Source organism: Ptychodera flava, unplaced genomic scaffold (assembly GCF_041260155.1).
Source record: "Ptychodera flava strain L36383 unplaced genomic scaffold, AS_Pfla_20210202 Scaffold_33__1_contigs__length_2856901_pilon, whole genome shotgun sequence".
Lineage (NCBI taxonomy): Eukaryota > Metazoa > Hemichordata > Enteropneusta > Ptychoderidae > Ptychodera > Ptychodera flava.
In genome coordinates, this window is record NW_027248355.1 from 2,229,792 (window position 1) to 2,301,880 (window position 72,089).

At 36.9% G+C, this 72,089-nt stretch overlaps 3 protein-coding genes across 3 annotated transcripts in view; 2 read left to right on the plus strand and 1 right to left on the minus strand.

The window, feature by feature from the left end:
* Positions 1-3,075: 3,075 nt before the first annotated feature.
* On the plus strand, positions 3,076-35,701 carry LOC139127568 (uncharacterized). The gene is made up of 8 exons (XM_070693473.1): positions 3,076-3,190; positions 8,409-8,609; positions 11,381-11,428; positions 13,753-13,946; positions 27,365-27,662; positions 28,218-28,374; positions 30,639-31,092; positions 33,197-35,701. Exons 2-8 carry the CDS (start codon positions 8,434-8,436, stop codon positions 33,418-33,420), a joined length of 1,551 nt encoding a protein of 516 aa, XP_070549574.1. The 5' UTR covers positions 3,076-3,190; positions 8,409-8,433; the 3' UTR covers positions 33,421-35,701.
* A 2,202-nt stretch (positions 35,702-37,903) lies between these two features.
* Positions 37,904-59,526, minus strand: LOC139127549 (uncharacterized). Its single transcript, XM_070693456.1, has 8 exons — positions 59,174-59,526; positions 53,926-54,126; positions 50,910-50,957; positions 49,522-49,715; positions 40,431-40,728; positions 39,869-40,025; positions 38,926-39,379; positions 37,904-38,261 (listed from the first exon to the last, which is right to left on the minus strand). The coding sequence occupies exons 2-8, from the start codon at positions 54,102-54,104 to the stop codon at positions 38,038-38,040; spliced, it is 1,554 nt and encodes a 517-aa protein (XP_070549557.1). The 5' UTR covers positions 54,105-54,126; positions 59,174-59,526; the 3' UTR covers positions 37,904-38,037.
* Positions 59,527-67,338: 7,812 nt separating this feature from the next.
* The window catches only part of LOC139127573 (uncharacterized), a 16,759-nt gene continuing 12,008 nt past the window's right edge, over positions 67,339-72,089 (plus strand). The window contains exons 1-3 of the mRNA XM_070693477.1: positions 67,339-67,685; positions 70,789-70,989; positions 71,895-71,942. Of these exons, the coding sequence (XP_070549578.1) occupies positions 70,814-70,989; positions 71,895-71,942 (224 nt within the window). The 5' untranslated portion in view covers positions 67,339-67,685; positions 70,789-70,813. The remainder of the gene's footprint in view (positions 67,686-70,788; positions 70,990-71,894; positions 71,943-72,089) is intronic.

The following is a 72,089-nucleotide window of genomic DNA, read 5'->3' on the forward strand; positions in this document are numbered from 1 at the left end:
TAAATAATGTTAAAACTCTTATGATTTATTCTGTGTATAGTTATTAACAGAAACTGCTGTCCAAGATGGAATGGCCTGGCGAGGCGAGAGGAAAATCTGGAGACGTCTTGACAATTGAGTAATAATCCTCTGAGGACAGCGTGCATGACCACATTTGAAAGATTAGTGCCTGTATTCACAGACCCTTGCCGTGCGACAGAGAAAGACATGAAAAGATAAAGAGACCACTTCAAAATGCGTATACACTTACGCAAAGGCAAATGCGTGTGAGGCTACCTCGCAATGAGGGTTTCGCGTCAATTTGGCCTGAGCCCGAGGATGATGCACAATGGGCCGTTAGAGGGACACGTGATACTTCCAGCAGTACTGACAACTGGTTACAAGACAGTGTGTAATGTATAAACATGATCGTCTCCCCTAAAAGCTCAGTGATGTATTTTAAGTTACCAACACTGACCTTTCCGCTGTTACTGTAGTGACTGAGCCACAAACAGTGATTAAGCTGACTCTTCAAAACTGAAAATGAGTGAATATTTGAAATATCCTTGATGGATTACCAGCTTAAGTTACAAGACTTTTAATTCGGTCTTAGTCTCTTCAGGAGGTATTTTCGATATTTCATCGGCTATATGTTTAAAAAACTAAGTGGATCTTTGAAAGCAAATTCTACAGATTGATTGCACTAAATGGGTCTATAGTGTATTTGTGGCGACACTGTAGCTTAATTTATAGGTAATTTGCTCGAATCCTATCCAGAGATTAAGTTGTAAATTGAATTAATTAATTATAGAAACTTTTAATGTTATTACAGAACTCACCATCATGTGTGATCTGTAACAGAATAGATGTGAAGCTTCTTTCATATTTTCACATCCAAATACATTTTCTTTCAATATTTTGGACAACAATTAATTTATTACTTATTTTATGAAAATCAAAACTTCAAGTGATATGTAAAGTGAATCATGTTATATCAGTTTGGTAATGTACAACTGTGTGTGCGTTTTCCCCCTTGAGTTGAAACGTCTTCACATCTAAAATGTTTAGTCACCCATAGGAAAAGTCGGAAGTTATGTCAAATGAAAACCCCACCTGTATTTTAAGTAATTTTAGTAAAGTCTCGATATGATTCCAACTAACAACGTACGGACCCAGTCACCAAGTGAAGACATCACAGTCAAAACTACTGGGCTGTATACCTACCATTAAAAGAAGAGCTTCAATAGCCGAGTTATACGTAAGGTACGCTTCCTACGTGCACTCGTCACAAGCAAATCTATGCCATTGCAGAGTTTACAACCAAGCAACATATTCAAAGCAATTGACCTTCAAGATGTTTTTAATACATTACTAAGCAGCATTGCAGATATAACGCAATTTAATTGTTTAATAAAAGCATGGTTAGAGGACATGTGATAACGACAGATGTGGTGGTATGCCAAATAGTGTTGTAAAGTTTAGGCAACAGTGCAGTTCATATATTTATTAGGAAAACATATATATATATATATATATATAATATATATATATATATATATATATATATATATATATATATATATATATATATATATATTTATATATATATGTATACACACACACACACACACACACACACATATATATATATATATATATATATATATATATATATATATATATATATATATATATATATATGTATGTATATATTCTAAGCTGTTTGAATGGAGTGCACTGCCAGAAATAAACATAAAGCGAAAGCACTGGAATCCATTCGGTTATTGACAAATCGCAACCAAAATATTGTAAACGGTTTTATTAGTGCAAAATAAAACCGATTACTGTAGCTCCATTTACATGGTAATGGATAGATATTAGTAGCCTTTCCTCTATAAGTGTTTTATGAGAGGGCAGTTATGTTTCGTCGCGAGAATTCCACATATGCATATCATATCAACACATGTTAAATATTTGAATCGTTAATTCCTTTAAAACAGGGCACAAAGGTAATCAATATAATACATGGAAATCTAGAATTAACGATAAGGACCCGTCGATCCATATTTGTGTTGATTTTTACTTAGTGGTACTCTACCTTTGGCAACTTTTTTCTCGCTTTCATTTGTGTCATATTAGAATGAGTGTCATTTTGTTCGTGTCAGACACAAACACAATGTCCCATGGTTTTGGAAGTACAGCTAACATTAATGTAGATATCGCACAAAAAAGTTGACATAGAAAGATAACCGACACACCCATTACTCATGTTCACATCATGTCTGCTGTGTTAGAGTGGTTCTTGGTAAGATTACACCTCGTGAGGTCCAGGGGAATTTTGACAGAATTCCTAGTGATTTGTGAACAGGTATGAAAAACAGCACAAAAGTTCATATGAAGTCAAAAATCTTCGTTGCTATTGCAATTACTTGACACTATTGCAAACTCTTCAAATGGATTGTTGAAAACAAAAATTCAAAATTCAGACACATCTACACCAAAGCCATTAAAAAGTTTGGAATTTGAAGACTGGAGTACGCAAGACGTTTCGGCAATAGTAACCCTGTGATTATAATGTGATTACAATTTACACAAAATGCTTCTTTTATACGTCCATATCAAATATCTGAGTTATGGTTATTCACCGCTGAGATTAATTGGGATATATTATTGATATACACAAATATGTTGAGATGTCTAACTACTGATGCAATTTGTCTCACGAAATTTTGAAAATTCTTTGACACCTTTTGCGTATCTTAGCCTTTCTCCAGTCATCAAGATAGCTGAGTCCCCTGTTGATATATTTGGTTTGTACGCCGACGTAATTTGCAAGCTCTTCGACTTGAGCCAGCATATATCCCATGAAAAAGCTGCTTCATTTTTATGACTTTAACCTATAGTCTGTTCAGTAAGACCGTACAGTAATATGGGTCATAATTGCTGCTGGTCACATAGCCTATATGACAATAGTTCCTGCACACAAATAGAACGGCTAGGAGCATTTTCAAAAGCACAGGTCCTAAATTCCAGGTACGTTTCCTCAAGGCGTTGACGCGCATGCGCGAATGACGACATCATTTGGAGCAACTCCTATAACAGTGAAGTCAAAGTGCGATTGGTTACGGATACTATCGCAGGTGGAAATCGTACAATACTATGTTGTGGACATTCTTTGTTGTGAAGATCCTGTGAAGTTACAGCAGTATCGGTAGGTTGTTTCAGAATAACATTTTACATGCCATACAACTGTTGAATAAGATTTAATACGAGTAAGTGTTCGTAACATTTGTTTACTTGGAGGAATTATCGCTCGCGGCTGCAAATTTGATGAATATACCTACAATTTTACTTCAGGGTGTGTTTTTTTATGGCAGGTATAACGTACATTGAAAATTTTATCAGTTTGTGCCTCATTATATCCCATGGGGAGGTTAGGTACTCCGTTCACATCGTTCCTTTTGTTGTAAAAATAGCGTTGACCGCATGTCACCATCGTAGACTAACTAATTAAAGGGACAAAGTCGGCCATTTTTTCATGAATTGTGTTTGATACGAGATACTACTCACATTGTTTGACATGTTGAAAGATACTGAATGAATGGGTGACCATGCATATATTCGACCCCGGTTTTAGACACGATACATGAAACCATCGCGAAAATGAATTAATTGTCATGACCATTATTTTATTGTTTCGATGGTTTCATGTATCGTGTCTAAAACCGGGGTGGAATATATGCATGGTCAAACATTCATTCAGTATTTTTCGACATGTCAAATATAAGTAGTATCTCGCGATCGTATCAAACAAATTACATGAAAAAATGGCCGAATCTGTCCCTTTAACTGACTGACTATATTCCTTTTTTCTAAGACAGCAAAATCTGTCATAAAATGTTCCCGTATGTTCAGAAACGTTGAAAGGTTGGAATAGAAGTAGTTGATATAGCTTTGTGGCCACTTCTAATTTTTCGCCAAATGAACCACTAGTGAATGACAAACTTTTGTGTAATCCGCATTTTGTTTTCGGTTCTGCATACAACTGTTTGATGTTCCGCAGGAATAAAGCATGCCGGTCTCAACGACGCCGATTTATCAAAAAGGTACCTGGCCACGTTAATCCGCACACTGCTCTCTTTAATTGAAAATACCGCACCTATAAGTTTCAAGAGGTTTAACGATGTAATGTGATTACGATAAAGAAAATATCAGAGGTGAATTAATAGGAATTTTGCGTCGTTTTCAGATTTTATCACTTGAAACTGTCATGGCCGCTTGCGGATTGAGTTATAAATACTCTTTCCGCTTCTTAGGGCAAGGTTGACTTTTAGTTAATGATTACCCTTGCGCCATTGTATAGCTTTGCTATCTGAAATGGTTTGTTACCCAACAGTGAATTCTAACTTGTTGCTATCACCACAAGACCACAGGTTGAGGTAGAACGCACCCAGGGGACAGAAAGTTGTCTCTCATATTTTTACACTTTGTAGGGGTTCGTTTTAAAGCTCTTGGAGAAAGAAATATGTGTTATTGTCAAAATATGTCTTACTGTCACAATCCATTTTCCCCATAGAGTTAACACATGAACGGTGGCCATTTTAAATTTCAAACATCGCAAAATGTTGGGTAATTTGTTTCGCTGATTCCAAATTTTGAACGGTGACCCCCAATTTTTATTGTTGTTTTGATAAGAATGATTGAAAGTTTCATTGAGGAAAATTTCAGCAAAAGTTTAAGTCTTTCACTTTCGAGGCGCACACTACCTTCCTGGAAGTGTCTTCTGATTCTAATTCCGGAATGTTTGATCCATCATGTTCTTCGGTGCGACAAGGTGGTAGTGACATTACCACCTGAAAAGGTCAGCAAAAATGAAGGGCGCATAACAGTTTCCTAGGAAAAGTTTAGTGTACAGTTTGTTCCTTCCTAACAATATCGTTGGGATTATGTTTAAACAGCCAAGTCATAATTAAGAATCGTTACAAGACACGCGTCATTGCTAATATTTGAAAAATATATTTAACTGAAAAATCTATATCGAAAGTCTTTTCAGGGAATACCTGCACGCCAAATTTTAAAAATCTTGCCGAGAATATGTACATAAGCGTAATCCAAAACGATTGAAATAATCACCAGACACCGACACTTTAAAGATGAAATAAAATATGAACATCTGCCATAAAATATGCATACGAAAAAAGATCGCTTTATTTTACACAACGTGAAAGTCATTCTAAGTAACGACAAATCTCATTTGAAAGTTGTGAATCTTAAATCTGGAAAACGACGCATTGAATTGCACAGATATTTGGGCCAAGAAACCTGTGAAAGCCATGTAGTCCAGTCAAAATAACGAAGAAGTAGTCAAACCTCAAACAAATTGCAACACAAATCATTTATGCAGATTTGTGCTCGGGGATACTGCCAAGTAACATACTAAAAGTAGAACAAAATCGGAAGATATAAAATTTGATTAATTGGGGATATCTATAATGAAATTTATGAGTAAAAGGTAAAAGTATTACTGTGAACAATGGAGGACTTCTTTGCCCTTTGAGCCGAGTATTGTGGTCTATAAAACGGAAGCACCAACTGAGAAATAGAAGTAGGCTAACATTTTGTTGTTATCCCGTCATTTTTCAATTCTTTGTCTATTAAATCGTAAGACAGCCAAGTACCAGAACTGTGATCTGTACTCTGTTACTTATGCTGACTGAATTACTACTTCAAAAATGAAGAAAAATGGAAGGTTATAAAACTCGCTTTTTCAAGATTATGTTATATTTGATTTCTGGGCAACAGTTTGCTTTACTGGAGCGCAGGACTTCCTTGCCTATATTTGTCATCTTCATTGCAGTAGCACCAATTAAGTATTGTACAAGATCAAGAATTTGTTGTCCTTGAGTCGTTACTTTTCAGTCTCGTGTAATTTAAACCATACGTCATTACCATAGCAACCTATCTTTAAGTGAAATTTGCTTTAAAATCAAAAATAATATTAAAACCAGTCTTACACCTATTGTGTTATAAATGTGGTCTATGTAAGAATAAAGAGTTAAGAAAAATAACTTTATATGTCATAAATATCAGTCGCTATTTTATATTTTCAACCAGGATGTATTAATGATAAACAAATTTTAGAATCACACTTAGTAAAGATATGATAAGTATTCTTGAATAGATAATAAGCAAAATAACAGCAAAATTTTTACTGGAACGTTTTGATTTTTTCTTCAATACCTTCTTCATCTACATCAATAACATGCAGTTGGGGAGAGTTCAGAAAGCTTATACCCCTACAACCTGCACATCTCATACTGAGTACACTCCAGCCAGGCGGCTTTGGAGTATGAATGGCTGCCATATTCCCATGTTTCAAAAAATTCCTATTATCCAGCAAAATTATCGTGGTGTTCTGGTCATATATATATATATATATATATATATATATATATATATATATATATATATATATATATATATATATATATATATATATATATATATATATATATATATATATATATATATATATATATATAACCCAGGTAGTTAAACTGTCAGTCAACTAAACCTGGACCCAAGTTCATATTATCCAATCAACAACAAAGGAAAGAATGATTATCGTACAATTTGCGTTGCAGTTTATGTTGAGGTTTATTTCACTACACACTAATGATGATAAAAAGTCTACAATGATTAGCCGGCAATACTGTTTAAACATTCAGAAACTCTAGACACGCCCCTATCCAAGTTCGTATCAATTACAGTGTTCACTCAATAGACACTCTCCAGAATTGTTCAGGGTTCAGAGTCCACGTCGATCCTATTGCTACGGTTACCAATTCCGTGATGTAACCTATTCCAGTTCGGGTGGGAAACTGATTCACACAAAACGTCCTCCAGACAGTTCTCCTTTGGGATTAACTCATTAGCAGTCCAAACGCTTCCATCAATGGGTTGGTATGTCGGGAAACTAGAAGTTCATAAGCCATGCAAAAAGAGAAGAGCACTTACAAGTTACATAACCCTTTTGAGTCAGCAGATCGTGATATCACCTGGATCTTAATCCACGGCATGGCAATGCCATTCTAGTCACTGTGTCAAGTTGAACAAGTTCATTTTCTGTGGAACTATTGGTATTCAAAAATCAAAACAAAAAGTACAAAACTACTAAACAAATCAATCTTAGACTATTACTATGGAAACTTGAGATTCAGAATGGCTCACAGTCCAATTAGGAAAGCACATGGCCCCTCCAATCTGCCTCACAATGGGTGTGGTCTCAAACTTCAAAAATACACCATGAAACACGTTACAAATTCAGTATTGCAACAAATGTGAAAACCAACCTAGAAGTTCATAAGCCATTGTAGACTTTTTATCATCATTAGTGTGTAGTGAAATAAACCTCAACATAAACTGCAACTTTGTGTTAAGCAATACTTTCAAAAAAGCATTTGATATGTTGAATATCTACAGGACGTGTCTTGATCTACAAGGAAATTTTGACAAATTTAGATTATCCTTCTGTCAAACAAATCCAGAAAATCCCAACTTTCAATTTAATACCTCGCTAATGTTTGCACAAGATGTGAAAATCGGTGCACAATTTGGTGTAATTACTGTATGTACGGTGGCAGGGCGTAATTCTGTCGGATCAGTATCTGAATGGAGAGCGTAATTCTGTCTCTACACTAGTGTCACATACTGTTAATTGATAGAGTTCTTCGGTTTAGCATGTAGGTAGAGACAAGTACTAGCGAAAGAAATCTTTGCATGTGAAAGTGTGTATCCATTAATCTCCACTTCCAGCCACCCTTGTGATTCACGGTAGCCTACTGACCGTCTGGCTGTTGTAAACCTCGACTTACAACAAGGTAAATAAGATTGAACGCACCTCGGAGATAGATATTCGGACTTTTACGTTATGTGTAAGGTCTGCTACCTGTTTTGGGTTCATTTTGAAGCCTATGTAGTAAACAAATCTTTCACTGGCTTATTTTCTTTGAAAATAAAATATTTTTTTTTCCCGATTCAGTTAACAAGGGGGCTGGTAGTTATTTTTTATTTGCAAGTGTCTTTAAATATTGGGTAATCTGTCTCTGTTTTAGTTTCGTTTTTGTGTTACTACAAGGAATCTGGTAGATATCAAATCGGGTTCGAGTCATGATTCCTTATTTACTTTCATAGCAGAGGATCAATTGTGGTCACGTACCTGTCCTCGACAGTAAATTTCTCTATTCAGTCAACAGTTCATGATATTAAATGTCCACTTCTTAATAATGTTGAAAATATAACTTTTCATCGTAATTTTATGTCCCTCAAACGTAAGTCGTAGATGTTGCTCCGTGTTGGTTGAATCTTGTGTTATAAACAGTCGTTATATTTATGCTAATTAAATAACTTATTTCTCCTTTTGTCTTCAGTGGCGACATCTCTCAAAATACGACAATGGCTGGACGTAGGCAGGTTTTATTCCTGGGGATGACAGTGTTCACGAGCTTTTTTATGGGATATATGCTGGCTCAACTCGGAGAGCGTACAAATCACAACGGCGTACAAACCAAATATATCAACAATGCACTCAGCTATCTTGATGACTGGAGAAAGGCTCAGATACGCAACAGGTAGGCAACAAAATCTTCACAACATCGTGAGAGAAATAAAAGCTTTTTAAAGGAGTAAGACGAATCAATAGTCGTTTTTTCTGCATATATTCTTGTGTCTAGTGAAATATTGCGTTTCAGAAAACAGTATGAAGTTTATCATTAATAAAACATTTCAGGATTTTTTTACCAAAAGCATACACCCCTTCATTCTTGAAGTAAACTATTGCTACAATACTTACCTTTAGATTCCCTGCGTTTTGAAAAATTAAAATATTATAGGGGTGTCCTTGTCATCTGAGATAAAAAGAAATATTCCTTTGAAAAACTGTATTGGCAAGGTGCAGCTCCATCTTAACATGCAAATATTAAATCAAATAATAATGAGTAATTATCCATGGTGGTTATTTCTCGGTCGAAAATCCTAATCGACTGACGATATTCGGTGCAACCTGTAGGCGTTATTTTAAAATTGAAGATAATCCGATGCAATCAGGGTGATATGATGTACAATAACACTGATCAGTATTTCTAAACATTGGGCAAAAGTTCTGAACCTTTTGATTGCCTCAGATTAACTACTGTAACATTCGAACATTCATGTGATGGTAAAGTTTGCACGTAAAGGTTTCGGACAACAGAGCAGTATTTGTATAAAGCCATTTGTTCTTCAAATTAACTCCTTAGATTGCTTTCATATTCGTACTTGCTGGACGCCGATTGTGCCAAATAATGACGACATTTGAATATGTTTACATCTTCGGTCGCTCCAGACAAAGAGGGCCAGGACATATCGCTAAGGCAGTCTCATCTTTCTTTCATCGCTTTACCACTTTTACTGATCTGGACACCCAAGCCTCACATTTCGTTTCGCGCTATTGGCTTTGTATCATCCGACCGTTCACATCGCTACTTTTAGCCTGCACATCTACTCGTCATCTGGTTTGCAAGTTCATATTTATTTCATTTTCTTTCTGTCGAGCAAAATTTTAGCATTTTTACGGGTTTTTTTATTTCATTATTTTTTATTTTTTATTTTCTTCGTTTACAATTTTTAATCTTTGCTGCATATTTCTTCTGTTGAATTTAATTCCTGATGAAGATTCCCTTAGTGGAATCAAATCGCTGAAGTTTAAGAAATAAACTCTGTATTTTGGAACAGATTCTTGCTTTTCCTCAACTCAATACTACTCTCAAGACCCAGTTTCACTCTATCTGGTGCCTAGGGCTGTATTTTGACCGACACTATTTTTAATAAGAAAATATTGTGTTTGGGCTAAAAGGACTGCTCTTGGGATAGATTTTAAAATGTCGTATGTCAAACATATGTTATAAATAGAATTGCATTGATGATGAATTGCGTGGGTTTCTTAGACTTTCTCTCTAAATACGAATCTGTTAATGTGAATTTCGGTTGTCAGAGTCGATCTAATACGCATGTATCAATAAAATGCATGTTGGCCTGGTCGAAGATATGCAGGGCAGCTGATCCAGATAGCACACTAAGGTTAATGTCAATTATTATTGGACTGTGACCGTTGCAGTGCTTGGATAAATAATTTACGCAGCAGGCCACCGAAAGAGGTTCAGAGTAGCCAATTAATAATACAAATGTTTCAATAAGATCGTCGCGGGCCTAGTAGACAATATGTTGGGAAACTGACCAAGACAGCATATTTGAGCTTAATAGGAACTTTTCTTGGATTCTGACCATCAAAGTGCGTAATCGTACGTAATAGTTTTCCTTTGTTGGCGATAAGGATTTTTTCAATTATGCTAGTGCGAATACTTAACTTTAGAAGTTTTTATGGTTGGATATTTGAATGCCCTTTGGCAACAGATATTCGGACAGTCATTTATTGTTGATCTCACACTTGTGGAAGCTAATTTTAAAGCTCCTTGGGTACGGAAAAATTCACCGTCTTAGTTATTCGAAAGTCCAAAATTGTATTTCTCAGCATAACGTTGACCAAAAAATGGCGGCCATTTTGAATTTAGAATATCGTAAAATGTCCGGTATTTTGTTTTTCTAGGCCCAGACTTCTCACGGTGGGTCCTAATTTCTATTCTTGATTTTGTGAGAGTGTCGCTTAAAGTTTCCGTGAGAAAAATTTGAACAAAAGTGTATCTTCCACCTTAGAGGTGCGTACTTCCTACAAGTCCAGAACGACAGCATGTGCGTTTTCACATTATGACCTCCGAACGTTTCATACTGATAAGCAGCGTGACACGCTAGGAATACCATCTAAGCTTTTTATAAATCATTGCAGTGAACAGTGAGTAGTATCAAAGCTTTTGATTCGTCTTTGGAACATATGGGGTCATATTGGTTCTACGGTGACAGACTGTTTTGGCAGGTTTTGTGATTCTTACTCCAATATTTCAAGTACCATAGTGGCAGCAAACTTTGTGCAATGTCTTCAAGCTTGCCATCCATCAATAGCGTAGCAAGGGCATAGGTCGCCTGACAAAGTTTCTGATGTCATAGCAGCAAAGATAGGGAGCCTCTCACACGCATGACGACATCGGAGTTTGCTCAGAGTAGCTTACTGTATGTTTACAACTCAACGGGCGCGAATCATAAGTAATCTGCCTGCAGTTCATATCCAACCCCTGTGCCTCATTATCCCTTCCTGTGAATTCCCAAGCTACAGGCACATAGTCTATAAAGCTGCTCGTTTAGATACATCCTTTCATTAACTTCACTGCATGGTGTTGAGTGAAATATTTTTACTTTAAATTTTGTTATGAAAAAAAATATTATGATTGCTTGTACTCTTTTGTTTCATCAGCTTTGCAGAAGGACCGGATGGAAAACAACCAGCAGTGGAACGAAAGGGGTAAGGAATGAAAACCAGCATTCAAAGTTTGAACGATTGACACTCAAGGCTTAGCTGTGTAAGACTGGTAGGGCCCACTGTATGCAGTAACAACAGTCATAGCATTCAGCAAATGTAGTAAATGATTGGGATTCAAGACGGATTATCACATTGTCAAGCCTCTGTTGAATCTGATTGACCCTTAACTGGCTAATGAGCTAAACTCTATTTAAAAAAATGTTTGTTAGTAAAGTTCAGAGCATTTACAAAATCAATCGAACTGCGAGTAAAGAGAAAAAAATGTTTTGATTTTGTGTTATTTATGGAAAATCAGATATAACGGCACAATTATTGTACACCTGCCGTCATATAGGTTTAAATTTGTTGGTTGGAGATTGTAAACATGGATCTCATAACCTTATCTTGATGAGACAATTACAGAAAAGGCATTTCAATCGGTTGCCTTCATTTTTATGTAAACATAGCGAAAAAACGTACATATGCATAGTTTGTAATTATTTCAAAATCAAATTCCACCATGAAGACCATGGCTAGAGAGCAGATTTAAAAGCTATCGGATATACACCCTTGGCCACTTAAGTGTTGATTAAGCCTACTTGACACAGACAGAAATTCTGCTTGTATAAAGACAAAAGAGACCCTGCCAAGGGTTCTAAATGAGAGCTAACGATTGGCACTCTGTCTTAAAAATTTAGACATAAGATACCACTTCCATTCATAAAAGCCTACTCGATAATTAGTTTGTTGAGGCAACACACTTTTATGAGCTCACTGCTATAGCATCAAGTAAAATTGTATGTCCCATGCAGACAGTGTGTCTGGGGAAATTGTAATAAACAAGACTTGTACAAGGACCAGCATATGGTAATGTTACATGGTATCTCAGCCTTGACCACAGGGTGCCATTATCGTAAACTCCCATTTACAACCCCAGACAGAGCTAGTTTTGCCTTTGTACAAACAGAATTTCTGTCTGTTTCAAGTAGCCTTGATCAACACTAAAGTGGCCACGGGTGTAATTTGCAAGAAATGTGATGTTTTCGCCAAATATATAATCTTGACCAACATATTTAATTATGAACTTTCGTCAGTTGCGTCAGTTGCATCATCCGAAAAAAAACAACATATCCATTTTGAAAGTTACCGCGCGAACGAGTGCAGTCGGTTTCCATAAACAAATTTCCCATTATTATATAGATCTTGATGCAATCAAAAGCACTTTATCGAATTGAATAGGCTACAAGATAAGAAGATGTTTCAACTAAAAGGGCAAAATCATTCTAAGAGTATGTTTACCTTATGCTAAAACAATGGTTGCATAATAGGGTAGCGGTTAAAGTATCAGACTAACTAAAGAAGAATGAAAAGGCACGGTAAATTGTAAGTTAAGGCCAGTCAGTTGAAAGATAGTCAGTTTGACCTAGAGCATGGTGTTGGGCCCTCGAGCAAGGCACTCTAATCGTCATTGCACAATTGGAATATAGGTAGTGTGTATCTTATCATGTGGTAGGGTTTTCTCGCCGTAAGATGGATGGATTGATAAAAATTGAGTAAAATTGAAAAAAGCAATGGGATAACGAGTGAAAAGGATACCGTGTTTTGTCAGAGATTGTGAGAGATGAAAATGTCTTATTTCCAAATATTAAACTCTGCACAACAATACAATTGTCGGGATATCAGCGACAAAGTAACGACTTGACATTCTAGTTGTCAATGAGTTGATAAGAGTTTATTCATTTTACGTGTTGTCCCAAAATTAATAAACGAAATTTGAAGCTACCTACCATCTTTTGTCGCATTCTTGGTCATGACACCTCTGGTTTACCATTTTTGATGATGAATTTTTTCACCTATTTCCATCTAATTAATTGAATGTAAAACGTAATTTTGCCAGCCTGGCAAGGCCACAAAGTGCAGGCCTTGAGCTGAATAAGGTCACAAAGCTGTGGGATTCTACGCTGCTTCCTCGAAGCTAGGGGGCCCTTGTTAATAAATATGATTGTTCCGTACTGAAGATTGGTCCTGTATTATTCGGAAACAACTGATGTTAGTGTGATATTACCTTCCATATGTAAACACATTCAATAAATGGTTACACTATGAACAATCGTGACAAATAGAACCTCATATTCGTGGCAAAATTATGTCATGTTGTATCCATATCGTCGAACAGGGCATAGGAAAACATCTAACGAGAAATGAACATTTGCACTGTAGGCAGGTCAAAATGGGCATAGACAAAACAACACTAGCGAAGAATTGACAGGTTTCCGGTATTTATATTGTGATCTCTCTCTCTCTCTCTCTCTCTCTCATGGTTGAAGACCAAGAAAAATATTGCTAGACTGCGGTGCAAATGTAGCTTCAACAGTCAATCTTTTTAGGGAAACATACCCGGATGCAAAAGATTACATCATTCACTCATTTGAGATTGATGCAGGACTGGCACCATATTTTGCGTATTACCGGGACAAAGGTCACATACTTCACTGCCCTGTTGGCGTTGCTGACAAGAACGGTGAGTTGATCAACTTTATCCTAGCTGACCTTAAATGGGTCATCAAGTCTTACCCACCCCTCGTCAAGGTGCGACATTGTGAAAAAATAAGCTTATCATACTTTGCATTCATATGCAGATTTAAATTATCACCATATGTAGCACGTATTGACCCTCGACCTCAACACGGCCAACAAAGCGCCTTTCATTTCATTAAATCTACTCTGTGTTCGATGCAAATGAATATGAGTGCTCTGACGAGGTCTTCCGATATACTGAAACAAAACTATACGTACAAGTTTCAGCGATCTGTGATTAAAACATATTAGCCTCCCTTAAATGTTTACTACACACACGTCAAAATGAAAACTAAGTGAGCAAAATATGTATCATAAATTTTTGGCGGCTGCTTTCTGCCAACACATCGTTTAGGAAGCTGACATATATTAACAACATCTCATAGCAAAAAGATATATTAATTCTGGGAGTACATTTATCAATCAAGTAGATTAATATGCTTCGATGATAAGTTCTTAAAAGGTGAAAAGGCCAAAAGATAACGAGATATAACTCGCCTTCCGTGGCAAATGATCTTGCCTCTGATAAGCCGAAAATCGCTAGCCTTACTATTACACGGAGCTGCAAACTGCAAACGTGTAAATTACGAGTCTTTAGCACTGGCAGCACAAGGCAAGACACGAAATCCAAACGAAATCAAATTCTCGAAACATTGCGAATATGGTATCGAAATTCAATTCAAGTATAAATTGAAATCACGTTCAGGAATACAGAAGTGTTATCAAGATGAATAACAGACATGTTCCGGCAGAGTTATATGATATGTATTCCAGTATTTAATATAATTTAAAAGTTGAAACTATCAAGAATCTTTGTGACCTATACGGCTTATTAGGCCTTAAAATTGCAGTTTCAATGTTACTTACATAAGAACCTGAATCAGCTGACCGCATGGACGTTGACAGTTTCGAGTAGGTAAGCTAGAATGCCTACTTTCAGGTTGCATATCAGTTCTGTTAGCTAATTCATTTTTGATTCAAGATAGCTGTTAAAATTATGAATCCTGGCCTTTGTTAGGATGGTGATCTGAACACATTCTTTAATGTTTCGTCTATTTCAAACCCACACGAGTTCTCTGTGAGGTCCTGTTTGACCTTATGTTCTAAAATGTGAATTCTTTTCACAACAGAATAGTATCCATAGTTTTGTTTTTGTTTTGTTTTTTGGCCTTTTTTGTTTTTTGGCCTTTTTTGAAAGAATTTTCATTTGAGTATGATCTATCTCTGTAATGATCTACTCTATTTCATGTTTTTGCACTGACGATCATTTATATGTTCACTAAATGTTGTCACATTCTATGTAAAGCCATCTTTGTTGTTGTAAATTTCAGTTTAAGTTTGAAATTCTTGACATTTCTGTCGTTTTAACATTTACACCTGATATGCCCTCAAACTGAAGTTTCGCAGTATCCTAGTTTGTCCCCTCTGTGTGACAGTAAGGCACATGTTTGGTTAACCGAATTAATTTGAACGCAGATAAGAATGAGATAGTCGCCGTGAATTACAGCCGTTGATGTCCCAGTTAGTTTCCGCTTTTATTACCACTATAAAGTTTGTGTGCAATAAAATAGCTCGGTTATTGAACCAATCTTTTAAGAAGGGGGATTGGGCCGAGCGGTTTTTTCTGTGGCTTTTCTACTAGGCGACTGGGTGCCGTATATTGTGAGTTCGAATCCGTTGGAAACCATCGTCGGGAAAATTCAAAATACACATGAATCTTATTCAGTGTAATTACAGTCAACAGTGACCATGATATGCCGGTGGGGTGAGTCACCCTCTGTTGGTGTTCAATCCTAGACAAAATGTTGGTTTCGTTTGATAAAAGACGACCTTTCGGTGAAAATCGGCCGCAAATCATTGAATTCATGATCCTTTCGGGTTTAGATACTTAAGTGTCCCTTATACTGGTCCAAAATTATATATCTGTTTGCTTTGTGTGAGCCGTGATGCCGAAAACATTCTATTCGTTGTAACCTTTATCTCTGAGATATTTTGGGGCCAAAGCCCCACTTAGCAGGGAGACCCTTTATCTTTTACTAAAGTTTTTTTTGGGGGGTTAGGCAGCAAAGCCAACTGGGTATGGCTCTCACTGCTCTTACTTGATTTGTAGGTGACAAAGCTTACTTGGTTCACATAAAAACCAACAAAAGTAGTATTTTAAGACTCTTCTTCTCCTGTATCAACATTGTTTTTGAGTTTAACTTTTGCCAAAATCATACTTTGTGTAAATGCTAACATGTATGTTAAATTTTGCTAAAATCTAATTAAATTGGGTACTGCATGTTTACGAAATACATTTATACGGGTCTTGTTGTTTGAAACACGTTTTTGCCAAGTCTCTTGAATGACCTTAGATGATAATGTACCTTCATTTACATATCTCAGCAGCTCCAAAGGTTAGATGTTTGTTCTCTGTTGAACATTAACCTACTCTACTAAAGTTGGATATCACCTTGGTTGACCTTTACCGAACGTTCTTGTATCTCCAATGGCTACAGATAAAGTTTCTTTGGCATATTGACTTGCAAGGCACCTATCTCTTGGGTAACCGTTTTGATGACCTTAAATGACGTTGGACCTACTTCCATGAATTTCAGGCAACTACCGAGGCTAAAGGTTTTGTATCTGTTGACTATAGAACAGTAGAGTTTAGACATGTTTTAATTTAGGCGTATACGTATGAGTATGAGGCTCGGCAAAACCCAAACAAACACTCGAAGTTACGAATGCTATAAATTATAGATTTGAGTCTAGTCAAGAAACACTAGATGATACTAAATTGCAGGAGGTTGCCAAGATAGTGAAATTACTTTCACATGAGTGTTTGCTCAAAGCACAAGTTAAATATTATAATGGCATACACAGAAATACACAAAGATTTTTATGTCTGCCGACAGCCAGATTTGGTAGAGTATGTGCCTCAAAATGAAGGACACACTTTTGCTCAAACTTTCGAACATTCTGTAACAAATTATAAGTCAAAATAGAAATTATGGGTCACCGTGCAAAGTTTGGTACTAAAAATACAAATTAGCTAGGATTTTCCGATATTTGAAGACCACTAAGTCAAGGTATTTTGTCGATAGAATGCTCAAATATGAATTTGAATGTAGGGTGCAGGGTGTTGCATCTGGTGCGGCTGTTGAACCCATTCTGCCTCCACAGATTTGTTTTTAGTATTCTCCGTTGAACTCAAATAATTGTTTGAGAATAATCGACAGTGGGGCTTTTATGCAGGCTTTTGTGGGTTTTTTGAAATCGTTTTTGTTGGGTGGTCGTATTTTAGAGTCCATCGCCACGATCACTGCATTTATAGCTTCCTTTTTGTGGCATTTTTGTAGTGTACATTTACACCACGTCTAATGTTATAGGAATAGGGGTTTCTTGTATTTTTATTGATTCTAGCTTGTTAAAGAAGCCTTCTGTGTCCTTTGTTGATGGTCCCTTTTGACTATTGTTTTCATGAAAGAGTCTAGAAATTCTGAGATTTGGTTTGTTGGCTGCATAAGGCATCCGATAAAGATTGTTCCTTCTGGTGAGGTTTTGTGAATTTTGGTAGAAGATACCATTGTGGTGTACATATTTGTTTGGTTGTGTGAAAGAGGAGCTGAAAACTGCCCCTCAATGATTTTCTTGTCGCATATGTTTTCAAGTCTTTCCATGTCCACCATATTGTTAATGTCGCCATGTATTGCTTTAATGTAATAGTTTGTATTTTGAAGCTCTCTTTTATTTTCCTTAATGTTGTCTATCGTATTCACATTTGCTTTGTCTCTTCCTTTATCGAAAGCTTTATTGCGATGTGTTTGTTTTTATGACAGATTGTTCAGAGGAGTCGTTTCTGCTCGAGTCATGTTGTTTCTGATATGGGTTTCAAAACTAAGGAATTTTCCCTATATAATGATCTTAGTTGCTTCCAGATAGGTTTCCAGTTTCAGCCTATTCATTGTCACTGGTGTCCCCGTGGATTTATCTTTGAACGGATGTCTGATTGATTGACTGTTTCTCATGATATACTGGTAACTCAATCTCATGATGTGCATCAATATGTTTGTGTCTCGTACGAGAGTTTTTCTTTGAGGGCAATTTGGAATGCGTATATAATCCAAGCCTTTGCTTAATGCTTTGATGTAACAGCTTTTAACATTTAATTTGAAAGGTTTTTGATGAATCTGAGGTTCTTTCTCATTTCCTTTTATTTTATTTAACCTTTCCTTTTTTGCGGGCTTCGTGTACTTTTTTTATAGTTATTGTTTTTTGCTTTCTTTGTTTAAGAAGATTTTTTCCGTTTGTTGAGTTTTCTGTTTGTGTTTATGTCTTTGTGTATGTTGTGCCGGATACATGGTTTAGTGCAACGGTAGTTCTCTTTTTGAAGGATTTGGTGACCTTTATATTATAAAGCCGTTTGGTTTTATTTTTGAGTGAAGAGAACATTATATTTTCTTGTCTTTGAAAGCTAGCTTACCTTGCTTCCATGAATTTTGTTAAAGAGCTCCCTTCCTATCGTTTTTGCCTGGTTTTGCCGTTTGGTCAATATTTTCGCTAAACGTTATTGACAAAGATAAGAGTAATGACATAACAACTTAACTTATCTACACAACAGCCGCAAAAGCATCCTAATCAATCAATGGGTTTGATAAGAAACTGGAAAATAGGGCAATCAAACACTGGCAACAATTTTCCAGAAAAAACCTATTACAGTATATAAAAAGGACTAAAAAAATCCAGCACGGGGGCAGTTTAAATGAACGGTCCGAGCAACAAACCATGCAACAGCCAGAGCACAACATAGCGATTCTAGCAGCTGTCTTTAATAAACAATGACTACCATCTAACTTAATATGCGGGGATACAAAAACCATTCCATGATAAAGGGACCCCACTTTCATCCTGAAACACCGTTTAGACGAATCACATAAACATACAACCGTTTTACCGGGGAGCCACATCTCATGACGAGGGTCAAAGCACTATCGATTCACTAGTGTCTTACCATGTTTGCCGTTGTCATACCATATCACTAAGGAAGATAGAAACAATGTGTGAAGTTGCCTTCACTTCCTGTTTTCACACTGTATCTGCTTTCCGAGGAAAGGGAAATAAATCTGCATGGTACGCACGGAATGTCTTTGAGAATATAGTCTGACATCTTTAGAACACACACTCAAGAACTGGCATCAGCCAATGATGAGGGCCTTACAGTTTTAGAAACGTTTATTGAATATATGCATGGTAGATCCATCACAGCTACACATATGAGTGATGCAAGAGTGGACCTATTTGCAAGCAGCAATGGTCAAACAATTTAATTCCTCCAATTCAGTTGACTCTCATACAACATGTCAAAGGTGATGCATATTAGGCAGGTCATATATGGGGACGGGAAATGTATAATTTGCCAAATACACCTACATCAAGAGACAGGGCATGGGCATGACAAGGTGACACTTAGTGCATCTATCGGACAGCTCCATCTCCCTTAAAGTTGTCAAGAGTTGACAAAATGCGGCTGTTTAATATAGAATGTGCTGGTAGGTGTGGGTATTATCGCAGTGGTCTAATTTGCACAGTACCGTACTTTGAAGTTGGTCTGCCTAAAGTAATAACATGCTAATGTTGACAAAATAAAGTTTTAGTATTAGGTCTGAAAAAGTACACAACAGTTTTTTTGAAAGTTGGCTATGGTTCGATAGGTGCTAGTTCAATAGTTAAATTTTAGGAGACGAACGGAATTACAAAATACACTTTTGAAACCTGAAAGAACAGTCTCAGGCACATGGAAACAAACAATTCGACATTGACTCTAAATTCACTTTAATCTATAAAGAATTCTGCATTTTATACCTTAAAATATGGTATATAGATTTGCTTAGAAGTCATGTTGGAAAAAGGCCACCATACGGCCGTACGCGTCATCTTAGATGAACAAAATCACAAAATATTCCTTTTAAACCGGCATGAACAGTCCCAGGCACATAAGGTACGTAGAATTTAATACAACACCACTTAAATGGTAATAAACTGTACTTTTTATGCCATTAATGTGGTATATGGATTTGCTTGGAAGCCCACGGTCGCCATGCAGCTGCCATCTTTGATGACAAAATAAAAAATATATACCTTTAAAGCATGCAATAGTAGTTTCATGCACATAAAACATGCAATTTCACACAAAAATCATTGAAATTGATGATAAATTGTGCATTATATGCCTAAAATCTAGTATATGGATTTGCATGAAAGCCATATTGGAAAATGGCCGCCATAAGGCCGCCATCTTTGATGGACAAATCACAAAATATGCCTTAAGACCTGCAAAAACAGTCTCAGGCACATACAAACATACAATTTGTCACAGAAACCACTGAAATCGGTAATAGATTGTGCTTTTTATATCTTAAAATATTTTCTCGGCAGCCATATTTGAAAATGGCTGCCATACGGCCGCCATCTTGGATTTTCTGGTGTCTAGCGTTATTTTGTAACTAAGTGATACACCATTGATGGTTTCTGCACAGTTTCATGTTTGTATCATAAAATGAAATATTTTTCCGAAATACCACACTTATCTGCTTTACTAACTTTTGAGATTAGCCACACCCTGTGGCCATTACAAGATTGGCAAGACTGACGGCCATTGTACATTTATAAATATGTGAATTCGCATTGAAGAATAATTAAAGTAGTAATATGTTTTCGACTGGACAGCATACATGTACCTGAGCTGCAACAATGCATTCAACCATTCAACTAGCAGACATTGAAAATGTTACAATGTCTGCTGGTTGAACTGAGCATGATCGAAAGCTGTCAATGGTGGTTTTTGAGTTATCAAATCGTGAACGAATTAGGATGATTTCTGTTTTGCCATCATTAAGTCGAAATTTCTTGGGTTTCGTTCTATCTTTTGCAACAACCAGACAGTCTACATTCCGATAAATTGCTGTCGGAATATTGATGTATGTAAAGACCCTGTACGGTTAGTTATCATCTGCATATTTACGAAATTAAAATTGTGATGGCAAATTATCTGATAGTGGACATGCCTTAAAGTTGAGGCGAGAGCTAACACAGACAAAAGTAACATTTTGTTAAATAACTGCTTACTTTTTAAAAACAAAAAAAAACACTTCCCCCCTCCTTACTATTTCATCTGCGTGCGTAATCAATATAATCGCACACTTATTTTGCCATCTAGTAATTATCATACGGCGCGCCTGAGATACTCAAATGCCCTCTAATTGTTTAAAGGGATTTTTTATAGGGTGAGGTTAAGAGTCCTACGAATATATTTCATCAGTGCATCTAGTAAATATTTAACGTCTTCTTTGACCCTAACTGTGAAGGGTCACCCGACTTACTACCAGCTTTACATATCATTTTTTTACAACTGTCGGATCTAATCGAAATTCCGATGAAAAATTTGAGTATGAATTTTGGCTATTGAAAATAGATTTTTGTTGAATTCTTATATTGTACCGGTCATCAGCATGTTTGACTTGCGTTTTGGCAAACGCTGACGCAAACGTCGTGGGGGCCAAACTGACAACCACTCGGTTATATCGTTTGAATGTGATTTATTATCTCGTCGTATGTTGCCGTGTTTTTCGGTTGCTCATAGACTTCCCTACAGACTTTTTTCGTCGATTTGATCGAGGTCCGACCAACTAATGAGATTGTTTTTTTGCGTATGCCGTGGACTAGGGTATTTCAAACACCCTGTACTTATCTTTTTAATTGGTTTGATGGTCACTATATTTTCACCTTTTTCCTCAAAACTACTGCTTAGATCAATCTTGATGTTAGGCACCGGTATTCCTTGACTTGAATTGTTCGTCTTATAGGGACTCATGACTTGTATATTTCCTAAACATTTTAGCTACACAGATTATTTTGCTATTGTTGGCGTAAGCGCATGCGCGTATTGCTAGGGGTAAGTGTGAGTTCCTGAATCCTGAATTCTCTGTCTTGTCCCTTTCTAACGTTTTAAACTTTCCCTCGTACATTTAAGTCTCTGTTAGCCTGATTGCTCTGCTGACTTCTTATCTCGCCGCCCCTACACAGTCTGGAAAAATCCCAGTGAAAAGTTTCTTGGCAAGATTGCGCGTAGGAACGACAGTGATACACCCTGTAGCAACCGATCTACGATCTATTTATTGTGTTTTGAGACAAAGCCAAGGGAAATGTAATTTAAAATGTTAGACGTCCCTTCGTAGGGATGAGTTTAAACGATGACTTGTTTTATTCTGGGTCAGCTGTATCTAACCAGTCCGAACTGATCCAAGACATAACCCTAACCCTAACACTGAGCGAACAGTGTTCAACTAAGGTAGGTGGAGAAATAGTACTGAGTGAGGAATTTTAGCAGAATGTAAATTATGTAAACAGACGCCCTCGAAGTTTACAGTTATTTTCAGGGTAAGATTTACGAGGATCGAAAAAATTGGATTAACCCTCGGGTGAAATTTGGAAAGGCGAAAAATTCAACTGAGTGGGCTTTAGAGACACAGATGCACAGATGTACAGATGCACAGGGATGACAATAGTTGGATATGTGGAAATTGTCCTCAAATATGCAAATTCCTATGTTTAAGAGAATTTTGTCATTTTCGGCCAAGAAAACGTAATTTTTAGACAATTTTGTCATTTTGGTCAAGAAAACTTGTTCCTGTGAACTACTTGTCTGATAGTTCAGAAGGATGTTATTAGTTAGATAAATCTTCTGCTCAAAGTGTTGGGAAACCCCAAATTTTTATAACTTAGGTAATTTTATCAGTGTGTAACCTTAAATGACCTATACCAATCCAGGATATGTTGTAAGACAGCGGCGAAGGCTGTGAACATAATTTTGTCACATTTATTATCAATTTATAGCAAGATTTGATCCAGAAAACAAAGTTAAGGTTATTTTTTATTGTTGACCAATTTTTGCAACTTTGCAATGTAAGACACACAAGAACTGATAGGAAATTTATATCCAGGATAATGCCAGATGTCATAATTACCCCACAGTGAAACGCATGTCACCTTGTGTAACTAACTTAAGTGCCGTTTACATACGAATGACAGCACTGATAGCATCTAAAAATTCCCAAGATTGTAAATACATCATCTGGCCATCGTAGCTCTTTATGCAGGGGGTTGTAGAAGATTGATGAGGTAGAATTATTTTTTTACCTGATCCTCTCCCACCTTTTCTTTTTGTCAAGCCTTCCCTGGCTGATTTTTTGATTGACATGTGCAAATGTATGTAGAATCTGCTAGTCCCATTGCTATAGAAGTTGATATGCATGTATTTAAGTTGACCCCAAGTACATAAGTTGTAGACCTTATTTGCTTTTGTCATTCTTGTTTTTCTGGTTGCACTGTGTAAAAATCATTGTTACAATAACGTAGAATTTTGCTACACTGAACAGAGAGATACAACATCCATTGTTTATCTTTGGTACCAATACTAGTATGTACCAATGCATATCAAATGTGAGCAACACCGTATTATTTGGGGTATTTTTTAGAATTGGCGATTGACATGCCTCTCAGGTTGTGGTAAGAGTTATCAAAGACAACAGATTGGTATTTGTTAAATAAGAACTAACGTTTGAAAAAACAAAAATTCACCCCTCATCCTTACTATTTTATCAGCTCGCCCACTCGTCAAAATAAATGGCAACTTACCGATTTTTTTCAAATGTGTTCTCCTTATCTTATGGTGCGTGTGAGATACTCAAATGTCCTCTAATGTTTTAAAGAGAAACATTTTTATCACAGAGGTGAGCATAACCAGGGAGGTTAAGTGTCCTACCGATATTTTCATCAGTGCATCTGGCAAATATCGGCTTCTTTGACCCTAACTGTGAAGGGTCATTCTACTTACTGCTAACTTTACGTGTCATTGTGTTCAACACTCTGATCGAATCTAAATTTCAATGAAAGAAATGATGATTTGACCGTTAATTTTTATTTTTAAAGACATACTTTTTTGTTGAATTCTTATGCTGTACCTGTCATCAACATGTTTTACTTGCCTTTTGGCAAACACTAAGGCAAATCTGTAGTGGCCATGACAACCGCTCTGCGATTTCGTTTTGATGTGATTTATTACCTCGCCGTATGTTGCCATATTTTTCTGTCGCTGTTAGACTTCCCTACAGACTGTTTTCGTCTATTTGATCGAAGGTCAAACAGATGAGTAAATGTGATTGTTTATGCGTATGCCTTAGAATGAAATATTTCAAACCCCTTCATTATTTTTTTAATTGGTTTTATTTATTTACCAGATTTGAAAAGCTAGTTACACAACACATGAACTCGAGAGGGAGAATATAACAAAGTTTGAGGGTAAATGGGAGTCGCGAAATAGCTTACAGCTAGATAGTCTAGTTTGTTGGTAACTAGGGCAGATATCTACTGGAGATTCTTCCTTCCTTTTGATTGAATTATTTGAAAGTGGCCTTTTAAACATTTAGGTCAATTTCAGTATTTTCAACTTTTCCTCAAAACCACTGACGTGATCAATATAATGTTGCGCACTGATGTTCCTTGACTTGAAGTGTGAATGAATCTTTATTCAACCAGATTCTTGTCCTTTTCTTGCGTTTTAAACTTTCCCTTGTTTATTTAACTGTCTGTTGGCCTGATTGTTCTGCGTGGCTGGCCGCCCCTACACAGTCTGGGTTGCTTGATATGAACAAGAGCAATGCATCATGGTATTAAATGATCTATGATGTAGTTATCATGTTTTGAGACAAGGTCATAGGAAATGTAGCCTAAACATGTCCGATGTTATATTGAAGTGGCTATTCCCACCGTAGTGGTGAGTGTGAACTACGACTGTTTTATCCTAGATCAGTAGTGTTGTATCTGTCCGTAAACTAATCCAGTACAGAACCCCAAGCCCAACCGATCATCGTTCAGCCGCGGTCACTGGAGGAATACTACTGAGTGAGAAAGTTAGGAAGTATGTAAATTATTAAAAGGAAGACGTCGCAATTCACATTTATTTCCCCGGTCCAAAAACTTAAATTCTCCGTCAACTGAACTTTGAAAAGGCGAAAAAATTGATTGAGTAGGCGTTTTAGGTACGCCCACCTGCAACTTTAACTTGCTGGTAAATATGTACAACGCGCAACTCTCAATGTGACAGAAGGGTAGAACAGATCTCCAAGGCGTAAAGAGTGATTTTAACAATTGCTGTTTGGGGCGTAACAGAGACGTTTGTACATGTCTATTATTTGTTTATCAGTTCAAAACGTATCAACTTAAAGGGAATTTTCTGAGTCAATATCACCTGTACTCACATTTCAAATTCCTCTTAAATGTGCCAGTTTTAATATTGATGAGGGACATGTGTCTCCAGTTGAGGTAGGAGCTGACAAAGACAACATGATGGTTTTTGTTAATTGAGGAATAACTTTTCAAGCAAAAAGACACTTCCTACCATCCCAACAACGTGATTAGCGTGCCAAATCGTCATTATTAGCGTAAACTTATGAACTTTGCAATCTACGTATTAATCACTTACCACCGGGGTACTCAAAACCCCAATAATGTTTTAAAGGGAAACATTTTTTTTCGGCCGAGCCTAGAACATCCAGCACAAGAGCACATTCCTCAAAACCACTGATTTGATCAATTCGATTTAAAGTATAGGTACGGTGTTCAGAGAATTGTTCATGTTATGGCGACTCGTGCATTGCATTAAGTGAAAAAATAAATTATTCAATCCATTTATAGATGACTTTGCCATTTCACCGTAAGCGCATGCGCACAACGCTGGGGCTTAATGTGAGTTCTCTTCCAAATCGACAACATCTTGTTCTCAGTCGTGTCCCAGTTTTACCATTTCAAACTTTCTGTCCTGTGTTTAATTCCTGGTTACCCAGACTGCTCTGAGAGACTCTCATTCTGCAACCCTTAAACATCGCTGGTAATGCATGAGTGTGAACTATGACTTGTCTATCCTGGGTCAGTTGTATCATACCTGTCCATAACCTGATCCTAGACATAGACGCCATTGATATCGTGGTTCACAGTCGTTACTACGGAGTGACTTCGAATACCACGTCTACATAGCCTTGAATAATTATATTTTCCGTGACTTTGTCTCAAAACATTATAATTGCCTCAAAGATTAGTTGCTCTAGGATGCATCGCTCTTCTTAGTGTCGCGTCATCTTGCTAAGGGACTTTAATGGGACTTCCCTAGACTGTGTTGGGGCGGCGGGATGAGACCCCCAGAATAGTTTGGGTTACCAAGACGTGTCTATTAAAACAGGTGTAGATTTTAATGTTGATAATAATTTAGTCTTTTAGTTCTTGTTTGTACGAAGGGCCTCTGCTGTCGACTGTAGAATAATGACCTCAGTTGACCATTCTCATCAGGTACCTGTGTATCAATTTATTTTAGCGGCAGACATATCAGGGTTGCTAAGGCTGTAAATCCGCGGGCCCGTAGTGAACCAAAGCGCAAAGAAGCGAGGCCTAACAAGACCACACATAGTGTGCGGATGTGTATTTATTTAGTTACAGTTGTTTTGTCTATCGCTGCATAGAAGGAAACGCCGCCATTACGGCGATAATTTTTTTTGAATTTTTCGTCGTCTGTTCCGGTTATCTGATAAGTTGTATGTTGACTTTGATATCTGTATTGACTTAGATCACTGCGGACAGGGTATGCATGCATTTTGACTGTGTAGAAGACGATTTGAGTTGGCAATAAGATACTAATTGTCTAAAAACAAAAGAAAGCAAGGTAACAAGTGCTCATTAACATAAAGTTATGGCATAGTCTTTTTGGTATTTGTACTGCAGTGGTAAAGGAAGTACGTCAATGTACCATATTTATCATCTGTGATCGGTAATTTGCAGAAAAAAAAAAAACATTCGACGACATACTCAAGTTTAGTATATTCACATGCACATTTTATCACCCTGTCAAAATTATGAGGACCGGATTTAGGGAATAATGTTTGACCTAAATACCTGTATCACTTTTTGTACTTCCCAAATTTATCTTCGAAATATCTGTTAAATAAAATTTCATCGTGAATTGAAAACGAAGTTTTCGTTTCGCATATTTTTATTTTTAGTTCCAGAGCGCGTCGTTGACAAGATTTATAGCTTTAAACGAGGGTCAAAAAGTTGAAAGATTGGTATCTTTTTTGTAATGTACTTCTTTTCTCATATCTGTAAGAGAGTAAATATCTCATGACCTGTACATGTGGTCATGGAGCACGTTCTTGCCAATAGCTGACATTTTCGAGAATCTAAAACCTTATTCGTTTACAAGTTTGTTTTGTACCCGCAATCGTTTGCGTTTCAATTTACAATTTGAATTTCTATTTACCATAAAAATCATGACAGGTAATATGACTGCGTATAACGAGGGAGTGTGGTTTCCTGGGAAAAAGAACGCTGGACGGGATATGCAGTGGGGAGGTGGAAGCCTGTTTGTCAGTGGAAAAGAAGGCGTTGATAAAGAAGATGGCGGTAGGAGAAAATTGTCTAGACATGACGTCATCCCTACGGTTGACCTGTCGCAGTGGATTCAACGAAACGTCAACAAAGAAGATTATGTCATCTTTAAACTGGACGTTGAGGGCGCAGAGTACGGAATTTTGCGGAAGATGCTAAAAGATGGTACATTAGCATGGGTTGACAAGTAGGTATTACAGTATCAATCAACAGAATCACTCATGATACTTCTACTTTTTCCCTATACCTGAGACCTTGCCTTTCTTGTTTTCATTCTCTGCCTTTTCCGGCTTTTCACTCTCCCTACCAGTCTACTGCTGTCGTTTACGTCTGTCTGTGACACTGCCACACCCTTTTTTCTGTCTGTCTGTCTGTCTGTCTGTCTGTCTGTCTGTCTGTCTGTGTCTTTGCCTCTGTCTGTCTGTCTGTCTGACTGTCTGTCTCTCTCTCTCTCTCTCTCTCTCTCTCTCTCTCTCTCTCTCTCTCTCTCTCTCTCTCTCTCTCTCTCTCTCTCTCTCTCTCTCTCTCTCTCTCTCTCTCAGAGCAGTGATAAAGTGTCACACCTATAGTATGCTGATGTATATCTAACTGCACTTTGAGCTGACGACAGTGACACCAATTTTGTAATAACAAGGAGTCTTATGGCTTCCATTTTTGAAAGCAATTACAATTAAAACTGCCAAAATCCTTCACTAACTAACTGATATCGTCACATAGTATACATATCTTTGTTCTGTTTCAGATTTTATGGGGAATACCATGCTGGGCAGCCAACAGGCGAAACAGCTGAAGAAAAGAAACGAATCACTAACGCTGTAGCAAAGGAACTAACAGGTATTGTCACGTGGTCAGCAGAGACAAGACAATACAAAGATTTTGACACGGTTAACTTACCAACGGTAAGTAATAGAAGTTCTCGAACTTTTCCTGTCCAATCACAGCATTGAGTCTCAAACATGATTGGAACTAATGTAGGATAATTGGATTGTGAATTAATGTCGGTTTAATCTGCAAATGTAACGTCATCTGTTTTACTCTTTAAGCAATGCACTTGTTTTTATGAGCAACTGCAATATTCAGCAATAGGGAACCAAACACTCTTCAGAAATTTGAAAAATATAATGATCCAATTCTCACAAATAAGTTCCAATCGTGTTCTCCTGGTTCTGGCATCCTGGTAGTGTTGAATTTAAGGCCTGTACAATTTCAAAAGTTTTGTTTGAAGACCGACGATGAGAAGATGTCACTCCGGCAAACATTTCTCATAGATCTAAGACTAAGTTGTATGTTGTTATACTTTAGGCAAAAATAAAGATCGTCTCTGGTCAACGTCTCTGGTTAATAATTCTATTAAAATTCGAGATAGCAATAATTTAGAATGAAAGAATCTTTGGCATGTCTTATAATGTGTCGTAATGTCACAAATTACACAAATTCAATGATTCAATAATCAAGGCCAAAATTCTAATTCAACATTTTGGATTCGTACTCAGCATTTTGGATTCGTAATCCCCATTTTCAACTTTCGAACTCAACAATTTGGACTCACATTTTTGACTAACTCCCATTTTGAGTAACTTCAATTTTGGATTTGTATACCGTATTTTCAACTTTCGAACTCTCATTTTGACTAACTTGTAGAGGTCCCCAAGAACACTAGCGAGTGAACGCAGCCAAAAACGTGCTTACGAATGGTCAAATGCTGTTTGCAAAATTCTAAGGTCTCATTTTAAATGAAATTATTCACCACTTTGTTAGGGAGTCCCGAATACCTGGTGACCCCGAAGTTATTTTGACACGGACGACGTCGAATTTGTTGGTGACCACGTCAGTAGCAGTTTATCCACGCTGCTACATGACCTTGACTAGTCTGCTAGATGAGGGTTTGTGTCACATAGCTGTGAGAATCTTGCTGGATTTTGTCTCAGTTAAATGCCATAGAAATGTGTGGTGAGCGTGTCGTTTAGCTCGTTCAAGTGTTCCCGGTGCAATGCCGTTTTTATACCTTGTCGATATCATTCCCGCGCATGTGCGAATGATGCAACTTGGTCCGGAACCTGAAACCACTTTCTCTCTGATAGCTCTTTATCATTTTATTGTGTGGTATATGATTCGCGTTAACCATAGCTTACGGTGTCCGATATGCTATATATATGCTATATTTACGTCTTTTATATTTGTTTAATACATTTGATAATTTTTTGATAAATTTGATCATTTGATAAATGTTTGATTTATTCCTGATCTCTATTTTATGATCTACTCTTTCGTAAAAGTGGGCTTGACATTGAAAAAGCGATTATGTTGTCTTATTTATTTGCAAAATAGACCACGCTGCCTTGTATTGTATTGCAATATTGGAATCCATATCGTCACAACATATTTTTGGCATAGGGACACCTTTCTCATCCTGATAAGAATTCTGAAAATATGAGAAAGCAATACTCTTATCTTTTATTTTATATAATGGCCAGTTAGAATACATCTGAGTGCTACTACCTGAAAAGTAGATTTTTCAATATTTCTTAATAACAGAATATATACTTTTGAGCAATTAAATGTATGTCTGAAACATAAATTTAATTGCTTTAACTTTAAGACAACAATGAATGGGAATTGCAGATACACTTTTCTGAGAAGGTGCAAATTTTGGTCGGAAATATCGCAATTTAAGTTGTCGATGAAGGTACTGAAAAGTTATTTCTCAAGTGTGATCCTTCTGTATAAAATGAAAAAGAAATTACCGAAGCTGGGTTGCCAATTATGTAGGCTTTCACGTGTAAGTTATAGGGGGTTTCTATCCCAGTATTCGTCAAAGAATTCTTATTAGTTAAAAGAGGCTATCTCTTGCTCTTGAACGTCAAAACGATGCCAAAGAGACATTTCCAGCGTTCCAAATTGAATTTATTCAACTCAAAATCTAATATACATGTATGCCGATCTTATAATCTCAATTTACGAATCGAAAATGCGACATAAGAATAAAAAATGGGGCGTTTGAATTTAACCCTTGACAACGCGTCATACTCTCACTATGTCATATCACTAAAATCTACACACCGACGTGTGAAGTTGCCTTCTCCCATTCTTACTTTACATTGATTTCATTCATGTCGTGCTTGAAAAATGTAAAATTCTTTTTGATGTTTATTCGTGTTTACAGGTTCCTGATGGTACACCTGGTTCAGAAGGGCAGACGATCAACGGTTGTGACGTCACAGATGAGAAAACTCTTGTATCCATCGCTATAGAAGTTGGAATGAACGCAAAAAGAGCGCGAAAATTAATCGCTACAATTGCAGCATACCCCATTGATGTGCCCTTGACTTTGTTTGTGTACGGTGACTTTGCAGAGGAATTCCCGGATCTTGTTAAGGAGTGGAGTACAAAGTATGAAATTGGAATTCGATGTGACGGACCGATGTCGCCTGGTCACTGGGAAATACAGTACTCAAATGCCATAAGAGTTTCAATCGTCAGCGCTGAGAGGAGATTGTCTGATATTGGTCTCCAAGCTCACTATATTCTTCCGCCGGGTGTCAACAAAGTGGTTTCTGACGTTATTACAAAGAGAAAATTGCGAGTGATACAACCAACGACTACATTCCCGCCTCAAGGTACATATTTGCCTTAAAATATCTTGAATTCACTTGTTCCTAAAAACTGCCTAAAACAATGCCGACTGAATGTAATATCAATTTAAATGTTAACTTGTAAATGAAAGACAACTGGGACTGTTCGAATATGTTAAGTTTGATGGTTTAGTTGTTGTATTTAACGGTAATTACTAAATGATTCTAGGATTTCCAACGTATCCCTTCAACACCATTCATTCAAAATATCTTTCATTTTGTCTATCCAAGGAGCACCTAGTCTTGAACTAAAACACTCCTTAATACTTTGTATTTCATTCAGAAACCTTACGGTGTCAAACTTGTCTGAAATGACAAATTGCAAATCTTTGGTGTCACTCGACGAATCGGTGACCAGCAAGAAAATAACGATGTCAGTCGAATCTTATGCATAAATACCAGATGTGAACTGAATGTGCTCACGTGGTTTACAACAGGTTCATTACATAGTAGTGCACTTCACAGAACAATCAATCATATGTCAGATCATTATATGTAGGAGGCTTCATAAACTTTTGCAAGGTACTCTCGGAGTTAAATAACTGTTAACAAAACTTAATTTAATATGCAAATGAGCTGTTTCATTAACTTGACACTGCTCAATGCTTCATTGGACAATTAGATATATATCAGATTGACATCTGTAGCACTTTCCATCAAATTCAATGCTCTAATTTTGAAGTGATATAACTAATTGATATTAATTATAATTATATATGAAACTATAAATAAACTAATATATTTATATGTGCAAATGAACTATTCATCAACTTGATAGTGCTCAGTGCTTAACGCGACAATTAGATATTTATCAGATGAATATCTGTAGCAGGTTTCACCAAATTTGGTGAGAATAATTCATATATATATATCACTAATAGCAAAGTTCATCAAATGAACTATAATTTACTTCACGCCATGAATGCTTCATACCACACTCAAATATCTATCGCATCAGTATGTGCAGTAGATTTTATCAAATTTGGTGCAGTTATTTCAGATTTATATGACTAATCACAAATCTTCATTGAAAATCCAAATGAGCTTTTCATTAACTTGACACTGCTCAGTGTTTCACATCACAATTAGATATTTATCAGGTCAATATCTGAAGCAGATTGCAACAAATTTGGTGCGTTCATAACAGGGTTATATCACTAATTACAAAGTTTATTAAATATGCAAATGAATACTCAGTCTACTTCATACAACTAAATCCTTCTCAACACAGTCAGATATCTGTCGGATCAGTATCTGCCGGAGATTTCATCAAATTTTCCTGCCGTTAATTTATGATTTATCTGAATAATTACAAACCTTTATCAAATATGAAAATGAGCTATTTATTAACTTAAAACTGCCCAGTGCTTGTCAGTAAAATAAGATATCTATCAGCTCAATATCAGTAGCAGGTATCATCAAATTTAGTGTAGGAATTCAGAATTATATCACTCATGACAAAAGTTCACAAGATTTGCAAATGAGCAGATTATTGACATGACACTCACAGTATCATCATTCTGTTCTGACATCGTCATCTGTGAAAAGTTTCATGAAATTTCATGTAGTATTTATAGATATATGTCGACAGTGTCATCACTGTCTCCATAGGACACATTATATGAAAAAAAATGATATTTCATAACCTCATTAATATGCAAGCCACACTAACCAAAACCTAATCAGTTCTTGTCAGTAGCAAATGGTACCGGTCTACCAAATCTGACTTGAAAAAGTCCAAGCGTTTTTGAGTCATCTCGTCAACAGACAAACAGACAGACAGACAAACACACATACACATACACGGACAGACAGACGGACATTGCTACGACATAAGCTCTCGTGTGTTAACACGTGAGCTGAAATATTAAAATTCCGAAGATAAAATATCATGACCATGTGCCCAAGACAGATGTATGTATGTATGTATGTATGTATGTATGTATGTATGTATGTATGTATGTATGTATGTATGTATGTATGTATGTATGTATGTATATGAATATTATTTCTTATTTAATTCCTATATCGAAATTTTATTTCCATGAAACAACTCACTCTAACTGTTTAATTGTTTTTTCTTTTTCAGAGAAAAGTGGTAATCTTACATCAGAAAACTACCACAAGTTCCGAGATGTGGAGAAAGTTCCCAAGGCTTTAAAGTTGATCAATGATGGATTGGCCAAGTCTGGAGGAATTTTAAGTCTTGACTCTGATTTCTCTGATAATTACATGATATCAGTTTTCTTGTTAGATTATCTTTACCAAAAATCAGGATATGAAGTTGTGGATTTTTCCAAATGTATTCGATAGCGCCGATTTTTTTCAGGATGACCCGGCATTATTCAAAGATTATCTTGTATTTTTCTTACATTTTCGAGTTTGGTATTATGAATTGTCTATCGGTGAAGAAATTAACATGTGCCTTAAATCGAGACAGTGTATTGCAATGTTGAAGCGATCCCCAAGCAGATACACTCACTAACTGCGAATTGCGCTAAATTAGTATGTTGCATATCGTTGGCAGTCATTTAAGTTGAATCCCACTAATTTCTTCTGTTGGATCACAATTATGCATGTGTAAAAGTTTCTTTCGCTTACACAGTTATTGTTTTCCAGTATTTTTGTCCGTGGTGTTTATTACATTTTCTTGTTTAATCATGTCGACGTGATTGTTGGTCAACTTGTCAATACAGTCTAAAGTTAATGTAACAGCTCGTATTATTGTTGACAACTTGAATTTTACCAATAAATGAATTGAGTTCTCAACTGTGAAATAGAGTGTGTACACTATTCCCAGAGCTAACACAGTGTCCCCAAGATTTGCGGAAAATGATCTGAAATGTTATCCAATGCCACACAGCGAATGCACACCAGGGATATTTCATATTAGTACAGTTTGTGGGGTCTCATTTATGAGCTCTAAAGTTATCGTGTTAGTTTTCTAAAAAATCGAAATATTATTGTCCCCTTTGAATTAAAATAGGGAGGTGGCCATTTTAAAACATAAATATCCATAAGCGTTAGTTAATTTATTTCTTTAATACCAAATATCGGACGATGACCCCTAATTTTTATTTTCGATTCGGTAATACGTTGGCAATGCTTGAAATATTTCATTTGGGAAAGTCTGAGCGAAAGTTAATGTCTTTCACTTCCATGGTGCGAACTACTTCAACTTGGTTATATACTGAATTGTGAAGACTTAATTGCTTTTTAAATATGGCAGCCTTCGAGCGGCATATGAGGTAGTAATGGTCACTTGCTTTTGTTAGACTGTGTCATCTGCAGTGGTAGTCAGAGTCCTCGTGACAGCGCCACCAACGTTTGTAGAATTAGCCTTCAGCGCATTTTCCCATGTACCATGGTGACTTCAACACATAGTTGGCTTGATGTTTACACGATCAATCGATCGAAAATTCTGCCCCTAACAAAATAATACACACCAAGGTGTACACACAACTCGATTTGGTAAACTGGCCACGTACTCCAATCAAATTGTTAGTATTATACTTCTGTCGACCTTGAGGGATCTTGAAAGCACACCACATCCTCACAAATAACGTTGTTGCATCTATTGATTAAACAAGTCCTGCGTTCGGGCCAAAAGGTGGTGCATTTTAGAGGATGCACAAGTTACTCCGTAAATGTTTACGTGATCAGGACTAGACAGCTATTCTTCAATTTTATCTTCGATGAAAACTTGTTGTGCTGTGATATGCTATAAAGAGCAACTGTTGAGATGATCAGTTTAATAAGCCTGTATTTGCAATTGATTATAACACCTCTGAATCGATTCGTTGTGCTTTTGCGACAGTAGTTTTCAATTTATAGACATGGCAGATCAATGTTTGATCGAACTTCCGGTATTATTTCTTATCACGAAAATATACTTATGTGTGTTTCAGAAAAGGTACTTAAGTTTTGCTTGTGTTTATTTTTTAATCCATGCATGCTATTAAATATTGCTTTGTTTGCACAGCTTAAAAACAGTAAACTTGCAGAAATAATCGTGTGACAGGTGAATCAATTTGTCACACAGAATCGAGGCTGATATATATTTTGTTAAAATTACAAATTCAAATAAAAAAATTGTTACAATTTGATAATATGAAATATCATGAATTTAAACGGACGACAGCTGTAACTTTTAATGAGCTTCACTGGTTAGGTTCTTATTGTCAATTAAAGCTTATTTTACTACTATACGAACAATTCATGCTGGGATACAGGGTATTCACCTTGTCATCTCAGGCTGTACATGTGTGGACTGCATTGTTATTGCTGACAAGTAAATTCTACTTTGCACTATATATGATTCAAATATGGACAATAACAGTACATTTTACACGTACAGAAGCCCTGTTTGGCAAAGTAAACCGTTGTTGCAACATGTTTTGGATAGTAGGAATAAAACTTTACTTGACATAAAAAACAGAAAAAAATTTAAAAAGTCATCGAAAGTCACCCCTGACCTCACAATTTATTTTATCTAAAAAGACCTTTTTCTGGATTTTTTTTTGGTTCAAGTTGCATTTCAGTGTGAAGGTTCTCTCGGTGTGTTTATAAATAAAAGTTCCACGAGTTCAGTCTATCACCTCGTCGTGTTATTTTTTTCTTGACCTGTATAAATATAAGGTATTGTGATTACGCTACCTTTGATCTTCTGTTTTCACACTTGTAGATAAATATCACACGAATAATTTGCATTGTGTCTGACCACTTCCTGTCTGTCTGTTACGTCGATATCGAAAGAGAGGCAGACATAATTTAGATGAAATCCGGAGCACAGCTGTTTTTTGAAAATGACCAGAGCAGATTGTAGGTTTGTGACGACGTCACAGATTGATTTTGTATAGTGATTACCTCTCTGAACATAGTGGCTGACGAATTAGTCTCATTTAGTTTCCCTGGTTGACTGTACATTGTGACCCTCACCTAGGCTAAGCTAGCTGGTACAACCATGCAAACAAGGGACTTTAGTGCTATTTCAGGTAGGTTTTGCATTTGGTTAGCTCGCTGCTTCACATCTATAAGCTTCTTTACCTTAGAAGCCAATTTATGATATCACTCAAGAAAATTGTTATATTTGACTCAGGTAGCCGGAAGTTATATAACACAGCTTACATTTTACTTCAAGTCCACACCTGGTCAGTCCGTATACCATCACCTGCAGTCAGGCAGAACAAAAAGGCAGTGTGTACTATTCATGAAATACGTCACATCAGAAAACTAAAATAGCGTCAATGACAATTTGGCCACATTTGCTTACACGTGGCAAGCCAGAATGAGTGCATACACGATATTTAATAGCTGCTATGTACCTTAGCTTGTGAAATTCATAGTTAAGAGCGTGGAAACAAATTTTGATACACCGTCCATTGAAGTATGAAATGGTTAGCAACTTGCAACTATTGATCACACACACTTACACAATACCACAAACCTAGTACAGCATAACTGGTGATAAAATCAGCTATATTAAACTAAAGGTGCCCCTTACAATACTGTAATGCATAAAATTAATGTAGACAATATTTGGTCTGTCTACGGTCTATGGCTGCACAATCGAAGGCTAAGGTAAAATGTAATAATTGGCATTCTTCAGAGCTTCAACTGTTAATAATGCTGCCACACCTACATGATAATGATATGTCCCAAATTGCCACAAAGTTAAACAAGCATTGCAGTGTCAAGGAGAAAAGAGAAAGGGGAAAATTTCCAAACGCAATATATATATATATATTATATATATATATATATATATATATATATATATATATATATATATATATATATATATATATATGTAAGAAGCCTGAAGCATCAGATATGTACATCTGTTTTTAAGCCCTTCTCACTAAATTTAAAAGCATCAAACCAGAGATTTGAAAAGAAGCCATTACTTGACTTACACAGACAAACAATTCAATAATAAATGTCATGTCAGCGGGTTTTGGTGTTTTTCCAGCAATAAAGGTAGTAGCTGTGGAAACGCAGCTATCTGTTGCGGGTATTGGGGATCGCTATGCGTGTCAAATGTCAACCTCGCTAGCTGCAGGCCAACTACCAGCGAAAGTGGGCCGGTCTATTACGACGACACAACATGTATCGGAACTTAAAATAAACCAAAGTGAGCGTAGTTCAATAAAATGACCTATACCTGCCTGAACTCTAATTATTGCTCATTCCCTAACTCCTTTTGTGAACAAAATTTCTGGTTCATTTACGTAATTCGGCTGATTTTCCAAGGAGTACTCAAGATTTTCACTCCAGCGAACTTTGACTTCTATTCATATGCTTATAAGGACGTCACTCGTTCGAACGTGAATAGCGTGACATGTTGTGTCGTCGTAATAGACCCACTTTCGCTGGTAGTTGGCCCGCAGCTATCCATGGCGCGGTTGACCTTTGACCCGCATAGCGATCCCCGCTACCCCGCACAACAGATAGCTGCGTTTCCGTAACTATAAAGGTAGATGTCTCGGCAATAAACATGTCAATTTTGATCACATGTCACATTTCAACAAGCAAACGAAGAAAGACAGCGGGATTATGATTTGGCCAATTGAAATCATTAAACCTTTATTTATTAAAACAAGCCAAAGTACAATTATCTATCAAAATGTCTGTGGCAAAGTACAAATGTATAAAATAAATGTCTTCGAAAATGAAATATAAAACGCATAAAACACAGTCGCCTTCTTTATAAAAAGTTGTCAGAAGTCAGGATAGCATTGCGTTCCTATTATTGTAAACTGTGTGCACCGTTACTGTTTAAAGTACGCATAAGCAAAACACTCCAAAAACATTATTCTTGATAGACATAAAGTATCAACCTTCATAAAGTTCATTAACATATTTAAATATGTAAGACAAAATTCCTCGTAGCCTGTGCATATTATGGGGACAGCCATAAACACTTCAGCGCTACCGAATACATTTAGACAAATCTACAATTTCATGTTCTGATTTTTGGTAAAGATAATCTAACAAGAAAACTGATATCATGTAATTATCAGAGAAATCAGAGTCTAGACTTAAAATTCCTCCAGACTTGGCCAATCCGTTGTGGATCATCTTTAAAGCCTTGGGAACTTTCTCCACATCTCGGAACTTGTGGTAGTTTTCTGATGTAAGATTACCACTTTTCGCTGAAAAAAAACAGGGGAAAAATACGGAGAGTCAGTATTAAGTGTGCAATGTTTATGAATCCATTAGAATTTGTGGAAAAATACAAATACTATAAATACTATTACGCAAATGTCATTATTAATTTTGTAACATTATGCAAATAGTACGTTTAATTTAGCAAGGCTCTGTCATTGTGCCGAGTGTGTGTGTGTATATATATATATATATATATATATATATATATATATATATATATATATATATATATATATATATATATATATATCAAAATCTATTTGTATCTTCCCAGAGGAGGGGTAAGGTGCTCGATGCAGGGATGCAGAGCAATATTACAATAAATATGAGAACACATCAAGTATGTTTGGTACCCATTACTCGAGTTTTACGCACTCACGCGATTGTCAGATTTAATTGTACAATAAAATCTACCTATCTGACGATCCGTTGTGTGCGTGAAACTCGAGTAATAGACACCAAACATACTTGATGTGGTACTCATATTATATATATATATATATATATATATATATATATATATATATATATATATATATATATATATATATATATATATATATATATATATATATATACACAAGGGCGTTCTTATCACTATCAGCTGAATGGCTGATGACTTTGCAAGTTTTATGATACACAACGTACCTTCTGGCGGGAATGTTGTTGTTGGTTGTATCAATCGCAATTTCCTCTTCGTAACAACGTCAGAAACCACTTTGTTGACACCCGGCGGAAGAATATAGCGAGTTTGGAGACCAATGTCAGACAATCTCCTCTCGGCGCTGACGATTGAAACTCTTATAGCATTTTGGTACTGTATTTCCCAGTGACCAGGCGACATCGGTCCGTCACATCGAATTCCAATTTCATACTTTGTACTCCACTCTTTAACAAGATCCGGGAATTCCTCGGCAAAGTCACCGTACACGAACAAAGTCAAGGGCACATCAATGGAATATGCATTTATTGTAGCGATTAGTTTTCGAGCTCTTTTTGCATTCATTCCAACTTCTATAACAACGGAAACGACAGTTTTCTCATTGATGACGTCACAGCTATTGATCGTTTGCCCTACTGAACCAGGCGTGTCATCCGAAATCTGAGAAAAAAACACAATTCACATGAAATGTTACTCCCACACCAGTGTATGTAATATGATTGTTTGCCTTCATTTCGCGACTTAAAATGGGACAAGCCGCTCAGTGTAGGTTATCTTCCAGGAAAGTTTGCGTGCCAAACCTCTCTGTTAACTTACAAATGCATTTTGACGAAATCATTTTGCCTGCTCGATGCAAAAAGGACAAACATTTATTTTTCTATACAAACACCTTTTTTAAACGTTTTATTCGTCGACTTAAAATCCATCTTATCTAGATATTTTATGAATACAAAAGCTTATAAATCTCAGTATTTATAGTATTTATATATACCTTGGATACACTATTTACATCGGTCATAGAGGTCCCTAGAGACCTATGAGCGCAGTTCCGACGACTGTATCCCTTTAAATTCGCCTGCTGCTATCAGAATGCCTGAACGACGTAGATGCTGTGATTTAAAAAGAAAATGGAGAACTTCTATCACTTACCGTTGGTAAGTTAATCTTGTCAAAATCTTTGAATTGTTTTGTCTCTGCCGACCACGTGATGATGTCTGCTAGTTCCTTTGCCACAGCGGTAGTGATCCGTTTCTTTTCTTCGGCTGTTTCGCCTGTTGGCTGCCCAGCATGGTATTCCCCATAAAATCTGGCACCCGACAAAGACATGTACATGGTGTCAATTATTTAGAAAGGAACGCTGGCATTTCAATTTTAGTTGCTTTCAATAAAGGCAGTCATAAGATATCATTATTACAAAATTCGTGTCACTTTCGTCGACTAACAGTACACTTGGATAAATATCAGCATATAATAAATTTGTTATATTTTTACTGCTCTTCATGAGAGAGAGAGAGTGAGAGAGAGATAAGAAACACTGAGACAGATAGACAGACAGACAGATACAGGTAGATAAAGGCAGACTGACAGACAATGCTAGAGGGCAGCAGATAGAGGTACAGAGACACAGGAACAGGTAGACAAATGGATAAAGACAAACCCCATACTGTATGGCGGTGGCAGAGACAATGAACTTCGATGCAACAATACCTACTTGTCAATCCATGCAAATGTACCATCTTTTAGCATTTTCCGCAAAATGCCGTATTCTGCGCCCTCAACGTCCAGCTTAAAAATGACATAGTCTTTTTTATCGACGTTTCGTTGTATCCACTGTGACAGGTCAACCGTAGGAATGACGTCATGTCTAGACAGCTTTCTTCTACCGCCATCTTCTTTATCAACGCCTTCTTTTCCACTGACAAATAGGCTTCCACCTCCCCACTGCATATCCCGTCCAGCGTTCTTTTTCCCTGGAAACCACACTCCCTCGTTATACGCAGTCATATTTCCTGTCATGAATTATGAAGTAAATATGTTTAGATAAAAACATTTGCGGATACAAATGTGTTCAGCTGGAATTACCTTGAAAAAGCTTCAAATAAGACAAATTAGAATATTGTGAGTTTTTTGAAGAGGGCATGTCCCTCCACACCAAGTATTTAGTTCTTGTAAAATGCCTTTTTTCTTAAATAGGTAATCGGAGATCATTTCTACACAATGTCCAAAAATTAAACATTTTCCTACAACCTTCTAGTATCATTACAAACTTTAAATCAGACAAGATCCATTGTTAAGGATTGTTTTCACGAAAACTTAACTTTATGCCGATAAAAATGATCTTACTCTACCTAATGTTTCAATAAACCTATATTAATACCATTCGAAAATTAAAATACGTAGTTTAGTGGGAAAAAAACGAACACGCCTCTTCATGATAATTAAGAGTCAAATAAAAGTCTATCAATGTCACAGCAATTAGTGAACAAAAAACACCCCCCCCCCAAAAAAAAAAAAAAACAAAACAAAAAAACAAAAAACAAACAAACAAAAAACAATTTAAACTCTGGCTCAGTCTCGGTCAATTATATTACAGTTTTTGAAAACAAATTTGAAAAGAATCAGTCTCCATCATTGCTACTAATTCCATAAACACTAACCACGCCATATCAGCATTACCGCTACTGTCAACAATATCCTATTCATCAGCCCAATCTCCTTCCCCTCCCCTTTGTCATTCTCCTCCTCCTTTGTCTCCTCTTCATTACCATTGTCATGTGAGGAGAGTATATTTTCGTGCGACCAGCAAAGGGAAAGTCAGTATTTATTATGCATTCAGAGTTTGAAAAGCAGCAGCCCCCCCCCCCCTGTAATTTTTTTCGAGGACCTAATAAATTTTAAGTATACTGATATCACCGTTTACCTTTTAAAATCAATAAATAAATGATACCTCCCTAAATGCAATATTTTAACATGTTATAAGGTAGTACTCACCTCGACATTGTAAGATTATATTTTTGCTGAAGATTTCCTTAAGCGAATTTTAAACCATGCCCTTTCAAATTTTAGAATAGAAATGAGGGGATCGAAATTTTAATTCATTTAGTCCCCCTCAATACCCTCAAAATATTTCAAATCAACTTCTACATGATCAACGATGTTTTCCCTAAAATATTAGATGGCCTAACATTTATTAAGGGGACAAAGTCACTAGTCCTTAAAAAATCATCCCTTTGCCGAATGCATACAGATGATTTTGTTTGTGACGTCTGGGAGAAAAAAAAGGTTATTCTTTTTCTGACTTGCCACTATTCAAGGAAAAGCTGATATCCTTGTCTACACGACTTGCACCGCCAAGTAAGGTTTCATTAAAAGCTCTTCAATGAGGTCAAAATTGTTTTAACAGTTTCTGTTCTTGAAGAAAAATATCGTTTAAAATTGTTACTGATCATTCACATCTTGGTCAGTCGCTTTGGAGAATTCTTAAAGGGACGGGATACGATCACAGGAACCAAGTTTGTTGTAGTCTGTGAGAGGATTGTAGAGGTACAGTCACAGCTTTTAGTTTTCGATTGAAATTGTAATATAGTGAGTAAATGTTCTGGTAAGATGATCTGACCTCTGACACAGGCCTTTAATCAAGAACATTCAACTCAAAATCCACGCTGAAATGCAAAGGTATTCCCTTTGACGAACACAGTCTGCATGAGATGTTTATTTTCATATGTGATGTGTGAAAGGGACAATAGCAGCAGTTTTTGACAATATTTGCCTATGGTAGTATATTCTTATTTTACTCCCAGAAATCAAGGGTTTAGTCTGTCGACAGTTGGTAGTATAGATAGAAAGTACAAGCATTGACTGCAATTCGGTTGTTAAGATATCAGTGTAAAGCTTGTGTCGATAATGGAAGTGAATAATCAGTGTTTTAATACATGATATGGAGAATACAATAAGAAACTCTGGTTTAAACACAGAACACAAGTATGGAAGATGTCAACAGTTGTATCTTCTGTCCCCTGTTACAAGGTCACTTGGTTTTTTAATGAAAATTCGATGGCAATCATACAATTTAAACTGAAGTAATTAAATGATTTCAAATGATTCCTCAATGTGTTCGGTAATTGTTGATAGTAGAGCCATTCGATGACGAAACAATGGTTGTATTGAATTATCTACCCAACTGTGGAATCTAAAAAATGTAAATGAATGGAAGGGGAGATATTGTCAGATCACTCTACACCTAATGCAAACTGTTTAAATTCACCTCTACTATCCCGAAGACATTGAAATCCTCTCAATTCGAAACAAACCAGAGGACGCATGACAAACTATTGGGACACTGCGGAGGTTATTGGGTCAGGACCTAGACACTTACTTCGTTATTTCTTGGTCTCACAATTTATGAAGTACGTCCTTTGTCACTATGAACAACCTAAGGTCCCTTTCAAGCCCACAGAAACGATCTTCCCACAATATCACAACATTAAGCAAACGTCCACTCAAGACCCATCTTTCGAAAAAATCGACACTGTCATCCTTAACCTTGTTTGACCTTGATTAATAAAAACGGTTTCTTGGTCAACCTATTCCTCAGCAGGGTGACAGCCAGTACATCAACGGTTTGTGGCTCAGTCAGCCAAGAAATGGTGTCGGTGAACATTGGAAAATTCCATATGCAAACGCTGCAACCTTCTTTAACATGGGACCGAGAGTTATATTTTGGAAAAAAAATACTGATGTCTACTTTTTCTTCATGAGAGATAGGTCAACATGTACTCTTTCATGGCAAGGTGTGACAGGAACGCTGTACAAGTCAATGAAGATAACGCTACCACAGGTAATTCGTAATCAAATGCAGTTCACTGCTTCCACAAGAGCTAGTATATTTCTAGGATGATAATAATTTTACTGAGTAAATTTTATGAGTGATACACCCGTGGCCACTTTACTGTTGATTAAGCCCATTTGATGCAGTCCGAAATTATGTTTGTAGTTACTTGTACAGAGGCAAAACCAGCTCTACCCGGGGTTGTAAATGAGAGTTTACAATTGGCACCTGTGTCCAAGATTAAGATACAATGCAACTCTACCATGCACTGGTCCATGTACAAGTTTTGGTTTATTTCCATTTCCCCCAGACACACTGTCTGCATGGGACACACAAGTTTGCGTGATGGTATCTTGTGTCTCAATACTTCATCCAGGATGTCAATCTTTAGCTCTCATTTACAACCCTTTGCAGGGTCTGTTTTGTCTTTTATACAAGCAGAATTTCTAACTGCGTCAAGTAGGTTTGGTCAACACTAAAGAGGCCACGGGTAATAATAGGTCCATACAGGATTCACGCACCACTGCATGTCACTCACGCCAGCCTTAATCATCCGCAGTACTTACTCTGCAGCCGATTATTTTGGAAACACCTGTGCAGCATGCAAGACTCAGTGTATCAGACATAAATTTTATTCAATGAGCTTGCTGCCATCCCAGAAATGTAGCGAGAGTCTGTGATCTGTTGTGACGGGACGATTATTCACTAGTTGGCAATCTGAGCACTGGTCTTGTTGTTTGGCTACATCACAAAAGCTATGACCTGAAGGTTCCTTGAAGGTCGAACATACCTTCACGAATCTTTGCTTTTTTCAACATATCGCCATATCATCATAAAACCACCTGCACTCCTGTACGACTCGCAAACTCAATGGCAATAATTTAGGCCTGACATTCGTAGACAGTAAAATAAGTAGTCAATTGGTAGACAGTGAAAGAAGTAGTTAATCTACCTAGATATCACTGACCCGACTATTTTAGAAAAGCGGTCATATTACAGGTGCAATGTACGACGGGCGGAAGGAGTAATTGAAGTTAACAATTTATGGGGGAAGACTTTGGACATTGACTTCCAAACTTACTGTTGAAAGAGATAAGTGTCCAGATTTTACTTGCAGGAGGATTTTACTGAGATATGAATTTACTAAAGAGGAAATTAAGGTGGAGCTTCACGTTACAAACAGTTTTTTCAAGAGAAATTTTCATCTAAGATGACAAAGAAACCCTCTCATACTAAATATATATATTTCAAAAAGCAGACAAGTTTAGTATGGCAGCAATAGTTTACTAGAAATATGAAGGGATTGTATATTTAAGGTAAAAAAAAACTCAATTTCGGTATTAATGATAAAAATTAATTGAAGTCGAAAACTTGAAACTGTTTTCTGAAATATGATATTTCACTTGAAACAAGAGTATGTAAGAAAAACGACTATTTTATTTTGCATTATCTACCCTCATTCTAAAAAGGCGTAGGTTGAAAGAATGACACTCAAAACGTGGTTAAAAACAATATTAGCAAAATGCATGCATCTCATTCAAAATGTAAGCATTTTATCGGCAAAGAAAATAGTCGTTTTATTATATAGCATTTAAAGAACATAATGTGAAATTTCAGAAATTTTGACCAGATAATATGTCCAAACCAGAGTAGAGTCTAATTCTTTGGAAATCTTTAAATTGGGAAAAAAGAAGCCACGAAATCGAGTGATTTAAATATATTTGCATAAATTGACATTTCTTTACAACGCAGCTTATGACAAGCTAAAAGGTGATCCCAACCAATATTTTAATTTTGGGTGAAAAAATCAAAAATCAAATCGAATGAATATTTCCAAAACAGTGATTTTGAGCAAAATACGCTGTGTTTGGTGTTGCGCCCCCTTGAAAGGGGTCACGCGAAACACCACTGTTTTTTAAGGGGCGACGGAAACCTAAATTAATTCAAAAACAAAATGACTTGCAATTCTGTCCTATTATAATTTAAATTGTTCTGTTAAATGTTGTATGTCATTATTGCTGCATTTACATATGCTATCTGACTACTGATGCCTATAGCCAGTTTAAAAAATCTATTACACTTTCTGGCGGTAAGAATACTCAAAAATATAATTAATTTTACTGCTGCTGTTATTTTGAAGAATCCCTATAACACCGTCTTCAGAGTCAATACTGACCATTTCTTACCCATCTGTGATTTCAGTGGGCATAATGAATCTGTAAAGACTGGCTTTACCAACCTTGACTGATTCTGTCGATAAGTATTGGCTGCGTTTTTTTGCAGAAAACCAAACACTGATGCCACAACACCCTACAAAGCCGGTTGTGGAGGCCCTCTATGATGAAAGTGGCGAGGACGACTGATCGAGATTTAGGTTGCCAGATGTCCATTAACGGAAAATATTGACAAATATATTTCATTCCGTTATGAAAGAATATCAATAGCGGAAAGCATAATAACAATTTTCTTTATGAGTTTCATTACACATCTGCCAATCCGAAATCTTCCTTAAAAAGTGTTAAAAATTGTCCTGAACTCTAAGTGTGAAATGCACGTTTTTCAAATCATCAATAAAATGTTTAGTCATAAAAGTGTTTAGAACACGTCCATGAATATTTCCTGAAGGGTTCACAACTGGACGGGTTTCATAGGCATAGCAGCTGAACCGATGCCCCAGCCAGTTTAAAAAGTAAACACTGCGTCTTTGAAAACAATGGCCACAGCCCTGTGCAATCTCAAAAGATTACATTGTTTGCTTCAGGTTCTCAACCTACCAACTAAAGCAAGGGTTATTGGCTATTGTAACTTGAGACGACCAGTGATCACTGACAAACAGCCATTTTACCTGTCCAACCAACATTTTGAACTACTTCGATGACAACAAAACGTCCGATATTGGCGAACTCTCTTTTTTAAGCCTTAAATTTACGGTGTCGTATAGACACCGTAAATTTAAACCTTATTCCGTCAAATTAGTTACCATGAAGTTTCCGTCGCCAACACGAATCTCTACGCTGCGGTGCGTGCCCAACTTCGTTTCATCATTCAAATTGACTGCAGCTTTTTTCGATCTAAAACCACTGGCAACTTTGCAAATGCAATAATCTAAAGATACTGTCACAATAATTTTAGAAAGCAGCAGTGTCTGATCGACAAGCTCACATTTCGGGCCGTCGTCAAACATATAGCAAACACTGACAGTTGACAAACACTTGAGATAAAAATCTGGACATTCGTTGTTTAATTGTATCCACTCCACACGAATACACACGTTGTCATTTCATCACATTGCATTACCGACTTTCATCGTTTCAAAATTGTCCTCAAACAAAGAGCTACCTTTCTTTTCCCGAGATCTAAATCTCACAGTCTCATGCCAAAACAGATAGCTTGCTCACGCAGCGTGATTGTATCCCATCTCTACCAAAGGTCAAATCATTTTCAATGACGCCTTGTAACGCTTTATTTGATTGGCCGATTATAGTCATTTTTTGTGTACGAGAGTCTCATTTTCTAGAAAGTACCCGACCTACTTTCTATCAGGCCTAGGCTGTCACGGAGTGTACATAATCAAGCGCCGACACGCCGCATAAAGAACTTTATGACCCTTTTCATCTGCGATTGTATTTTATCATTTGCACAATAGTCTGTGAAGACTATCATTTGAACAACATTCAGAGTCAATATTTTTATTTCATTCATTATCTGTTTTCAACTAGGGGATTTACAGGTGATGAAATGACTTTTCCAGCCGAGCAGTTTCTCCGGCTGCCTGCTTCTATTGTAAAGCCTGACCCTGAGGTATGTTGACTTTTACAGATTAATTACACAAAGAGAAAGCAGAATGAAAAAGCCCAGTGATTGATGTTGTTACTCACTGTGACAAATGTAATTTATATCTTTGCTTTGATTATTATAATTAAGTGTATTAGTTTCTTGTTCCAGCAGTGTTAAAGAGTTATTGGATAGTGTGTGTATGAATGTATGTTATGTTGTTTCGAGTGGCAAATGAAAAAAGTTAGAGGACCATAATTTTAAAAGGGGCTGTAAAACTCACTAGGAAAAGGGAAAGTCATCTGATCACCATGAAAGTAAAAAGCTGGACAATCCCTGAGAGAGAGAGAGAGAGAGAGAGAGAGAGAGAGAGAGAGAGAGAGAGAGAGAGAGAGAGAGAGAGAGAGCAGGACGTCGGCAAGCACAGTAACATGATGTATTTTGCCGTCTCTCATGGTAATTAGTGACTTCAAATAGAAATATATGAATGAAGGTATTTTTGTATCTGCGTTCATCTGGTTTTACTCAGCTCAGATTGTTCACTTCGCGTATAAAGCAACAAGGGAATATTAATATTTATATTTATTTGGTACATATTTAAAATATAAGAATTGTATTTTACGTATAATTTATTTTATGGGGTTACATTGAAACATCACGTTCGATCTGCAGTTACGGACTAAAAGTAAAATGCTGAAAAGAATGAGATTCGCAGTTTAGAATTTTAGATTGCTGTTTATGAGGTGTTTACTAAACTCAAATAGAACGAGACAGTTCAAGGCCCGGTAGCTATGGTACTTGATGATATTCACCCGATATTTTTGTTTTGCATGTCGATATCACCCAACAGCGTTCATAAGAACCTACCAGTTAAGTCACAGACACACCTCGTACACGTCTATTGTGTCATTGGTGGCATTTAAATTATTATGATCCTGACTTGAGTTAAACGAAACACAATATAAATGTAGTAAATACAAATGAAGCCTGTTTTGACAAGCTTATACTGTGTATCTTAACATGCCCAGGGGAGTTTAAAATATAATACTTAAGTCGACATTATAATTGTTAAAGAAGCATAAAAGTACAGCTACTGGCCCTAATAATGCGACTTTCAGGCAAATTTGGTATGCTATCCTACTGGATAACCATTTTAACATTTAACCATACCATATTCAGGCTCTTCATTAGTAGCTAGCAGCCGAAAACATGACACAAGATGGTCAGAGGTTTTCCTTTCCAGAATATTCATTGGTCTTCAATATCTGGCAAACTGAGAACTGTTTTTTTAACAAAATGTATTGTCATTGTTTGGTTGTTGAATAGTGTGACTCAAACAATGATCAAGAAAAAAGTGTAATTAAAATATCAGTGTTCAATGTCATTTTCAAAACGTTTTACCAAGAGTAAAATGAATTGTGACACCTCTCAGATTGAATCATCCCACACATCAATTTCTCAAAATTGTTGATACGAGGGACGACCTCCCACTCGTGCTCTCCCCTTGGGTTGTTCTAACAGTTTTACTTAGTAACAAAACACATTAAAAATACCTCTTATATTTTACCAGACTGCACTTATTCACACATCATTTTTTTTAAATTGCCCATGCAATATTGGGGACAGCCCCCTCCGACACTTTACCTCAGCCTCTGGCGTGTTCTCTCCCCTGTACTTTCAAATTCTGCGCAGTCAGATACCCTAGTTAAAAATCTGTCATGACACCATCAAACAAAATATGGTTGGATAATGGTTGTACTGTGAGCTTTTACATCTCTATTTTGTTCTCACTTTGAATTTCATTTTGTTAGTTTCACCTTTTTCAGATAACCGATGATAGTCTAGCAGGGTAGATCAGGATTTGAAAGGTCTTTACTTTTGCTGTATTCTGTAAATTCTACAAATATATGGATCGGTATTTAACTTTTCTAAGCCGGAGAGGGGAGAATTCAGTCAACATTTCTGATTTAGAAAGTGGGGGGTACTCAAATTGAATCATTGTTTGAAGCGGGGGTTACTCGAAATTTCAGAGATTCAGATGAAATTCCTCCGACCCCTAGGCCGTAAATAATGACGGCTCCCTTATTTGAAAGTTACTTTTCATTTTTAAGACAATTACTTCAATTATTTCTTGAAATTCATGGCATGTAATCCTAAGTTTAGTGAAAGCATGCACGCGCAAAAAAGTGTAGTGCCTTACCGTCCTTGTCAGCAACACCGACAGGGCAGTGGAGTGTATGACCTTTGTCCTTAAAATACGAAAAATATGGCGCCAGTCCTGCATCAATCTCAAATGAGTGGATGATGTAATCGTTTGCATCCGGGTATGTTTCTCTGAAAAGATTGACTGTTGAAGCTACGTTGGCACCGCAGTCTAACAATATTTTCCTTGGTCTTAATCCATGAGAGAAGAGAGAGAGAGAGAGAGAGAGAGAGAGAGAGAGAGAGAGAGAGAGAGAGAGAGAGTCTGTAATTGTTCCAACCAGATTTTAGTTTTATTTTATTTATACAGTATTTTTTATGATTATTTCACTCTACTGAAGATTACTTCCCTATTGATAAGCTTTTACCCGCTAGGTGTATGTAAATAAGTTATAATTTAATGTGGATAAATAAATAAATAAATAAATAAATAAATAAATAAATAAATAAATAAATAAATAGATGATGATTAAACGAATGAATGAATAAATGAAAAAAGACGTCGGCAAGCCTCTGTTGCGTTTACTATTAATAACTTGTCATATCCACATACTGTTCTCACGTGCTCACTATTATGTGCTTTGTAGTTTCTTACATCTATCACTGGCGTGTGATTGAGAGTGTCCTGTGATTCGAATATTTTGCCTTTGTGCATTTCTTTAATATATAAGAAGTGACACTGACCAGAATATAAGACTTTACATGACAGAATATTAGTTATGTTGCTGTATGGTTCTTTTAACTGACAGCCTGCTATGTAACCATGGTTCCACGCGGTGAATACAGAAGCATGGTTACAATCACATCGACACCTGAAGTAATTTTCAACTGTTACGAAGATATATCAGACTTATAATGAAATTAAGCCGAAAAGCACGAATTATGTTTATTAGATTTGCATGATCGGACAGTTGACTTTTAATTCAATTATCGTCGGCACTAGTACTGTGTTGTCCCAGATGCCATTAAGGTAGCATGCGCCTTGGAAGCGAAAGACATTATTTTTGCTCATAGTTCACTCAATAAAATCTTCAACCATTGTCTTACCTAATCAAGTTTAAAAATCGGGGGCAACGTGCTAAGTTTGGAACTAGATTAAAAAATTATCTGGCATTTACCGATATTTGAAATTAAAAATGGACTCCACCCCTGTGCTTATTCTACGAGAAACATAAAGATGAAAATGTTTTATACTGCCCCACTGCCTCCAAGAGCTATAATTTAAGCCCGAGAAGTGGTAACTCAGAAAAGAATTGTTAAAACTTTAAGAGTCTAAATATCTGTCTCAGAGGTAAATATAACTTGAAACGTTAACATTTGATTGATGTAAACCTGACCACTTTTATTTTTGCATGCCGTATTTAGTCAGTTCCAATAGATACTTACCCTGTGTCTGTCTTTGTTGCCGGTTTACCATTCGGCTCTGCTTGAAACCTGATCGAACAATGAAGACAAAAATTGTTATGGTCTTTTTCTTTATTCATTAAAACCGTGTTCGTTCCAAATATCCTTCTGTGAAACAGGTGAGGTAATCTGTATCGACAGAATTGGCATTACTGCAGCATCTAAGGCAATGCTGGAAAGCATAGAGCACAAGCCGCTTCACTGAGAGATACACAATGCTCGGAGTCAGCGTGTCCAAAATATTGGGTCATCCGATTATCAGAACCGTGTGTTGTTGCTCCTATTTATGTCAAGCCGGACAACCAACTCACGGTTGCATATGTATCGCAGTGATAAATGCAGAGCTAGAAAAGACTGACCCAAGGCATTAAGTGCTGCAGTGGCGTGATATATAACCGGCACCACTAACATTAAGTGCCACGGTGACCAATGCAAGCTTTTGTACCACTCGCTGCACGTACCACTGACGTTGGAAAAGCTGGATAAAGATCACATTGTGACAACCAATTCATTTGATTCATTTCAATTATCTTGTCGACATGATAGTTGGTGTTCTCTTTAATCCCACATACTTACTCGATCGAATTCCCGAAGAATTTTATTTTCACTGTTTATGATTATGTGATGGCAATTTTATCTGACTACATAACAGTGTAGTCGTTGCCCCGGCCTTCGCGGTGTGTGCCAGCCTGAGCAAGCATTTTGGCCATACAGTGCATTGCTGATATTCAGTCGCAGTGTATGTAGAGGGCCTATCATCGGAACAGGAGAAACTTTGCAGAGTTAAAGAAAGCAAAATAGAAATTGACGACCACAGAAAACAAAATGGAAGTCACCCTAAAACTACGGATAGTTTGCTCACAGGAAATCGCTATTGAGGAAAATCTTTAATCAACAAATTTCTACAAATATCAGAAGACAACTCTATATCGCACGTTACGTATAAGTACGCATAGAGATCAAACAAACTTCGACTTGGTAAATTCTACAAATTGTGACAAATGAAAATTATCCCTTCTCTCGTTTTGTGTTCTGCACCCACTGTCATGGTAACGTGGATTTTGACTTTCAAATAGACCACTTAACTATATGACAATAACAATCGGGAATCTAACATTCACATCATAGAATACGAGTACACCTTGAATGAAAGAGGTCGCTATTCTGATCATTTTTGATACTTGCAACCATTTATTTAATATTCCAGTAACTCCACGACTCCCTGCCTATTAATATTCCTTGCTTGTTCACGTAAGTTGTTTATGTCTTTCCTGAGTGACTTTGTCAATGCATTTTCTTCAATCTTACACGGAAGCAGCTGAAGTATTTAAATTATCTCGTATTTCCGCGCAAGGAGGTGTGCAACCAGCCAAGTGCGAAATACTGCTAACTTTTGGTCTTGTAATGTTGTCCTAAGCCAGCGCGCACATGGTTCATCGCATGTTTTGTTAGCACAACCGGGGAAGTGGTGGAGCTACAAGAATCATCTCTCGTGAGAAAGTAGAGAAACTATTTTAAGCTTTAGTCCAAATCCCTAATCCATAATCCCTACTTGTCTCATTGGTTCTTGTCATCATTGGCTATATCACAGACAAGGAGAATAACTGTTTTTTTTCTAGTGTGTGTCTATATATATGGTGCTGTGGCATCCTTAACTTTATAATGCCAAGCACTTTGTTTCGAGATGTAGCTGTTAAACAATCTGTGTCTTAACGTACAACAGAAGGCCCATTCTAACTGAAGGCATATTCACTATGTCTTCCTTAACCTTTATATCTCCTTAACTACATCTGTTCTAAAAAAAACACATCACGATCTCTGACGTCAACCATAGTTTACCATTCACGCACGTGATTACATTAGCCATTCGTAGGAGCTAAATAGACATATATTGGAAAACGCCGCATTGTGTAAGAAATCGATAAGTTAAAGATAAATATAGCTGCCAAGAGCAGCATATCAAAAACGTGCCATGATAAGATTAAACTATCCCGGGGATCTTGAAACCCTTTCGTGCATCCTCATTTTAGCTCTGCTCAAAGTTCAAAATTGTGGAACATTAAAGTGTGGTTTCAGAGAACCGAAATATTGCATAGTCAATCAAGATACGCGGGTAAAGTTGCTTGTCTTAGTTCTCCTTTAAAGGAGGGTACATGTATTCTATATCAATACAACTTCTATGGTATTTTTGTTCTGTAATGTAAACCACAGTGTCGAGTACCCTCTGAAGTTTTTCGAGTCCACTTTGCTCTCTAGAGGCCCACCCTGATGGTGAAAAGGTTAAAGGTATGTGGCAGTGCCAAGTACTAAGCTAGTTTACGAAAAAGCTCCACATCTAAAAGTTAAACGTAAATTTTCATCCCAGATAAAAATTGGCAATATCACACAACACTTTGTGTTTACAAACGGAAGTCTTGGCATTTATTTCGTTCATATGTAGAATAAAATCATGATAAATTGTCAGAAGATACAGCTGCTGTCTCTTAAATATTGATATAAATCGATGTACTACAATTTCGGTCAACTGTTCATGCAGAGAAAGTGTGAAATACATTTGTGTGTAATTTTTTATACTTATTCCATTCAAGGAATATATATATATATATATATATATATATATATATATATATATATATATATATATATTATATATATATATATATATATATATATATAATTTTTATATTTATTCCATTCAGGGAATATATATATATATATATATATATATATATATATATATATATATATATATATATATAATTATATAATTTTTTATATTTATTCCATTCAGGGAAGGGGTACCGCACTTTTTGATGTCTGCAAAATAATCAAACGTCACCGACCCCCCCCCCCCCCGTTCCCGTCCAACATAACTGACCTGTCCAATTTCATCTGACAAAGGGATGCCCAAGAACTTTGCTATTGGTCATCCGCCGAAGAGAGGGGCTATGATAGCTCAAAAAGACGAAATTTGCCTCTGAAAGAGTCTATGACCCACCTTTTGCATGTCTCAGCCTTTTTCAATACATCAGAACACAAACGAGCACTGTCACTATCATGGGATCGCATGGCGATGACATTTTCATGCACTCCTAGGTGAGCCAGCATATATCCGACAACAAAGCTTAAAAAAGTAGTCAGTGCCAGGAATAAAACTTGTCTTCGTGCCATCATCATATTACTTCGAGAGAAAGCGACCCTGAAAACAGCAAATGGTGAATAGTGAAAAGGGAAACGAAAAACAGGTGAACATGACTTTAGTTTTAGGCATAAAAATTCAACCAATGTAATTCATGGCACATTTCGGCCAACCAATAAACCAATTTGCGCCTTTAAAAAAAGCGAAATGGAGCCAACTTTTAAATGGTTTAATCATCTTGCTCATTAACTTGTAGACCTATTTCTAAATTTAAAATCTCTGGTCTGGGATTGAAATATAGGAAAGAGGTTTATACTGCCGTGAGGATGGCACTATGCGGCCATTCAAATTTTCCTCTGATAAACTATTTCCCACAATGCATATTTCCGTTTTCCCAACTTCAAATATACTAAATATCCAATTTTCCTGTTTCATCTGGGGCGTTGCGCAGTTTCTTTGGAATCTTTGGGTACTATGGCAGAAATAAATGTATCGAATTGGAATTAAGGTGTAATAAATGTGCTTGAGGGGGGCTCGGTACACATAATTGTACAGGATAATTTTAAAAATTAGCGGGAAAAACATCGTCTCACGACCGACATATTTATAGTGGAAGAGAAGCAAACACTGTGCTTCGGTTGGTAAAGTACGTTTACTTCATGAAATAAATTTAAGTTGGTGCGTTGAACCGCAAGAAATTCAAGAAATGGTAGATAAAGGAAGAAGTCAGCGCGAAATAAGTGTTCATCTCCAAAATGTTTTGCCAAGTGCAAGTGGTATCTCTGAACGATATGTATGACGATACTGTCTCAAACTAGCCCTGCGTACGATGCTGTGTGCTTCCGGCGTTGTATGGCCTCCAACCACACGCCGGGAACACACAGCATCGTACGCAGGGCTAGTCTCAAACTAGCCGTGTGTCCATAGCTGTGGTGCTTTCAGACGGGATTCCTGCCTTTTACGGGCTGTTTGACTTTTACGATTTTTGACCCTGCCACCGGGGTCAAAAGTCGTAAAAGTCAAAACCAGCCCGTAAAAGGCATGAATCCCGTCTGAAAACACCGCAGCTATGGGCCCACAGCTAGTTTAAGTCTCAAACATGATATCAAACGCCTTCAAGGTCAAAATTTGGATCAGGTTACGGATGTAATTCATAAAGTGGGCAAGCATATGGTTTAAAAACTATGACGGGAAACTTAGATCATTATACGGAAAACATCATTGAGTACATAGATTATTAGCTGAGTAAATTAATCAGATAAAATTAAATGTGGATGCCGCACTCTGATTGGTAGTCACAATTTTTTACGTACGCAGGGCTAGTCTCAAACTAGCCGTGGGTCCATAGCTGTGGTGTTTTCAGACGGGATTCCTGCCTTTTACGGGCTGTTTGAATTTTACGATTTTTGACCCTGCCACCGGGGTCAAAAGTCGTAAAAGTCAAAACCAGCCCGTAAAAGGCATGAATCCCGTCTGTAAACACCGCAGCTATGGGCCCACAGCTAGTCTAAGTCTCAAACATGATATCAAATGCCTTCAAGGTCAAAATTTTGATCGGGTTACGGATGTAATTCATAAAATGGGCCACCATACGGTTTAAAAACTATGGTTGGATACTTAGATCATTATGCGGAGAACATCATTACTTACATGGATTATCAGCTGAGTAAATAAATCAGATAAAATTAAATGTGGATCCCGCACTCTGATTGGCAGTCACAATTTTTTACAACGTACAAGTTTGCGACATTGACGGGAAGCGCGCAAAACTTTAGCAGGTCAGATCAAACTGATTGTATCGGACTTTCGCTCCGGAGGCTGCAACACAATTGTTCTTGATATGTTCGTTTCTCGATCCATTGAACAAGTTGCCCGCGCAAATAACTATTACGGTTTGATGCATTCCTGGCCAAAGATAAATACTATCAGCTGCTACGCCTAAAATAGAATTGGAAAATGAGATCTTTGGTAAATTGAAGATTGGGAAAACGGAAATATGCATTTTAGGAAATAGATTTTGTTAGGGGGCAATTTGAATGACCGCTAAGCGTCATCCTCACGTCAGTATACACCTGTTTCCGATATTGCAATCTCAAGCCAAAGGTTTTAAATTTCAAAATAGGCCTAAAAGTTAATAATCAAGATGATAAAACCATTTCAAAATTGAAAATTAGCTCAATTTCGATTTTCTTTCTTGATGGTGTAAATTGGTTTATTGGTTGGCCGAAATGTGCCTAGCATTCAAAGTATCTTCATTGATCGCAATTTATGCTAATTTTGTCGACACATGATTTTTATGTACTTCTAATTGTCTTACATTGTCTTCTCCTCATTATCTTAATTGCAAACATGAAAGCTTAAGAAATATGAACATATGACAAATAATAATGTATGAAGTATATAAATGAAAGCAAACTACAGTTTTTCACAACATAACCAGCGCTCTATTTAAACCGCAAATGATAAATTACAAGATTATATTATTCACAAAACGCAATTTGTAAAGACTATATATTTGTCTCGATCTTAGATATTTTTTCACTGATTATTGAAGTAATTGTTCTTCATATATTGAAGTAGAATATGTCTCAGTGACAGATATTTGGACTCTAAAAAATGTTTGAAATACTGTTTTGTTTACCACTACTAATTGTTCAATTTTAAAGCTCTTGGACAATTCGAATTTTTACTGCTTAATATATTCGAAAATCGACAATTTTGTTATTTTCCACAGAGTTAACACTGAGATGGCGGCAACATTACGATTAAAATATTCATAAATGTTAGGTAATTTGTTTCTCTAGTGCCAAACTTTGATTTTTATTTTTGGTTTGGTAAGGGAACAGTTAAAGGTTGTAGAAAGTTTGAGCAACAGCATACGTCGTTCACTAAGCCTTACTTATAGTATTGTGACTCTAACTTAACAACTGTTTGGCAAGCATCTGACACCTGTTACACAGGAATTACTGTAGGATATTGATAGTTTTTGATTTGTACACACAACACATACTTAAACACACTAAAATGGATTTTCCTCATGGGCCCCTAGCTTTGACTATCTTCCTAATCCTGACAACTCCCTAGCTTTATAGAGATTGATGCGAAACTATACCCGTCTCCATGGTAATCAACTCTTTCAATAGAGTCAATCTTAAAGGTGGAAGTTTAGCTGACCTATTCGGTAACCTAGTTATTTTTCTTCTTCACTAATAGCCTGACTGCGGTTGAGTAAGGTATACAACTACACAAATCATTCTTAATACAGTAAGCACAGTGCTGAGCGGCCAATCGTCGAAGATTATTCCCTTCACATGGAAGCCAGTTGAAATTGTTGCTCATACAGTTAGTTAAATGAAGATGAAAATTATCAACGTTATTTGTGAATCTTTATGGCAACATTAGCTTTGATTTATGACACTTATGCTGATGTTGGTTGCTTTATCGGTATTTATCGGTTCATTGGAGCATCAGGTGAAAATTACACTAAACCGGAACTAAAAAATTCATATTTTTCACTCTCAAACAATGAAGGTGAAAACCATGCGTGCGCACCACTCTGACTAGAGGAGTTGGCAATTCCCCACAACAGATATCAGTGTCAAACTGCAACCCTACTATGAATAGCCATGCTATGGGCTGTGACCGTCCACTTTATTGAAGACCTGTTGACGTATGTAAGGAACAAACTAGCACAAGAAACCCAAATCGATTTTACTTTTCACTATTTTGTGACAGTGGCCAAGATCTCCACCAAGTGACGTTTACCTCAAACAGGACAGTGTATTTAAGAATTAAGCTTGTTCTTGTTCTTAGGTAAATAATTTCCTGAAGCAGGACCACTTTACAAAACAGTATCCAGTTCCATAATTGTATTAGTCTACCAACAAGCCAAGTTTCCCAAAGTGTTGTCTCACGAGGATAACAGCATTCTGTCCGGTCTGTAGTAGCGCTTAGGCCGCTGTTCATGGGAATAACGCATATCGCCTTTTTACGGCGATGCAGTTTGTGAAATCCCGAAACACGAAAATTGCTTCGATTACACGTCGAGTTACATGACCTTAAAACAATGAGGCCTTGCACTAAATATCAATAAACGGATTTACTATCAGATCCTTAAAGGGGTCAAACGGGGAAAATAAAAGCTGTAGCACCTTAACAAAAAAGTCACCATGGAAACTGAAACAAATCAAAACCCAAGTACAATGAGAGTATCCTGCTCGGTAAGCTCCAATAAATGTATGTCTTGTCTTGAGAACGTTAATGCATGTCTTTACCGTCACAACCAACCACTCATAACATTTATTGGTATGTGAATTTCAAAATGGCCGCCATCCCGGTGTTAACTCAAGGGAACATTATAGAATTTTCGATTTTCTAAAAACGACCAAGACGGTGAGAATTTGTCTTTGTCTTAGAGCTTTCAAATAAACCCCCGCAAATGTTAGACGAAAACAAACACCCGTACCTTTACGTCTAAGCATTCACCTTAGCAGCTAAAGGCCTGTCACTAGTACCGACTAGCCTGTCTTAAGTCCTCACGTAATTGGGAAGTTTTCCTGGTAGCACCATTTATGAACACAGATCACGACACGTCGGGAACAAAATGGTCTGTCATGCGTACACATAGGTATCATCCAAGGAGTAACTTGCAATAAGTAGCAACAACCTACACTTACCATTTCTAGACTTTAATGATGCTTTTACTTATAGGAAACTTCAATTACAAATGTCGCTGTCTTCACGAAATGGCAAGTTAATCACTTGTTTCAAATAAGGGGGGCTGACTTTTAACAGAATGACAATCTTGCCCTTGGAGCGATATTTTAAATTCTAAAGTATCGTTACCCGCACCACGCACGTTATCACCCAGTGTTATGTATGTAAAACCATGACTAGACTAGGTGAACATTCAAAACTTGTTAGACATGCCCAGATAATAAACATAATGGTCTTTTGGTTACCAGAGAATATTTTAAAGCTAAAGTGAACCATCGAGATTCGAACCATTATTTTCTTGTGGTAAAGGTAGATTAATGATTAGAAATATTGGCGTATCAAAACAAATTGACGGTTTTAGGACAAATGTTATGAATTTGAATACACTTACCGATAGAGCTGTGACTTTTCACCTTCTATCCGTGTAAAAACAGTTTACTTGGCAGTTTCATGGCGTGGTTGTAAAACAAAATGTCGCACTATGGCCACTCCTTTGGTTCCTGCGCCAGGTGATAGCGATGGACACGCATGCGCTAAACCGTTTCAAAGCATGTCATATGTAACTCGTGAGGTGCACTTCCAAAAGCGCTCAAATCTCTTTTGAAATGAGGGTACGCCATTACACCCAAACTTCTGCTTCAGCATGTCACATAGTCCATGAGTGATGTACGTTAGCAACGGTTCAAATACGGCAAGCTGACATGTAAGCAAGCGTTGTTATCGTTGCCAAGTAGGGACGACAAACCCTTCCGGGTCGTGCGTCGGTCTCGCCTCCCTGGACCAAAACAGTTTGTGACCTCCTCGGTAACAGATGATAAAAATATCATGACCTCCTCGTCTACTTTCAGCAATAATTGGAGTAACGTTTGAAGAGTTCGGTGATATTTGAGTTCTCTTTGTAACATGCACATATATATTGAAACGAGCAGTATTGGACCTCGCATCATAGAAACATAATTATATTTTTCAAAATTTATCTGGTTTTCAACATTTATCAGGTTTGAACTACTATTTAAAGAAATAAAATTACCATTCACCTGCAATATCCTTCTTTTGAACATTTACGGTGAGAGCGCATGCGGCAGGTTCACTTTATTGTCAGTCGCGACCTTGTGGTACCAAGAGAAAATTTACCATTTGTGCGTGTTTCATTAATGGACAAAAACGTTAATTTGAATTGAATTAAATTAAATTGATTAAATATTGAATTAAACACACAAAAGGTGGCATGACTCAAGATTGCGACACACAGTCATAGCCAAGCCCTCAACGTCTCCAACCACTGACTACTCAGGCCAAAAATGAAAGCTCTAACAAATTACTCATTTCTCTCGTATTTGTTCATCTGTACAGTTCGCCAACACTTGGTTGGACGAATTATGTTTACATGTAGAAATGTATCTTCATTGGATGCTTTCTAACCTAAATTGCGTTACCGGTTATATCGCAAATTTATTTCACAAAAGTCAATTAGAAGTCTGACATCTATCATCCGATCACAAACAAAGGAATATAACATGCGCATGTGGTCTTGGCACTGATTGATCGTCTGAAAACAATAGGTATTCATGTTATATGTTTGCTTGTTTGTTTGTTAGTTATTTTGTTTGTTTGGCAAAAAATATGTTTAATGTCTGATTGGACATCTGTGGCCTCCGGATGCTTATGTATTTAACCCTTTCACCACCATGGTTTGTCCCAAATCCATTGTTTTCTATGGTAAAGTTGGACCTGTATACAGGGAACTGGGGGTGAAAGGGTTAAAGTTTGACGATATTTGTGTGTTTTGAGAATGAAAGTAAGAAACAAGACCATCGAGAAAGAAGATTCAGCCTAAAACGTATTTTGAATTTTGGTTTTAACTTACTTATCTAAGCTTTGAATAACGACAGCAATTAACATTCCATTGAGAACTCGAACAAGAGGATAACCTAGCATGACCCCGTTTGAAGGGGTGTGTTTTCCTGTCGACAGATTTTTGTCTCATTTTTACGACTCTTTTTAATACTCTGCCGATAAGAATTTACTGAAAGGAGAACTATTATCTGCAGGATAAGTGCTACGAATTCAACTCTTTTTAGCTGTTTGTCTTCTCACTTGTTTCTTAGGCACCGAAATGTACAAAGTCGCGTACACTGAAAACTTTCCTGAAGTTAGCTTTATTAAGGTATTACACACAGATGAAAATGGCCACCGTTAATAAGAAATGCGAATATGTGATGAATTGTTATCTAATTAAGAAAGAACTGTAATCTGATTACGAAAAATCGATATCGGAACTTATAAGTTTTCCCGATTCTTTCGAATTACAAATTTTTACTATTTTACATTAACATCTTCCGTTGTAACCGGCTGGACGAGTACACATACAACCAAGGTCACAAAAACATGTCGGTCAAGGGCCAATCATCATAGAGCATTGTCGATGTGTGCACTTCAATGCTTCTTTATCTTCTTCCTGCCATATGCCATCTTCTATGAAGAGGTGCACGAGGAGATACTGGTACTACCGAGCCAAGTTCTCCTGAACTGTATAGAAAACCAAACGTTGGTCCCTACTGTGATAGACGATGTTAGGAGGTTTGCAAACAGAACCGCCCCATACTCTCTCACAAGAGTTGACCTCAACTGATCACAAACAATAACTGCTGGGTTGTTTCGGACAACATGTATTAAATTCGACCACACAGGTCCACACCTAGGTACTGAATAAAGAAGTAGAATAAGACTTGTAATGAATCATTCTGTTGAAAGCTCAAACAAAGCTGCTTACTGAACATGACCCAACCAGTACGTGACGTGCATTCAATGGTCGGACGTCTGCAAAGTATATATACCGTTTGTATTCAACTCTCTTCTTATAAAATGAAGAGACAAGAATTGTAACTGAACGAGTAGCTAGTCTCATACAACAAACGCTATACAGTGTTACTTCCCTTGTGGCGTCAATATGTCTATATAAGGGAGGCAAGTTGTCGATCAAGTTAAGGTGTCCTAAGCGAGAAAGGAACCGCATTCAATGGGCATATGCCATGGCAATTTCTCAAGATACAGTTACACACTGCGAAGTGGTAAGGAGGATAAGGCTACGTACTTTCCATAGACAAAATTTTGGTGTACTTCAAGAATATGAAGCGACTATATTTAAGTGACTAAAATCTAACATGTTAAGATCAAAAGTTCAATTGACAGTACAGTATAGGAAAAAATTGCGAGACTGAAGAGAGAAAATGACGCTTTCTCGCAATTAATGAGAATCTCTTGTCATTCTCACTGCTACAGCAGTGAGAATTTTTGAATTCTCACCGGTGAGCAGTGAGAAATGCACTCCTTGGTAAGATAACAGATTCTCACCGGTGAGAATGGAAATTCTCACCAAGCACTGTGAGAATGGTAATTTTGATGGTGAGAATCAACCAGACTCGTTGTTCATTGGTGAGAATTAACCAAACTCATTGTTCACTGGTGAGAATTAACGAGATTGATTCACACCAGTGAACAACAAGTCTGGCTGATTCTCACCAATGAATTGTGAGTCTGGTTGATTCTCACCGTAAAAATTACTATTCTCACAGTGTTTGGTGAGAATTTCCATTCTCACCGGTGAGAATCTATTTTCTCACCAATGAGTGCATTTCTCACAGCTCACCGGTGAGAATTTATGAATTCTCACTGGTGATTCTCACCAATTGCGAGAAAGCGTCACTTTCTCGCTCCAGTCTTGCAATTTTTTCCTATAGTGGTAAACTTTGCACTCCATAATGTAGTCGGCTTCGGCTCGTACATTATGTCGTACAAAGTTTGCTTTCGTCAATTGTGGGCCGAGAGGGGTACATTATTGATATTATTTTATAGTTTTTGCAAAGCCAGTGACTTTGTAGCAAACATCAGGGCCCAAAGTACAGGATAATCGAATAGATTATCCATAATAATCTGCGACGAAGAAGTCACAAAACTCACTGGTATTGACAAAGCTGTAATATAATGGTTGATAAAATATTGATGTCGTGAAATGTTTTACGAAGGGAATAAATTACAATAAATATTTCGATGTCATTGATTCACTTGAAAGGGGAAACTGTTTTCTTAAAAGAAAAGTTCCTCCCAGACACTTTGAACATAAAATTTGCCTTTAACTCATACAACTAGCCCTCTAGGCCTTTTCAGGAGATGTATTGGATCCAAGCAAACAAATTCTTTGCTTAGCCCTTGTCCATTGTTTTGGTAAGGGCGTGACCTGCTTCAATGATACAGATATGCAGTTCCTGAACCTGTCCTTAAAACGTAATTAGGAACACCAAGTTAGAATAATTCATATTTAATACCTTGGAAGCTACTACAAGGATAATTTGAAATTGCTGTTTCAGAAAACAGAAATTATGCATACTCACTGAGAAGGTTGACCTCACAAAAGCGCTGTTTTTTCCGCTCAAGTTAGCATATCTGTCTTCAGGCTCCTGTGACAAGACCGTTTGACTCTTTTCATTGCACTGCCCTATGTGACCTTAGGAATGGAAGACTGAACATATTGATCAGGAATAAATCAACATGTTGCTTTACAAAATTATAGAAGGGCCTCTTAAGAATTGTCAAGCATATTCAGTTCGACTAAGTATTCTATTTAGAGTTAGATTTCTACAGTTCGCGCAAGTTTTATCGAAAAAATCCAGCACATTGTTGCTTGACCAATTTCCTTTTGCCTATCAAGCAGATAAGGTACCTAATTCACTAATGATAAGCAAAGTGCCTTGCTAAAGTACGCCATACTTTATCCCAAGCGCAAGTATAAAGTCGAATGTTCCTCGCCATTGTACCAATATTCATGTCCGTTATTTCGATGAAAATAGGTGAGACGGCGAAAATTATTACCAAACAGCTCAATTATTTAATCACCTCACTAAAAGGTCTTTTCCAAGTCACATTGCGCCATAGGTTCAAATTTTGTGAAGATTAAACTTTCATAAAGCAAATTTCCTTACTATTACACGATACAGAGATTTCACGAAAAGTGCAAAAATCTTGCAGCCACATATTTCGGCGATATTGCTCTATACCATATGGCTTCAAATAGCAAAACCCGTCCCATTATTCTCTGCGTGTACACTTTCTGACAGCGTATTGTAAAGAACAGTACGCATGCAAACGAATTCACACGTAATGCACAAGAATTTCAATAAAATTTTTAGGATAGAATGTACCTCTGGTCATGTATTTAGACTCTCCATTTTTCCAAAGCGTATCTAATCTACACACTCGTAGGGGCTGTATTTAAAGCTCTTTCAGTAAGAATACATACACCATCGTAGTTACTCCGAAGACAAAATTTATATTTTTCCCAGTAGAGTTGACACAAGGTTGGCGGCCGTTTTCAATTTTAAGTGAAGTTTAAGAAAAGGTTGAAGTCATTCACTTTCGAGGCGCCTACTACCTAAACTGACACTCTGATATCAAATTTTACAAAGGCCTCGCTGCCCCTGGAGCTGTAGTGCATAAAGTCACAACATTTGTGGAGACGCCCTTTTGTCATGCTAATGACTAAAGAATACCCTTTCGTCAGAAACGGTCAGGTCGTGTCATCGCCCGAAGCTCTCGTTAATGTAGATAAAGGGCCAGGATTGGTTGGACTTCCAATACGTGAGACTGCAAATATCATTTGTCACCTCAATTGCGTCGTCTCATTATGCTATTAACTTGTTTCTTGATCGATAAGCAGGGACATGGGAAACAGCATCCCTTGGTATTTGGAAGGTCATGCTTCAAAATTGATTAAGTAATATGATTTGTTTCTGTAAGGGACTGATCATTTTCTTGTCATTTTGTCATTTCTACCACTTTTCAGTGTGTAACTGTGTCCTGAGAAATTGTCACGGCATTTGCCCATTGAAAGCGGTTCGTTTCCGCTAAACTTCATCGACAACTTGCCTCCCTAGTATAGACATATTAACGTGAAGAGGAAAGTAACACTGTATAGTGTTTGTGGTAGCAGACTAGCTACTCTTTCGGTCACAATTCTGTTCCCTTTTTTATAAGGAGAGAGTTGAATACAAACGACATATATACTGTGCAGACGTCAGATCATTGAATGCTTGTCACGTACTGATTGGGTCATGTTGAGTAAGCAGCTTTGTTTGAGCTTTCAACAGAATGATTCATCACAGGTCGTTTCTATTTAGTTATTCTGTGCCTAGGCGTGGACCTGTCTGGTCGGATTCAATACATAGTCTGAAACTACCTGGTAGTTATTGTTTGCGATCAGTTGAGGTCAACTCTAGTGAGAGAGTATAGTGCGGTTCCGTTTGCTAATTCGTAACATCGTCTATCACTAGGGACAACGTTTGGTTTTCTATGACCATAATATAGCTCACGAGAACTTGGCACGGTGATACCAGTTTCTCCTCATTCATCTCTTTATAGAAGATGGCATGTGGCAGGAGCTCACATCGACAATGCTTTATGGTGATGGGTGCTTGACAGACATGTTATTGTGATTGTGGTTGTATGTATACACATCTAGCTTTCTACAACGAAGATGTTCATTTAAAATAGTGAACATTTCTAATTCGATGGAATCGGGTCAACTACTAGAATTATTAGCTACGTTCTTTCTTAATTAGATAACAATTCATCACATATTCGCATTTCTTATTAACGGTGGCCATTTTCATCTGTGTATGATACCTTAATAAAGCTAACTTCAAGGAATGTTTTTTTATGTACGCGACTTTGTACATTTCAGTTGGTAAGAAACAAGTGAGAAGTCAAATGATAAAATGTTGAATTCGTAACACTTCATTTACAGATAATAGTTTTCAGTTCTGCAAATTTTTATTCCTGAGTAAAAAAAGAGTCGTAACGATTAGACAAAAATCGATGGACAGAAAAACACACGCCTTCCATAAGGGCGATGGCAGGTCATTCTTTTGTTCGAGTACTTATTGGAATCTGGAAGTCCTTATTCAAAGTTTAGATGAATGAGTCTTATCTAACAAAGCATCAAATAAAAATAGATTTCTACATTCCTTCTGATCTAGTGTCGGCGAGCTGTACAGATGAACAAATACAATGAAATGAACAGTTTCTTAGAGCTGTCCTTGTAGGTCTGAATAGTAAGTTGCTTGGGACGGCGAGGGCTTGGCTTGGCTTTGTTTCGCAATCATGAATAACACGACCTTGGTTGTGTTGAAGGTGAAAGACTTAACGCATGCGCTTTCTGTATAACTGTAGAGAACTAGAAAGATATTTCAGGTGCTGGTAATTTTATTTCTTTAAAACCATTCTGGGCTACTGTTGCAGATCATGTCATAAATGTACATTTGTTAAACAAGAAAGTCAAATGTACATGTTAAGTTAAACGCACCTTCATAAGTGTCTCAAGTAATGTACCAGATAATCTTGTACATTTATACGCAAATACAAATTTGAAAAAACTGCCATACCTATGTGCATTGAACTTTACTCAAGCATGTATTCATAGGCGTATACGTTAATTTGGGAAATAGTTCATTTCATCGACCTTGCATTGTCATGTTGACAGAGGTACTTTATTTTCCTTTGAAGTCACAGTCTTTGAAACGTTGTAAGGACATTGTACTTTTTTCAAAACGACCTTTGGTGAACTTTGACCCAGGTTTTGAACTTTATCCTACGGTTTCCATGTATGAGTCCTACTTCATAACAAGATAGGGCTATACCTTGCTTACAGGGTTGTGTATGTGTCCTTTCTGAAATTTCGTTCGCAGTATTCTGAACCTTTATACAGAATGGAAATTGGGTGAAAAGTGACAAATAAGGTAGCTTGTACTAGCTTTAGTCTAAATGTTTCGTTCTCTGTAAATTTTATGAGAAGAGAGTAGTTGGGAGACTAACTGCTAAAGCATGTTATTTTAATACGACTCAGCAGTGGGGAGAAATATCAGTTTGGAGATAAATACACCAATAAGCAAAAAGAGAAACAGTGATAAATTTATGACATTAGGACAGATTCTATAAAAGTTTTGAACACTGCTTCTATTATTATTATCAGACCATTTATCAATGCTGCTTTTAACTTACTTTAAATTTGTTTAACGCTATTGTGGTACATCGCATATTATTTTTCTGCTATTAACTGATTTATGGCAAATTTTAGGATGACTTAAAATAAATTATTATGCAATATTTTTTACATATAATGATAACAACGGTCCTAAGCCTAAATATAAAGCTACTACTATACTGCAATATTTGAAGAGCCAATATCTACAGTCAAATGTCCTTTCAACATGAACATTTAGAGGTTATTTCTGTATCTTTGAACATCAAATATAATTCCGTATGTTTATTTTTTACGGCGTGTATTGACAAACTATAATGCAAGGTCCAATACTGCTTCAATATAATTGTACATGTTACAAAGAGAACTCAAATATCACCGAACTCTTCAAACGTTACTCCAAATATTGCTGCTAGTAGACGAGGAGATCGTAATATCTTCTTTGTCATGTACTACCGAGGAGGTAATAAACTATTTTTGGTCCAGGTAGGCGAGACCGACGCACGACCCGGAAGAGTTTGTCGTCCCTGCTGGGCAACGATAACAACGCTTGCTTACATGTCAACTGACCGTATTTGAACCGTTGCTAACGTACATCACTCATGGACTATGTGACGTACTGAAGCTGAAGTTTTGGTGTTATGGCGTACTTACATTTCATAAGAGATACAAGTGGTTTCGGAAGTTCACCTCCCATTTCACATACGACATGCTTTGAAACGGTTTAGCGCATGCGTATGCACCGAAATCATTTAGCGCAGAAACCAAAGGAGTGGCCACAGTAAAACATATTGTTTTGTAATCACGCCATGAAACTACCAAGATAACTGTTTTTTTCACGGATAGAAGGTGACCAGTCACAGCTATATAGGTAAGTTTATTCAGAGTCATAACGGGAATATTTCTAATCTACCTTAACGACAAGGAAATAATCATTCGAATCTTGTTGGTTCACATAAGCTTTTAAATATTATCTGATAACCAAAAGACCATGTGAGTTATTTTTTATTATCTAGGAATGTCTAGCAAGTTTTGAATGTTCACTACGTCTGGTCATGGTTTTAAATACATACAAACGGTGATAACGTGCGTGGTGCAGGTAACGCTGCTTTAGAATTTAAATTATCGCTCCAAGGGTAAGATTGTCATTCTTTTAAAAACAGCACCCCTTATTTGAAACACGTGATTTTCTTGCCATTACGTGAAGACAGGAACATTTTTAATTGAAGTTTCCTTTAAGCAAAAACATAATTAAAGACTAGAAGCGGTAAGTGTCTCTTGTTGCTACTGATTTCAGGTTACTCCTTGAAAAGCTATGTGTACGCATATCAGACCATTTTGTTCCAGACGAATCCTGATCTGGTTTAGTAAGCAGTGCAAGCGGGTAAAACTTCAAAATAACCTGAGAATTTAGATCAGCTGGTCAGTACCAGTGACAGGCTATTAGCTACTGAAAGGGGAATGCTTAGACGTAAAGGGATGGGTAGTTGTTTGGTCCTACATTTGTAGGGGTTTATTTGAAAGCTCTTGGACAAAGAGAAATTCTCACCGTCTCATTTTTTTAGAAAATCGAAAATTCGATTTTTCTCGATTGAGTTAAAACTGAGATGGTGGCCATATGAGGAGTTGGTTGCAACAGTATAGACATGCATTAGAAATTAACGTTCTCCTGAAAAGACGTATTCTATTGGAGCTTACCGAGCAGGATACACTCTTTAAGGATCTGATAGTAAATCTCTGATAGATATGTACAGTGTTCACCAAAATAACCCTTTATTGATATTTAGTGCAAGGCCTCATTGTCTTGGATGATGTAACTCGACGTGTACTCTTAGCAATTTTCCTGTTTTGGGATTTCACAAATTCATCGCCGTAAAAGGCGACACGCCTTATTCACAAGAACAGCGGCCTAAGCGTTACTACAGACCAGACAGAATACTGTCATCCTCGTGAGACAACACTTTGGGAAACTTGGCTTGTTGGTAGACTAATACAATTATAGAACTGGATAAGGTTTTGTTAAGAGGTCCTGCTTCAGGATATCATTTACCTAAGAACAAGAACAAGCTAAATTCTTAAATGCACAGTCGTGTTTGAAGTAAACATCACTTGGAGGAGACCCTTGCCACTATCACAAAAAAGTGAAAAGTAAAATCGATTTGGGTTTCCTGTGCTAGTTTGTTCCATGCATTAGTCAATAGGTCGTTAAAAATGCGGACGCTCATTGCCCATACCGTGGCCATTCACAGCAGGGTTGCAGGTTGACAAAGTGTCCACTACTCCGTTCAGTGTTTTGACCTTCATTGTTTGAGTGTGAAAAATATCAAGATTTGGTGCAGTTTCGGTGTAATTTTCACATGATGCTCCAGTTTACCAGTAAATATCGACAAAATGACCAGCATCAGCACTGGTGTCATCTTATAAAATTAACGATGCCGCAATGACTCACAATAACGTTGAAAATTAAAATTCACCTTCATTTTATTGACTGTATGAGCAACAATTTCAACTGACTTCCATGTGACCTTGGGAATATTATTTTACAGTTGGTCGCTCAGCATTGTGCTCACTATATAAAGATTGATTGTGTTGTTTTCAGCCTTACTCAAGCACGGAAAGGCTTTTAACTCTTAGTGAAAAGAAGAAAGATAGCTGGGTTACCGGATAGGTCAGCTGAACTTCCATCTTTAAGGTTGACTCTGTTGAAAGAGTTGATTACCATGGAGACGGGTATAGTTTCGCATCAATCTCCATGAAGCTAGGGAGTTGTAAGAATTAGGAAAATAGTACAAAGCTAGGGGTCCATGAGACAAATCCATTTTAGTATGTTTAATTGAGTGTGTACACATCACAAATTATTGCCATCCTACAATAATTCCTGTGTAGCAGGTGTCAGATGGTCGCGTAACAATTCAAAAGCCAGAGTCACAATACTATAATTCAGGTAAATGAGCGACGTAGACTTTTGCTCAAACTTTCTACAATGACACTTTCAACCGTTCGCTTACCAAATGATGAAAAAAATAACGGGCAACAGTGCAAAGTTGGCACTACATAATGAAATTACTTTACATTTATGTTTATTTCAATTTTAATATAACCACCATCTCAGTGTTAACTCAATGGAGATATAAATTTTTCGATTATTGAAAGAAATAAGACAGTAAATATTCTCTTTGTCCAAGAGCTTTACAATAAACGGAGTATCTGTCACTGAGGTGCCTTCTTCCTCAGTGTATGAAGGACAATTACTTCAATTGATAAAAAAACAATTATATCATACCAGTATATTGATGGTGCAAATACAGCGACCTGATGGGTCGAGACGCGAAAGGAACCGTGGTATATTGGCGATATACCACGGCAGGCATGCGCACTAGCTCTCGGTTTGAGGAAAAGTCCTTTTATGACGTTCCATGCCAGAATTTCAATATACTGTTATGATATAATAGCAATAAATCACACCCAGCGACGGTACACCACTCGATTTTGACCATTTCACTTCATATATGCACTTGCTATCGCTCGTGCATATATGTCATGAACTGGTCAAAATCTCGTGGTATACCATCGCTGGGTGTGCTTTATTGCTTATATATCTAAGACCGAGACAAAGATCCAACCTTTACAAAGGGTGTATTTTGAATAATATCATCATATAATTAACCATACTCCGTTTGAATAGAGGGATAGCTTAGATCGTGAAAAACTGTATCTTGATTTCATGTATATACTACATACATTATTACTATTTGACATATAATCATGTTTCAAAAGCTTTTACGTCTGCAATGAAGATTTTCGTAATGAGGAGAAGACAATGTAAGACAATGAGAAGTAGATAAAAAATCATATGTAGACAAATTAGCAATACGCATTGGGTGAATCTTTATGCCGAAAACAAATGTTTCGTTCACCCTAGTATAATTGTTTTTTGTTTCTCTTTTAACCATTCACCACTTTGCTGTTTTCAGGGTCGCTATCTCTCGAAGTAATAAGATGATGGCACGCAGACAGGTTTTATTCCTAGCAATGACAACTCTTTTCAGCTTTGGTATCGGATATATGTTGGCTCACCTAAGAGTGCATGACAATCCCATCGCCATGCAATCCCAAGATAGTGACAGTGCTCATATGTGTTCTGATATATTGAAAAAGGCTGAGACATGCCAAAGGTGGGTCATAGAATTTTTGGAAAAGTCACTCAGGAAAGACATTAACAGCTTACGTGAACAAGCAGGGAATATTAATATGCAGGGAGTCCTGGAGTAAGTGGACTATTAAATAAATTGTTGCAAGTATCAAAAATGAAATTTGTTTTTTCTGTGGTCGTCAATTTCTATTTTGCTTTCTGTAACTCTGGAAACTTTCTTCTGTTCCGATCATAGACCCTCTACATAAACTGCGACTGAATATCTGCAATGCACTGTACGGCCAAAGTGCTTGCTCAGGTTGGCACACACTACTACGGCCGGGCAACGACTGTACTGTTATGTAGTCAGATAGAACTGCTACCACATAACCATAAACAGTGAAATTAAAATTCTTCGGGAAGTCCGTCGAGTATGTCTATGCGGTTGAGGAGAATGCCAACTATCATAAAGACAAAATAATTGAAAGGAATCAAATGAATTGGTTGTCACAAAGTGATCTTTATCCATCTTTTCCTACGACAATGGTACGTGCAGTGAATGGTAAAACATTTGGTGTTAGTGGTCTCAGGTATACCACACCCCACTGCAGCAATGCCTTCGGTCAGTCTCTTCTAGCTCTGCATGTATCGTTGCAATACATATGCAACCGTGAGTTGTTGTCCGGCTTGACATAAATAAGAGCAGCAACACACGGTTCAGAAAATTCGAGGACCCTGTTTTATTATTTTTTTTTAATTTTTCATTATTATTATTATTATTTGTACATGCTGACTCCGAGTATTTGTATTTCGTATTCCAGTGCGCCTTGTGTTCTGTGCTTTCTAGCTTTCCAACTGTTTTCACGGAAGGATGTCCGGAACAAACACACGGTTTTTCATGAATAAAGCAACAGATCATAACAAATTTTGTGTTCATTGTTCAATCAGGTTTCAAGCAGAGCCGAATGGCAAACCAGCAACAGAGACAGACACAGTGTAAGTATCCTTTGGCAATGACTAAAACACTGCATGCAAAAATGGAAGTGGTCAGGTTTATATTAATCAAATGTGAACGTTTAACGTAGAAAGTTCCTCAGGGGAGATATTCAGACTAAAATTTTTAACATTTCTTTTCTGAGCTAC

What these genes read in the sequence shown, in the direction of transcription:
- LOC139127568 (XM_070693473.1), top strand. Translation starts at nt 8,434, where the DNA reads ATGGCTGGACGTAGGCAGGTTTTATTCCTGGGGATGACAGTGTTCACG. An exon ending in CCAGCAGTGGAACGAAAGGG is followed by an intron (nt 11,429 to 13,752) that starts GTAAGGAATGAA and finishes TCATGGTTGAAG; the next exon opens with ACCAAGAAAAATATTGCTAG. An exon ending in GACTACATTCCCGCCTCAAG is followed by an intron (nt 31,093 to 33,196) that starts GTACATATTTGC and finishes TTTCTTTTTCAG; the next exon opens with AGAAAAGTGGTAATCTTACA.
- LOC139127549 (XM_070693456.1), bottom strand. Translation starts at nt 54,104, where the DNA reads ATGATGATGGCACGAAGACAAGTTTTATTCCTGGCACTGACTACTTTT. An exon ending in CGGTGTTGCTGACAAGGACG is followed by an intron (nt 40,729 to 49,521) that starts GTAAGGCACTAC and finishes AATTCATGACAG; the next exon opens with GAAATATGACTGCGTATAAC. An exon ending in AACAACATTCCCGCCAGAAG is followed by an intron (nt 38,262 to 38,925) that starts GTACGTTGTGTA and finishes GTTTTTTTTCAG; the next exon opens with CGAAAAGTGGTAATCTTACA.